Here is a 72089-nt window from a genome sequence, read left to right as displayed (position 1 = left end):
CACCAGATCAGGTTCAACAGGTCAATAGTGAATCCTTGGCGATGCTGCAAGTCGTTTGACTTCAGTGTCTACACAATATGAAATCTTGAAGCGTGCAAGCAAATTCTCTTATGCGGCTCCTTCGATCTATTGAGGCAGGGCTGCCTACCTCGCATGGTGCTCGTCGAACTTAGTTTGATGAGCTTCTTTGGAAGGTATCTCTGATCTCCTCTACCATTTCATCACACGTGCACTTCCAGCCAGAAGCTGTCTGTTTACATAGCCAGTGGCTAGGAACTTGGTCATACCAAGCCTTGGTCATCTTAATGTCCGGCGGCTCCCTTTGAAATTCATGTCGAAAATTTATTTGGAGAGTAAGGGTTGATATAGTTGCAGCATAGCACACCACTCACTACGCTCTACCATCAGGTGTGGTCTGTTGCGATAATTATTTAGCATCTGAAACAAAATAAAAACAACTGTTTGGAAAAACACCTACACATCACTTTTTGAGTTGCTGTACATGACACCGCAAAATGCAAGTATCTGTATTCCTTAGGATTTTTTAATTGTATTTTGATAGCAGGGAGCTTCCCATATGACTCGATGTGAGACAGATTTTAGAAAAATATTATGTAAAAACAGGCAGTTAACCATTCCAGATGATTCGATGGGACAGAATCTAGAAACAAAATTATATAAAAAGTAGATCCCACAGAATTAAAATAGCGAACTGTGGTTCGCTAAGTTACTGTTTATCTGCTTCTTGTTTTTTTTCTTCTTTTTATGCTTACATTTGTGGTTTGTTGGTTGCCCCACCCCACGGCATTCAACGGTTTTGCCTACGGCTTGCCTCCCTCTGGGCACCATCCACTGGGCAATGCAAAAGAGAGGTTTTCCGGCTAGGAATTAACTGCCTTTTTTACATAATATTTTTCTAAAATCTGTCTCCCATCAAGTCATCCTAGCATACCGCATATTACACAAGAATTGGAATTTCCGAAGTTAACAGTGCCTAAATAAAACTGTCTAATTAACAAACGATGAAAGAATTGAAAAAGAACATGGAAGCCATCATTACTTCGCCCTGTAACTGACTGATTTTGTGAAAAAGCAACTAATTCATAATAAAGAATGACGTATACATCTTCGTCGCCGTTATTGTGAAACTACGTCTTAAATGATGCGCTCATTTACTGGGATGGACTTCTTTCCAAACCATGGACCTATATTCTAATTGAAAAGAAAACCTTCCAGAATTGTTCTAATTATCAGCAGAAGACCGTCTGAAACACTTTTGCTGTGCAGATATATGATCAGCCGTAGTAAATTATGTCTGTGCTACCTTCACTAACATTTCCAATAATCCATTGCGGCAAATGTTAACTCGAGAGAACGCAAATTTCGTGATTCCCAGTAATTTCACAGACATGGTTTCTACGCCCTCTGTCATCTCAAACTCTATCAGCAACTGAATATATTTATAGAAAGATGATACATTATATCTGCACAGCTGTCTGACAAGTTATATAAGTTTCATGATGTTGTTTTTGTGGTGTTCAGTCCGAATACTGGTTTGATGCAACTTTCCACGCTAGTCTATCACGTGACACCTTCTTCACCTCTGAGCGACTTTCGGCAAACGACATTCATTTGAATCTGCTTATTTTATTCATTCTCATGCTTTAGTCTCCATACTTCGATTGAGAATCTCCTCTTTAGTTACTCCATCTTCTGTTCCATTCTTGTCTGAACTGCTTAATGTCCACGTTTCACAACACACAAATACCTTTGGAAAAAAACTTTTTAACACTTAAATTTATATTACATATTAAAAAGTCATCTTTTTTCAAAAATGTTTTCCTTGCAGTTGTCACCCTGCGGTTTAGATCCCGTCTATTTCAGACTTCATCAGTTATTTTGCTGCTCAATTACCGGAACTCGCCTACACCTACACCTACATCTACATTGATACTCCGCAGACCACATTTCAGCGCCTGGCAGAGGGTTCATCGAGCCACCTTCACAGTTCTCTATTATTCCAATCTCGTATAGCGCGTGGAAAGAGAGAACACCTATATAATTCCGTACGAGATCTGATTTCCCTTATCGTGGTGATGGTTTCTCCCTGTGTAGGTCGGGGTCAACAAAATATTTTCGCATCGAAAAACGCCTTTCTTTTAATTATGTCCAGCCCAAATCCTGTATTATTTCTGACACTATCTCCAATATTTCGCGATAATGCGAAACGTGCTGCCCTCTTTGAACTTTTTCGGTGTACTCCGTCAGCATTATCTGGTAAGGATTCCACACCGCGTAGCAGTATTCTAAGAGAGGACGGACAAGCGTAGTGTAGGCAGTCTCCTTAATAGATCTGTTACATTTTCCAAGTGTCCTGCCAATAAAACGCAGTCTTCGGTTAGCCTTCCCCACAACATTTTCTGTGTGTTCTTTCTAATTTAAGTTGTTCATAATTGTAATACCTAGGTATTTAGCTGAATTTACGGCTTTTAGATTAAAATGATTTATCGTGTAACCGAAGTTTAACGAATTTGCTTTATCCCTCAAGAGGATGACCTCACACATTTCGTTATTTAGCGTCAATTGCCAATTTTCCCACCATTCAGGTATCTTTTCTAAACCGTTTTGCAATTTGCTTTGATCTTCTGATGACTTTATTAGTCGATTAACGGCAGCGTCGTCTGCAAGCAACCTAAGACGGCTGCTCAGATTGTCTCCCAAATCGTTTATATAGATAAGGAACAGCAAATGGCCTATAACACTACCTTGGGGAACGCCAGGAATCACTTCTGTTTTACTCGATGACTTTCCGTCAGTTACTACGAATTGTGACCTCTCCGACAGGAAATCACAAATCCAGTCACATAACTGAGACGATATTCCATAAGCAAGCAATTTCACTACAAGCCGCTTGGTGGTACAGTGTCAAAAGCCTTCGGAAATCCAGAAATACGGAATTGATCTGAAATCCCTTGTCAATAGCACTCAACAATTCATTTGTGTACAGAGCTATTTGTGTTTCACAGGAAAGATGTTTTGTAAACCCATATTAACTGTGTGTGAATAAAAAGTTTCTTCGAAGTAATTCATAATATTTGAACGCAATATATGTTCCAAAATACCGCTGCATATCGACGTTAACGATATGGGCCTGTAATTTAGTGCAGTAGTCCTACTACCTGTCTTGAATATTTGTGTGACCTGTGCTACTTTCCAGGCTTTGGGTACGGATCTTTCGTAGAGCGAACAATTGTATGTGATTGTTAAGTATGGAGTTAATGCATCAGCGTACTCCGAAAGGAACCTAATTGGTATATAGTCTGGACCAGAAGACTTGCTTTTATTAAGTGATTTAAGTTGCTTCACTACTCCGAGGATATTTACTTCTACGTTACTCATGTTGGCAGCCGTTCTCTATTCGAATTCTGGAATATTTACTTCGTCTTCTTTTGTGAAGGCATTTCGGAAGGCTGTGTTTAGTAACTCTGCCTTGGCAGTACTTTCTTTGATAGCATCTCTATTGCTATCGCGCAGAGAAGGCATTGATTGCTTCTTGCCGCTAAGATACTTCACATATGACGAGAATCTCTTTGGATTTGCTGCCAGGTTTCGAGACAAAGTTTCGTTGTGGAAAACGTTATAGGGATCTCGCACTGAAGTAATCGCTAAATTTCGAGCTTCTGTAAAAGATCGCCAATCTAGGGGATTTTGGGTCTGTTTAAATTTGGCATGTATGTTGCGTTGTTTGTGCAACAGTGTTCTAACCCATTTTGTGTACCAAGGAGGATCAGCTCCGTCGTTTGTTAATTTATTTGGTGTAGATCTCTCAATTGCTGCCGATACTATTTCTTTGAATTCAAGCCACTACTGCTCTCAGTGTCTGTTACTAATCTGAGCCAGTCAGCATCTCCTTATTTAATTCGACCGAGCTGGGTAGCGCAGTGCTCTACATACTGGACTCGTATTCGGTAGGATGACGGTTCGAGTCCTCGTCCAGACTCCCAAAATTAGCTTTTCCGTGATTTTCCTAAATGACACCAGGCAAATGCCGCGATGATTCCCATGAAAAGGGCGCTGCTGATTTCCTTCCCCATCCTTCCGTGATCCGAGCATCAGCTCTGTCTGACTTCACTGTCGCCGGGACGCTAAACATAAATTTCCTTCCTTCTTTTTATTTAATTCGACTATATTCCATCACCTTATATTCGTTCTGTTGATGTCCATTAACCTCTTTTCAAGGCACTATCGGTTCCGTACACCAAGCGTCCAAGACCTTTGCTATACCTGACAGAAGTACCATGTTGTTGTTGTTGTCTTCAGTCCAGAGACTGGTTTGATGCAGCTCTCCATGCTACCCTATCCTGTGCAAGCTTCTTCATCTCCCAGTACCTACTGCAACCTACATCCTTCTGAATCTGCTTAGTGTATTCATCTCTTGGTCTCCCTCTACGATTTTTACCCTCCACGGTGCCCTCCAATACCAAATTTTGATCCCTCGATGCCTCAGAACATGTCCTACTAACCGGTCCCTTCTTCTTGTCAAGTTGTACCACAAACTCCTCTTCTCCCCAATTCTATTCAATATTTCATCATTAGTTATGTGATCTGCCCATCTAATCTTCAGCATTCTTTCTATATCTTCTCCTTGAAGTTTAATTTCGGTTCTCCTACGGTTTTCTCTTAACGTCGGGGATAGGCTGCAAGGCTATCTCAAGCCGTTTGTAGCCACTGCATATTTTATGGATACAATTACAAGTTGCTCCTAGAGTTTGTCTGCCTGACTCAGTGGGATACCATGCGGATGTCCCTAGTCTTGGTGACGTAAGAGCCGCCCTGCCGCACTTCGCACGGTCGTCTCTCTCGAAGAAGGTCGGTAACGAGCGACTCCCCACAAATGGCCGGCGACTTGGCACACCGCGCTCCCCGCTGCGAGGGCTCTCTCGGCTGCTAACTAACTCAGCAGGCGCCGCGTTAATTAAGGGCAAATATGAACAACGCGGAGTGGCGTGCTGTGCGTCGCGGCGCCCGACACCGCAGTCCGACGCTGGTGGGCGCTCCCACTTGTGTTTGCATGTATGTGCACTTGTGTGTGTGTGTGTGTGTGTGTGTGTGTGTGGCGTGCTATTCAAGTGTCTCAAGCACGTTTTAAGAGGGTAAAGCCGACATTAGAATGTGATTAGAAACTCATCTAAGCCGGCCGCTACGGCCGAGCGGTTCTAGACGCTTCAATCCGGAACCGCGCTGCTGCTACGGTCACAGGTTCGAATCCTGCCTCGGGCATGACTGTGTGTGATGTCCTTATGTTAGTTAGTTTTAAGTAGTTCTAAATCCATAGTGCTTAGAAACATTTGAACCATTTGATCTCATCTAAGGACAGAAGAACTGGCCAGTGTTGCTTAGAAAGTCGGTCTCCTATGTAGAAGACATACTGTATACAAATTAGCTCAAGGCACATGTATCATGTGACGACCGCATGCATTGCACCCATACAATAATCTGTGGGGCTGGCACATCACTGTCCCTGGTGTCAGCGGTCCATTGCTTGAGATACCTGTTATGTGTGCATGGTGTTCAACTGCGAACAGTGGATGACGCGTGCTCAAACATGCAATGCCAACGCATTTAAGGGGACGTTTACTATTTTTTGGTTCAAAAAATCCATTTTTTTAAAACTGCACTTTTGGATCCATAAAAGTGTTTAGAATCCACCCCTGAAACGGTTTTTCCGAATACGGAACGGAAATGCTTGTTATTCGCAGCTAAACAAAAAACGCACCTGCCTGAAATCGGCCTTTTTCATGCACCAGTTTGTTTCTTTCTGAGGACGAGTTATTGTGCCGGTGCTTGGGAGGAAACACACAAAATTAAAATGAAAGTTTGAGCTCGTGTGTTTGGAAGTTAGCCCCCAAGCATTAGCATTCTGGTGGGAAGATTGTGGAGATTGCGACTTGCCTGGCAGTGAGCAGCTTCAACGAAGGGTACTCAGTAATTCTCAAGACCATGACAACGATGGACGTCACCCTGGGACTCTATTTGACGCAGTTCGCCAAGCATTAGGCCGACCACCGGATTCAAGCGGCCGAAAACCGCTTGCCACCGGCCGTACGAGCGGCTCTGGAGCAGCGCAGGATGGCCCAGATCGAGCCGAACGTCCTCTATAAGGTCTAGTTTATGGACCCGGAATAACAGATTGAACGTACGTTGCATAATATTGCATTTACATGTAATCAAAACTTCAAACGCGTGCTCTTTTATTCCGATCCATGAACTATAAACATTTTTACTTAGCCGACGAAGTCGAAAAATCGATGAAAAAAATCTTATTTTTTCAAATCGCCGCCATTTTGTTTCCTATGGTGCACATAACTTAAGCGAGGTACAACTCAAAGAATCTTATATACTTCGCTAACGTCAAACCAATTTTTATTTCAGACGAGCCGGCTGACCTGTGACGTACCGCGCGTGGAAGTCTACATCGAAATTTTGTTTCGTTCCGACGGTATTTCCGCCTTTGCTGTTCGACATTTCCGGTCCAAAAATATCCAGTTTGTCGAGGGAATATCAATAAACATTTTGACCAAATTTGACGTTGATATCTTTAACACTTCCCGAGAAAAAAATTCTCAAAGAACATTCTTTTTTCGGGCCATAGATAGTAAACCTCCTCTTAATGTGCGGTGCTGCAGGATGTAGTGACCATAAAGCAGCACGAATGTACAGAGAACGCTTTCCCAACAGGCGTCATCCTAACTGAAAGAAGTTTATCTCCGTTGATACAAACTTACGAGAGACAGGGTCGCTTACACCACAGAGAGCTGGCCAAGTTGCCCACCAAAGACATGTCTCAATACCAGACTTTCAGGAGATGGTGTTGGATCGAGTGGCAGACTACCCAGCAATAAGCACCCGTCAAATTGCCTGTGTAACGCACACACCGAAGGTGGAACAGGTATTAGACTACACCCCTCTCATAAAGAACCAGTGGGACCATTGGGACCAACGGGTTTTTGGTCCTACGTTCACTTCTGTCCATTGCAGTGCTGTAGTGCCGAACTCTGTACAGTTTTTGTTGTTCACAGATGAGACCTCACTCACCCATAACAATGTTTTTTAACAATCGCAACAGTCATGTCTACAGTGAGGACAATCGCTATGCCACCCACCTCGGTGGCCTCAAGCAACGATTCTCTGTCAGTATATGCGCGATCATTGTCCAGTATCACTTACTAAGACCACATCTGCTGCCTACCTGTTTGACTGTACCAAGTTAACTGGTGTGCCTGCGTGGTGTGCTGTCACAGTTCTTGGAGACTGTAACCTTTGTTGTCCACGAAAGGATGTGGTTTCAACACTGCGGTACGCCACCCCACTTTGACGTTAATTTCTGCGGGCACTTGAACATCACTTATCCTCATTGATGGATTGAAAAGGGAGGTCCTCTCCTATGGCTAGTGCGCTCTCCGGATTTCACATTATTGGAAATTTTCCTCTGGGGTTCCGTCAAGACAGTGTACGATACCCCTGTATAATCGGATGAAGACCTTTTTGAAAGGGTCCAAGATGCCTGTCTCCTGGTACAACAGACACCAGGGATCTTTGAGAGGGTGCAGCAGAACTTCAAGCACCGTTGTCACGCATGCATTGAGACTGGCAGATTTCATTTTGAACAATTGCTGTAAGCTACATTGTTGGTACACAGTGTACAGTGAGTAAGAGTACTGTGAGCGTGTCTCCACTTAAACGACCGTCCTATGACATTTTCCTCCTGACGACATATGTGATGAAATGGTATTTTCAGTTCTGTTTCATATGGTACGTCACTTAGTGTCTCTAAGGAAACTATGAATATGTAAGTCAGAAAACATCTAAAATTTTACTGTGAGAGGAAGAATGGGCAGTGTGATGTTTTTATTTTTTCTCCAGTAACACCATTTTAATCGACGTCCCATTCTGTAAAATTTCCTGCATGCTTGGATAGATGAATCAGTCTATTTTGGATGTTCTGTAGTGTAGTGAATCAAGGAGACAACTCCAGCACACATAAGGTATGTCACCCTAACAATATTCCAGCAGTTGTAGGACTAGCAGTATACACAGGGTGTGTAAGTGATGTTCTCACTGTCCAGCAGCTGGCAAAATAGTAACAGTACTAGTTCTGAGTCCACTAAACAAGGTCAAAATAGCTCTGAGCACTATGGGACTTAACATCTGTGGTCATCAGTCCCCTAGAACTTAGAACTACTTAAACCTAACTAACCTAAGGACATCACACACATCCGTGCCCGAGGCAGGATTCGAACCTGCGACCGTAGCAGTCGCGCGGTTCCGGACTGAGCGCCTAGAACCACTAGACCACCGCGGCCGGCTAACAAGGTCAGGACTGTGGAAATCTGTGAACAGTTTGGCACTTTTCTGTTAGCTGGAGACTTTTAAGTATCGTATGGAATCTTCCTTCAGTTTACTGATATAGTTTAAAGCTACGCACTGAACTAATATTTCATCTTGTAGCAGCTTTCAATCAGTTTTCATTTAGAACTACAGTTCAGTACTTATTTTCGCGGTTACATTTTGGAAGAAATCGGAAGGAAAAGCAGCGTTTAGAGGCCTGTAGACATAAAGGTCATTAAGGACATAACTCAAGCTCAGATTTCCTCAAGGATGAGGAAGGAAGGTGGCTGCGCCCTTTCAAAGGAACCAGACCTGTATTATCATGAAGCAATTTTGGAAAATCATGAAATACCTGTATTTGGATGGCTGAATACAAGTTCAGTGTGGTAACCACTGTGTCACCTGGCTCGGTGTCATATTTTCGGTGGTATGTAGTCAATTCTCATTCACAGAATGCATTTTGGTGGGATAGCATACTTAAGACCAACCTTCCTGTAGGTTTAGATCAATGTTTCGTGTATTGGTTTATTCCCAAATTGAATGTGTGTTTGTTCATAGAACTTTTACAGTCTGTTCTTTCATAATGTGTGCGATTTTATCCTTTTCATTCATGCGTTAGTTTTGATCCTTTGTTGATGGTCATACCATGGGGCACCATAGTCACTCGGAACCTACCCAGAGCTGTTTAAATGAATACATATTTCACACTCAGAAATCGCATCTAGATATTCTGCAGCTGCCACTTATGAAATATTTTACGTGAGTTAAGGAATTTTCGTTCAGTGATGAACATAGTACTCATAGACAGAACCTGCGACCCACATGTACTGTATCATGCGACCTGTTAGCAAAAGAGTGCTGCATATTTTAGCACGTAATATTACCGAACAAGCAAGTGTCGACATTTGCAGCTAATGCATCCTCGTTTTGCATTTATAAAATTTTAGATGTTTCTCACCAGTTCAGTACCTGATTGGTAACATGCTTTTACTCATCCTGTTTTCACCTGGTAGGTTTCGTTGTAATACTTGAACACGTATAGATTACCAATAGATCTACCACTGATCATAGGATGAACTATCGCTGTTAACTTTGCTCCACACCACCCTCCCTACCCACCATGTATGCAAAACAACGTACAACCGTAGTAGCATACCCACATCCACAAATATGTAATATCAAGTATGTTAGGGAAGCACACAATTAAATTCATATCATCGTTACTACTATCCGTCTTTCAGCTACTGAAACTGTTCTTGTATGCCCTTTGTAAATGTGAAAAACAAATAAACTGTCATCCTTTGTGATCATTGACCCACAATCTATCATTAATACCTCGCGCATGTCCAGAATTCGTCAGTTCCAGTAACTTAACTTGTTGCATCCTTGTATAGAAGCTTCAGAAAATTAAATGAAATTAACTGTGCGAATGTGTAATTAGATTACTCCATTTGCCTATAGGTTTTTATTGAGCTCGTATGCTAATGAAAGCTATCCGTTGCACGTAAAATCGATTCGAATTTTATTAGCAGGCCGATACAATCGAAACAGTTCAACTGTTTCATACATCCATAGGTCACATGCATGCTCACTAATGCGTAAGTGATGTGCATTCTTTATTATGTCTTAGTTGCTTTTTCACAAAATCAGTCAGTTACAGGGCGAAGTAATGATGGCTTCCGTGTTCGTTTTCAGTTCTTTCATCGTTTGTTAATTAGACACTGTTTTATTTAGGCACTGTTAAAAATTCCAATTCTTGTGTAATATGCGGTATGCTAGGATGACAGCATATTCTGGACCGCCCCCCCTCTTCCGGTCAGTCGTAGCAAAATTCTTTTAAACATCGCCATCGTATATGGTGTCACTGCTCAGGTTATTCTTCCATAGCCAGTAGTAAAGTTAATTTCCTATAAAAACACGACTCTTCCTTTTACGACAGTAATCCCAAAAGTAAGTTCTCCTGTTTTTTTTTAGAAGTACATAGCCACGTTTGTTTCTACAATGGTTTACAACAGTTTACAGCTTGAACATTTAGCTATTTTTCGACGTAATCACCATTTATATCGATGCATTTTTGTAGACGCTGTGGCAGTTTTTGTATGCCCATGCCATACCAGCTCGCCGCCATGCTGTTCAGAAAGTTATGAACCTCTTCTTTCACCTCGTCGTCGGAGATGAATAGCTTTCCGGCCAAATGTTCTTTTAACCTAGGGAACAGGTGATAATCACTGGGCGCCAAGCCAGGACTATAGGGTGGGTGGATGATTATGTTCCACCGAAACTGTTGCAGGAGAGTAACGGTTTGCCGAGCGATCTGTGGCCGAGAGTCGTCATGGGGAATGTGTACGCCCTTGCTCAACATTCCTCTTCTCCGGTTCTGAATTGCCCGTTTGAGTTTTTTCAGAGTCTCACAGTGCCTGTCAGCGTTAATTGTGGTCCCAGTGGGCATAAAGTCGACCAACAATATTCCTTTCCCATCCCAAAAAACGGATATCATGACTTTACCGACAGACTGTGTCTGTTTGAATTTCCGCGGCTTTGGCGAAGAAGAATGCCACCACTGGTGTGATTGTTGCTTGGTCTCAGTTGTAAAGTGGTATGCCTAAGTTTCGTCACCCGTGACAGTTGTCCAGAAAGTTGTCCTGTTCGGCTGCAAGGCGGCGAAGAAATGCGCGGGAAGCATCAAGTCGTTGCCGCATGTGGTTCTCAGTAAGCATGCGCGGCACCCATCTTGCGCACACCTTCCGGTAGTTCAATTTTCCCGTTAAAATTCTGTGAGCGGTGCTTCGGGAAACCTCAGGAACCAACGTGCAGAGATCATCCAGGGTGATCCGCCGATCTTCAGGCATGCTTTGCTCACCCTTCAACACTGTCTCCTCAGAAACTGATGATGTGCCGCTCCTTTGTTCGTCGTGAATTTCGGCCCGACCAGCTACAAACTCTCTACACCACTTACTAACATGTTTGACATCCATGCACGACTCACCATACACTTCTGTCAATTGGCGATGGATTTCAATCGGCGCAGTGCCCTTTGCGTTCAAAAACCGAATACCTGCGCGCAATTCGCACTTGGCGATAACATCTAACGGGAGCTCCATTTTCAACTGCTGCCAAGCCAAGACTGAGCGCCTCAGCGCGGCGTGCGCAAGTTTACACACAGCGCGGGAGACACTCTTCGTAACAGTGTGACCAACTGCCACACAAACAAAGTTCTGTACTTTAAAAAAAAAATAGGAAACCTTACTTTTGTGATTACCCTCGTGTATTAGCAGATCTGCCTCTCAAGACATCTGGTGATCAGTTACGAATTACATACGGGTGTTTGTATAGCGTTAAGCCTCGGTTCCAGGGCAACAGTTCCAAGAGAATCAGCGTGCCGTACTGCGTAATAAGATCCGCAAACATTTCCCGCTTCTTTGGTTTCTTGCAGCACCTGAGACCGATGTGTTAATATTAACCAGGCGTGCCAAGTATATTATATGAATGCGTGCTGTCCTTTCGGAAACGTGCAAAAGAAAAGACACTACACTTTCATACAACTGATCCGTCTAGACAGGCAACGAATCCACCTTCGTCAGTCGGAGGCACGAATACCTCCGACCTCCTGCGGTAATCTCTGCATTGCGAGCATGGCGGACATGGTTAGGGACTCTGGATAGTTTGCAATCAGTGGGAGTGTGCGTCGGCTGAGGGGCGTGCTGAGATAGTCCGTTTAGCTGTGTTAAATACTGCGTCCGGTTGGAGCGGCGCTTAACGCAAGTGGCTGAGTAAGCAGAAGGGGTTCGACTCCCAATCTGGCACACATTTTTCACAGACGCCACTGACTCTGTGTAACGTCCCGATACAGCTGAGTTCGGTAGCCTCTTTCTTTCCTTCCTTTCCAATTCTGTCTTCAAATTACATACCAAGTACATTAGTTTTCTATCAAGCAATACTTTAGATCATGAACTGTAGGTGTCATAGAGTTGGGTGACACCGCACAGCCGCACGTTAGCTTCCTTAGCTATGTTAGTGGTATTGGTAATACATGTGATGGAAGTGTCCAAAACATATACACATCAAAAAAAGTTTTGCATCACTACAGTTTCCTGAAGATAGAAGTTGACTGTCGATGTTGTATCACAGACACCGTCTCTTTGACGGTTCAGATATGTGACTAAATGCGCCCAAAGATGTAAACAACCATGCATGAGCAGCGCCTCTTAGACTGAGGGGATCCGACAGCCGATCAGTTCCAGTCATTCCACCAGAAACGAGGTACACGGCTCGTGTTGTCTACACTTCAACCATGCCCAGACGGCCAATACCGCGGTTTGATTGCGTCCGCGTTGTTACTTTGTGCCAGGAAGGGCTCTCAACAAGGGAAGTATCCAGGCGTCTCGGAGGGAACCAAAGCTATGTTGTTCAGACATGGAGGAGATACAGAGAGACAGGAACTGTCGATGACATGCCTCGCTCAGGCCGCCCAAGGACTGCTACTGCAGTGGATGACTGCTACCTACGGATTATGGCTCGTAGTAACCCTGACAGCAAAGCCACCATGTTGAATAATGCCTTTCGTGCAGCCACAGTATGTCGTGCTACGACCAAACTGTGAGCAATAGGTTGCATGATGCGCAACTTCACTCCAGAAGTCTACATCTACATCTACATTTAAACTCCGCAAGCCACTCAACGGCGTGTGGCGGTGGGCATTTTACTTGCCACTGTTGTTACCTCCCTTTCCTGTTCCAGTCGCGTATGGTTCGCGGGAAGAACGACTGCCGGAAAGCCTCCGTGCGCGCTCGAATCTCTCTAATTTTACATTCGTGATCTCCTCGGGAGGTATGAGTAGAAGGAAGCAATATATTCGATACCTCATCCAGAAACGCACCCTCTGGAAACCTGGACAGCAAGTTACACCGCGATGCAGAGCGCCACTCTTGCAGAGTCTGCCACTTGAGTTTGCTAAACATTTCCGTAACGCTATCACGCTTACCAAGTAACCCTGTGACGAAACGCGCCGCTCTTCTTTGGATCTTCTCTATCAGCCATGTCAGCCCGACCTGGTACGGATCCCACACTGATGAGCAATACTCAAGTATAGGTCGAATGAGTGTTTCGTAAGCCACCTCCTTTGTTGATGAACTACATTTTCTAAGGACTCTCCCAATAAATCTCAACCTGGCACCCGCCTTACCAACAATGAATTTTACATGATTACGTCCATGGCAAGGTCCATGTTTGCAACCACGTCACCAAGCAGCGTGGTACAGATGAGCCCAACAACATGCCGAATGGACCGCTCAGGATTGGCATCACGCATTCTTCACCCATGAGTGTCGCATATGTCTTCAACCAGACAATCGTCGGAGACGTGATTGTAAGCAACTCGGTCAGGCTGAACGCCTTAGACACACGGTCCGGCGAGTGCAGCAAGGTGGAGGTTCAATGCTGTTTTGTGGTGGCATTACGTGGGACCGAAGTACGCCGCTGGTGGTCATGGAAGGCGCCGTAAAGGCTGTTCGGTACGTGAATGCCATCCTCCGACCGATATTGCAACCATATCGGCAGCATATTGGCGAGGTATTCGTCTTGATGGACAACAATTCGCGCCCCCATCGTGCATATTTTGTGAGTGATTTCCTTCAGGATAACGACATCGATCTACTACAGTGGCCAGTATGTTCTCCAGGCATGAACCCTATCGATCATGTCTGGGATAGATAGTGGTACAATAAGTACCCTCCGCCACACACCGTAAGGTGGCTCGCGGAGTATAGATGTAGAAAACGGCTGTTTACGGACTATGTGACCCACCAACCTCTGAGGGATCTACGCCGAATGGCCTTTGAGGAGTGGGACAGTCTGGACCAACAGTGCCTTGATGAAATCGTGGACAGTATGCCACGACGAATACAGGGATGCATCAGTGCAAGAGGACGTGCTACTGGGTATGAGAGGTACCGGTGTGTACAGCAATCTGGACCACCATCTCGGAAGGTCTCACTCTATGGTGGTACAATATGCAAAGTGTGCTTTTTCATGAGCAATAAAAAGGGCGGAAATGATGTTTATCTTGATATCTATTCCAATTCTCTGTACAGGTTCCGGAACTCTCGGAACCGAGGTGACGCAATACTTTTTTTGATGTGTGTGTAATTATATTTGTACTGTTAGGCTATAGCGAAACAGGTCAAAGGATTTCTCTCCAAGAATGGATGCTGCGTCAGTGGAACATTGCTGAATGGGAGAATCTACTTTGTCGTTTTAGTTCTATAGGTGGGAAGGATTTGTCGTTATTATTCTATAGGTGCGAAGGATTAGTAGAGATTTTGGACCGGTACGCAGGAATCTGCTTACGGTGGGAAAGTAAGTGTTTGTAAGGCCATAGAACTTGGGGTTCAGTACTTGACATGGAGTGAAGGCCTTTTTAATGAAGACACAGCGGCCCTGAGTTAATGTTGAGGGATACAGGTGATCAGGCTAGATGTGACACCAGGATTGCCATTAAAGTAATGTCCGGAGAGAATATAGAGAATTACTAGACGTAATGCCACTTGCCTAGGTAGATACAGACTTGCAAGTCTACTAGGATTGCAAAATCACTGGGGAAACAACGAAGCTGTATGCGACGTAGGCGTCGGAGTCAAGAGTATACCTAACGGACGAACAGAAACGCACTGTGTGGAATGCAGTAGTGGAGGCTGAGGCATTAGGAGGTAAGATAGAGGGTTTACAATTGACCAGTAGACTTTACCTGTTTTCCGTATACAAACTGACGATCCTATTTAAAAGTAGCACAGCTTTAGAGGATGCGTTAACAAATCTGGTACGTGTACTCCCAAAATCATACAGAGCGCATCGCCATTATGTACATCTTCAACTCCGATAGTAGCGACGGTCTATTTTCTGCTCTGTTGCCTGATGCCAAGTTCAAAGATGGGCATCCGGTATTCACCTTGTCCGATCAGTGGAGCTGAGTTCCCTCCACATGACTGGTACCTGGTTTTGAGTATCTAGTATTTTCTCCTTAGAGGAAAGCTATATCGACTGACAAATTTTACAGACTTTTATGACTAGTGGCAAACAAACGTACCCGTTTTCCGAGATTCCTGAAATACCCGCGGAAAAATTAAGTAAAATGTTTGGAAAAACATACTTCTCGATGGACTCAGAAATGAGGCCAGAAGCACGTCCTAAGATATCGTGACAAAACGAAAATAATCCTGAGTGTGACAAATGCCACCTGATGGGTTCCATCGCTTATTTCCTATGAATCTGAAAATCCAAAAGTCACAATTGATTAAGTAGTGATAATGGATTTGGAGAACATCACAAGGATTAAGAATGACAGTTGCTCATGGTTATCGGTCATTTTGTACCATATATAATGAAAGCCGTCTGTCACGACTGCCTTCCATGAAAGTACTATTTCTAATGATAAACTTGGCTTCACCTACTCCAGCAGATTGCTTTTCTACTGCGTATTTGCTTATTTGCTTATTTGCTTATCAAGCGACAATGCCTGGGAGAAGGATGGTGTGGAGAACCAACTTTATGGATTTTGTGTATGTGGTGTCTGCACATCAATAATACATAAGTTAAGAATTTGGGTATGACGGGAGGAGTGCTAGACTAGTCCACACGGTTGTCATGACCACTATGTCCTGATGGCGTAGTCGCCAGCGCATCTGCCTAGAAAGCAGGGGCCCCGAGTTCGAATCTTGGTCTGGCACAAATGTTCAACTTGCCCCATTGATATAAATCATTGCTCTCTGGCGTACTCAAGACATTTAGTCAGATTCCGCTGTGCATTTTCAGAATAATCATTAGCTCTGATATCATAATGCATTCTTGCCGACTACAATCGACACTTCAACACGGGAATTTGCTGACAGACGGACAGTGCCTGCTCTTGGTAGGAAGTACAGTAGTTCAACCAAGTCCATTTGATATGAGTAAGGTGTGTTCCACATTTACACACATGAAGGATAAATTAATGAAGACACAGCGGCCCTGAGTTAATGTTGAGGGATACAGGTGATCAGGCTAGATGTGACACCAGGATTGCCATTAAAGTAATGTCTGGAGAGAATATAGAGAATTACTAGATGTGATGCCAGTTGCCTAGGTAGATACAGACTAGATGGCAGAATGTGGTGCCACACAACGCGCCACTACACAAAACTGGCGCTAATAGCATAGGCACATAGGAAACACACACGACACAGATCTGTAAGTCCACGGTATTGGTGATGAGAAAATCGTCCCGAAACACATCTACTACAAAACGCCACTGTTACCTGTGCATGTTCCCAGACATCAATATGGGATATGATCACCATGTACACGTACATAGGCCGCACAACGGGTTGGCATACTGTGAATCAGTTGGTCGAGATGATTCTGGGGTATAGCCTCCCATTCGTGCACCAGTGCATGTCGGATCTCCTGAAGTGTCGTAGGGGTACGTCGTCCGAGAGCATCCCAGACGTGCTGGATGGGGTTTAGGTTTGGAGAACAAGCAGGCCACTCCATTCGCCTGATATCTTCTGTTTCAACGTACTCCTCCACGATCGCAGCTCGGTGGGGCGGTGCGTTACCATCCATCAGGAGAAAGGTTGGGACCCACTGCACCCCTGAAAAAGCGGACATACTGGTGAAAAATGACGTCCCGATACACCTGACCTGTTACAGTTCCTCTGTCAAAGACAGGCAGGGGTGTACGTGCACCGATCATAATCCCACCCCACACCATCAAACCACGACCTCCATACAGGTCCATTTCAAGGACATTAAGGGGTTGGTATCTGGTTCCTGGTTCACGCCAGATGAAAACGCGGTGAGAATCGTTGTACAGACCATACCTGGCCTCGTCCGTGAACATAACATGGGACCACTGTTCCAATGACCATGTACTGTCTTTTTGATACCATGCTTTACGGGCTCTCCTGTGACCAGGGGTCAGTGAAATGCACCTTGCAGGTCTCCGGGCGAATAAACCATGTCTGTTCCGTCGTCTGTAGACTGTGTGTCCGGAGACAACTGTTCCAGTGGCTGCGGTAAGGTCCCGAGCAAGGCTACCTGCGGTACTCCGTGGCCGCCTGTGGGCACTGATGGTGAGATATCGGTCTTCTTGTGATGTTGTACACTGTGGACGTCCCGTACTGTAGCGCCTCACACGTTTCCTGTCTGTTGGAATCGTTGCCATATTCTTGAGATCACACTTTGTGGCACACGGTGGGCCCGTGCTACGACCTGCTGTGTTTGACCAGCCTCCAGTCGCTCTAGTATTCTACCCCTCATAACGTCATCAATATATGTTCTTCGGTCCCGGGTTCGATCCCCGCCACTGCCTAAATGTTGATAATCAGCATTGGCGGCCGAAGACTTCCGGCATAAGAAGTCAGCCTCATTCTGCAAACGGCCTTGTCAAAGAGGGCGGAGAAGCGGATAGAGGTTCAGGGCACTCTCTTGTCCTAAGGGTGGGAAATTGCCCCTAAAGGCGGAAGAATCAGCAATGATCAACGACATGAGGATGCAGAAGGCAATGGAAACCACTGCATTAAAGACACGTAACGTATATCCACAGGACATGTGGCCTGTATTTGAAGAAGTGTCATGATGATCTCTCCATTAGCAAAAGATTTCGGAATAGTCCCCCATTCGGAGCTCCGGGAGGGGACTGCCAAGGAGGAGGTCACCATGAGAAAAAGATTGAATAATCAACGAAAGTATAACGTTCTACGAGTAGGGGAGTGGAATGTCAGAAGCTTGAACGTGGTAGGGAAACTAGAAAATCTGAAGAGGAAATGCAAAGGCTCAATCTAGTTATAGTAGGGGTCAGTGAAGTGAACTGGAAGGAAGACAAGGATTTCTGCTTAGATGAGTATCGGGTAATAACAACAGCAGCAGAAAATGGTATAACAGGTGTAGGATTCGTTATGAATAGGAAGGTAGGGCAGAGGGTGTGTTACTGTGAACAGTTCAGTGACCGGGTTGTTCTAATCAGAATCGACAGCAGACCAACACCGACAACGATAGTTCCGGTATACATGCCGATGTCGCAAGCTGGAGATGAACAGATAGAGAAAGTGTATGAGGATATTCAAAGGGTAATGCAGTATGTAAAGGGGGACGAAAATCAAAGTCATAGGCGACTGGAATGCAGTTGTAGAGGAAGGAGTAGAAGAATAGGTTACAGGAGAATATGGGCTTGGGACAAGGAATGAAAGAGGAGAAAGACAGAGTTCTGTAACAAGTTTCAGCTAGTAAGAGGAGGAGGTATACTTGGAAAAGGCCGCGAGATACGGGAAGATTTCAATTAGATTACATCATGGTCAGACAGAGATTCCGAAATCAGATATTGGATTGTAAGGCGTACCCAGGAGCAGATATAGACTCAGATCACAATATAGTAGTGATGAAGAGTTGGCTGAAGTTCCTGAAATTAGTCAGGAAGAATCAATACGCAAAGAAGTGGGATACGGAAGTACTAAGGAATGACGAGATACGTTTGAAGTTCTCTAGCGCTATAGATACAGCAATAAGGAATAGCGCAGTAGGCAGTACAGTTGAAGAGGAATGGACAACTCTAAAAACGGCCATCACAGAAGTTGGGAAGGAAAACATAGGTACAAAGAAGGTAGCTGCGAAGAAACCATGGGTAACAGAAGAAATACTTCAGTTGATTGATTGAAAGGAGGAAGTACAAACATGTTCCGGGAAAATCAGGAATACAGAAATACAAGTCGCTGAGGAATGAAATAAATAGGAAGTGCAGGGAAGCTAAAACGAAATGGCTGCAGGAAAAATGTGAAGACATCGAAAAAGATATGATTGTCGGAAGGACAACCTCAGCGTACAGGAAAGTCAAAACAACCTTTGGTGACATTAAAAGCAACGGTGGTAACATTAAGAGTGCAACGGGAATTCCGCTGTTAAATGCAGAGGAGAGAGCAGATAGGTGAAAAGAATACATTGAAAGCCTCTATCAGGGTGAAGATTTGTCTGATGTGATAGAAGAAGAAACAGGAGTCGATTTAGAAGAGATAGGGGATCCAGTATTAGAATCGGAATTTAAGAGAGCTTTGGAGGACTTACGGTCAAATAAGGCAGAAGGGATAGATAACATTCCATCAGAATTTCTAAAATTATTGGGGGAAGTGGCAGGAAAACGACTATTCACGTTGGTGTGTAGAATATATGAGTCTGGCGATATACCATCTGACTTTCGGAAAAGCATCATCGACACATTTCCGAAGACGGCAAGAGCTGAAAAGTGCGAGAATTATCGCACAATCAGCTTAGCAGCTAATGCATCGAAGCTGCTTACAAGAATAATATACAGAAGAATGGAAAAGAAAATTGAGAATGCGCTAGGTGACGATCAGTTTGGCTTTAGGAAAAGTAAAGGGACGAGAAAGGCAATTCTGACGTTTTTGTTGTTGTGTTGTTGTGGTCTTCAGTCCTGAGACTGGTTTGATGCAGCTCTCCATGTTACTCTATCCTGTGCAAGCTTCTTCATCTCCCAGTACCTACTGCAACCTACATCCTTCTGAATCTGCTTAGTGTATTGATCTCTTGGTCTCCCTCCACGATTTTTACCCTCCACGCTGCCCTCCAACGCTAAATTTGTGATCCCTTGATGCCTCAAAACATGTCCTACCAACCGATCCCTTCTTCTAGTCAAGTTGTGCCACAAATTTCTCTTGTCCCCAATCCTATTCAATACCTCCTCATTAGTTACGTGATCTACCCACCTTATCTTCAGCATTCTTCTGTAGCACCACATTTCGAAAGCTTCTATTCTCTTCTTGTCCAAACTGGTTATCGTCCATGTTTCACTTCCATACATGGCTACACTCCATACAAATACTTTCAGAAACGACTTCCTGACACTTAAATCTATACTGGATGTTAACAAATTTCTCTTCTTCAGAAACGATTTCCTTGCCATTGCCATTCTGCATTTTATATCCTCTCTACTTCGACCATCATCAGTTATTTTACTCCCTAAATAGCAAAACTCCTTTACTACTTTGTCTCATTTCCTAATCTAATCCCCTCAGCATCACCCGATTTAATTTGACTACATTCCATTATCCTCGTTTTGCTTTTGTTGATGTTCATCTTATATACTCCTTTCAAGACACTGTCCATTCCGATCAACTGGTCTTCCAAGTCCTTTGCTGTCTCTGACAGAATTACAATGTCATCGCCGAACCTCAAGGTTTTTACTTCTTCTCCATGAATTTTAATACCTACTACGAATTTTTCTTTTGTTTCCTTCACTGCTTGCTCAATATACAGATTGAATAACATCGGGGAGAGGCTACAACCCTGTCTCACTCCTTTCCCAACCACTGCTTCCCTTTCATGCCCCTCGCCTCTTATAACTGCCATCTGGTTCCTGTACAAATTGTAAATAGCCTTCCGCTCCCTGTTTTTTACCCCTGCCACCTTCAGAATCTGAAAGAGAGTATTCCAGTCAACGTTGTCAAAAGCTTTCCCTAAGTCTACAAATGCTAGAAACGTGGGTTTGCCTTTTCTTAATCTTTCTTCTAAGATAAGTCGTAAGGTTAGTTTTGCCTCACGTGTTCCAACATTTCAACGAAATCCAAACTGATCTTCCCCGAGGTCCGCTTCTACTAGTTTTTCCATTCTTCTGTAAAGAATTCGCGTTAGTATTTTGCAGCTGTGACTTATTAAACTTATAGTTCGGTAATTTTCACATCTGTCAACACCTGCTTTCTTTGGGATTGGAATTATTATATTCTTCTTGAAGTCTGTGGGTATTTCGCCTGTCTCATACATCTTGCTCACCAGATAGTATAGTTTTGTCATGACTGACTCTCCCAAGGCCATCAGTAGTTCTAATGGAATGTTGTCTACTCCCGGGGCCTTGTTTCGACTCAGGTCTTTCAGTGCTCTGTCAAAATCTTCACGCAGTATCTTATCTCCCATTTCCTCTTCATCTACATCCACTTCCATTTCCATAATATTGTCCTCAAGTACATCGCCCTTGTATAAACCCTTTATATACTCCTTCCACCTTTCTGCCTTCCCTTCTTTGCTTAGAACTGGGTTGCCATCTGAGCTCTTGATATTCATACAAGTGGTTCTCTTCTCTCCAAAGGTCTCTTTAATTTTGCTGTAGGCAGTATCTATCTTACCCCTAGTGAGACAAGCCTCTACATCCTTACATATGTCCTCTAGCCATCCCTGCTTAGCCATTTTGCACTTCCGTCGATCTCGTTTTTGAGACGTTTGTATTCCTTTTTGCCTGCTTCATTTACTGCATTTTTATATTTTCTCCTTTCATCAATTAAATTCAATATCTCTTCTGTTACCCAAGGATTTCTACTAGCCCTCGTCTTTTTACCTACTTGACCCTCTGCTGCCTTCACTACTTCATCCCTCAGAGCTACCCATTCTTCTTCTACTGTATTTCTTTCCCCCATTCCTGTCAATTGTTCCCTTATGCTCTCCCTGAAACTCTCTACAACCTCTGGTTCTTTCAGTTTTTCCAGGTCCCATCTCCTTAAATTCCCACCTTTTTGCAGTTTCTTCAGTTTCAATCTGCAGTTCATAACCAATATATTGTGGTCGGAATCCACATCTGCCCCTGGAAATGTCTTACAATTTAAAACCTCGTTCCTAAATCTCTGTCTTACCATTATATAATCTATCTGATACCTTTTAGTATCTCCAGGATTCTTCCAGGTATACAACCTTCTTTTATGATTCTTGAACCAAGTGTTAGCTATGATTAAGTTATGCTCTGTGCAAAATTCTACAAGGCGACTTCCTCTTTTATTTCTTCCCCCCAATCCATATTCACCTATTATGTTTCCTTCTCTCCCTTTTCCTACTGACGAATTCCAGTCACCCATGACTATTAAATTTTCGTCTCCCTTCACAATCTGAATAATTTCTTTTATCTCGTCATACATTTCGTCAATTTCTTCATCATCTGCAGAGCTAGTTGGCATATAAACTTGTACTACTGTAGTAGGCATGGGCTTTGTGTCTATCTTGGCCACAATAATGCGTTCACTATGCTGTTTGTAGTAGCTAACCCGCACTCCTATTTCTTTATTCATTATTAAACCTACTCCTGCATTACCTCTATTGGATTTTGTATTTATAACCCTGTAATCACCTAACCAAAAGTCTTGTTCCTCCTGCCACCGAACTTCACTAATTCCCACTATATCTAACTTTAATCTATCCATTTCCCTTTTTAAATTTTCTAACCTACCTGCCCGATTAAGGGATCTGACATTCCACGCTCCGATCCGTAGAACGCCAGTTTTCTTTCTCTTGATAACGATGTCCTCTTGAGTAGTCCCCGCCCGGAGATCCGAATGGGGGACTATTTTACCTCCGGAATATTTTACCCAAGAGGACGCCATCATCATTTAATCTTACAGTAAAGCTGCATGTCATCGGGAAAAATTACGGCTGTAGTTTCCCCTTGCTTTCAGCCGTTCGCAGTACCAGCACAGCAAGGCCGTTTTGGTTAATGTTACAAGGCCAGATCAGTCAATCATCCAGACTGTAGCCCCTGCAACTACTGAAAAGGCTGCTGCCCCTCTTCAGGAACCACATGTTTGTCTGGCCTCTCAACAGATACCCCTCCGTTGTGGTTGCACCTACGGTACGGCCATCTGTATCGCTGAGGCACGCAAGCCTCCCCACCAACGGCAAGGTCCATGGTTCATGGGGGGATTCTGACGTTACGGCTAATAATGGAAGCAAGGCTAAAGAAAAATCAAGACACTTTCATAGGATTTGTCGACCTGGAAAAAGGGTTCGACAATATAATATGGTGCAAGCTGTTCGAGATTCTGAAAAAAGTAGGGGTAAGCTATAGGGACAGACAGCTCATATACAATATGTACAACAACCAAGAGGGAATAATAAGAGTGGACGATCAAGAACGAAGTGCTCGTATTAAGAATGGTGTAAGACAAGGCTGTAGCCTTTCGCCCCTACTCTTCAATCTGTACATCAGGAAGCAATGATGGAAATAAAAGAAAGGTTCAGGACTGGAATTAAAATACAAGATGAAAGGATATCAGTGATACGATTCGCTGATGACATTGCTATCCTGAGTGAAAGTGAAGAAGAATTAAATGATCTGCTGAGCGGAATGAACAGTCTACACAGTATGGTTTGAGAGTAAATCGGAGAAAGACGAAGGTAATGAGAAGTAGTAGAAATGAGAACAGCGAGAAACTTAACATCAGGATTGATGGTCACGAAGTCAATGAAGTTACGGAATTCTGATACTTAGGCAGTAAAATAACCAATGACGGACGGAGCAAGGAGGACATCAAAAGCAGACTCGCTATGGCAAAAAAGGCATTTCTGGCCAAGAGAAGTCAACTAATATCAAATACCGGCCTTAATTTGAGTAAGAAATTTCTGAGGATGTACGTCTGGAGTACAGCATTGTATGGTAGTGAAACATGTTCAAAAATTTTCAAATGTGTGTGAAATCTTATGGGACTTAACTGCTAAGGTCATAAGTCCCTAAGCTTACACACTACTTAACCTAAATTATCCTAAGGACAAACACACACACCCATGCCCGAGGGAGGACTCGAACCTCCACCGGGACCAGCTGCACAGTCCATGACTGCAGCGCCCTAGACCGCTCGGCTAATCCCGCGCGGCCATTTGAGATGTGGTGCTATAGACGAATGTTGAAAATTAGGTTGACTGATAAGGTAAGGAATGAGGAGGTTCTACGCAGAATCGGAGAGGAAAGGAATATGTGGAATACACTGATAAGGAGAAGGGGCAGGATGATAGGACATCTGCTAAGACATGGTGGAATGACTTCCATGGTACTAGAGGGAGCTGTAGAGGGCAAAAACTGTAGAGGAAGACAGAGATTGGAACACGTCAAGCAAATAATTGAGGACGTAGGTTGCAAGTGCTACTCTGAGATGAAGAGGTTAGCACAGGAAAGTAATTCGTGGCGGGCCGCATCAAACCAGTCAGTAGACTGATGACCAAAAAAAAAGTCATTTTCAACACACAGTCACCATTAACATGTCTGAAAACGTCTGCACACTTACTCGCTGCACAGTAATCTGACATGCACTACTGCCAGCGCCACCGTGCGACGACCGCAGGTCGTATGCACCGCATGGTCATACCCCGAGGTGATGTAAATCCGCCACCAGAGCGTTGTTTCACCATGTATCATCATTATCCTTAATTTATGAGTATGAGTGTAGTATACTGCATAAGTACACAAATAAGACGAACAACTACCAATAAATCAATAAAAAACACGAGGGAACATCTTTTATTACTCATAACCACAAAAGAAAACAGTATGATACAGGATTTACTTCTATTAAACAACGGCACTGGATCATACAAACACTTCAGCACAAACACACCCCTATGCAAATTACTCACTTCAAACTGAGACGCTAAGCGTAATAAGCGCGAAGGTTAACATAGTCACAGGGAAGGGTTAAGTGGGACATAACAGGAGTGTAAACCGTCAAGAACACTAGGGAACTGTAACACATTAATTAACTGATGACCACTTAAGGGTGCTCAGACGATATACAAGTAGAAACACACACTTAACCCCACATTCCATTTTATTGCTGAAATTACCTGTTGCGAGGGCATTCGACAAATGGGGCGTCAGATCTCCGTACCGATCACAGATACGTAGACACCTGATAGCGTGAGTCAGCGATGTAGCGATATCGAATATCTTGAGATATATGGATTTTTCGTCTGCATAATGTAATTATAATTTGTCTAATAATACGTTTTAATGAAACATTCAAGTATGTGTCGAATGCAATAAACCTGATCATACCTCCAGAAGCATGTTTTAATGTGGAAACTGCGGAATGATATCGAAAGTCAATGGCGAAACGAGCTAGGTCAAGTCTTGGGCAGCTGAAATGTAATCGTCGAGCGAAAACAATAATGCTGTTTTTATATTTAGGTATATAGGGTGAACCAGAATTACACCGACAAACTTTTTTAGATGTGGTCGTACGGTCCAAACAAGAAGGAAATGAGTAGTAAACATGGGTTCTATGTTTCGTATCTTAAACGCTGTGAGCACTTGTTTATCTTTGCTACTGTGAAACATGGGTCTTCTACTGAAGAAGTGCTCATAGCTGTTAAGGTATACAATTTAGAGCTCTGTTTTATCCGACAATTTTTTTCTTATTTTATTACATACTACCTCCTACCAAAATATGGAAAGCAAACAGATTGCAGTATAAGATACGTGTTTCACACTATCGAAGATGAACAAGTGCTCGTAGCTCATAAAGTAAACATTTTAGAACCCATGTCTACCACACTTTGTCTTACTTGTTTTGGTCCGCATGCTCGCCTCTGCATGCTCATTCTGGATACCTAGCAAATATTTTTATGTGTTGTCAAGCCATATTATTTTACAAATCGACCATCAGTTCGTACATTATCTGAAATGTTTTGGATGGATTTGTAACATCATTGCTTAAAATTCGTTTAAAACGGAGCCCATGGCACAGAATGTCGCCCCCATCATTATCTTAACTTGGACAGCTACACGCGCCTCAGTAGGTGTCCGTAATTAAGCAACTCATGAGTGTACATCAGTTCGGCTCATTCTAATCCAGCTCTACTATTTGTGTGAGTGTGAACCATACAAGTTAAACAGCCTTCAGTGAAGATTGTTAGAGGGCACAGAGATATATATTTGTGAACATAAAAGAATATATTTTTCATTAATACATACGGTGAACTAATTGTGAATACAAACAGGCTGAAACAGAACTGCCCCTTCGCTAGAATTTTTCTACAAGGAAATCTCTATGTAGAAACTTATGGATCACAGTGATGTTTATCGTGAGTTTCACGGCTGATTTATTTGGCAATAGTTATCAATTATGTATTTGTCAGCTAGGACCAAAAATCATTTATTATGCTAATATGAGTTTCACAATCATAATAAGTTCATATGGTTCAAATGGCTCTGAGCAGTATGGGAATCAGCATCTGAGGTCATCAGTCTTCTACAACTTAGAACTACTTAAACCTAACTAACCTAAGGACATCACACACACCCATGCCCGAGGCAGGATTTGAACCTGCGACCGTAGCAGTCACGCGGTTCCGGATTAAAGTGTCTAGAATCATTATAAGTGATCTATGTGACATTTATGACTGATGGGTGAATGATTCATAACAACTTAAAATACGTGTTTCTAACGACTGCAGAAGTTACTAACTTGTTAAAATATTCCTATAGTTAACGTTTTGAATTTTCACTTGGTGTCATAATCTAAATTAAGTAAGTATTAAACTTTGCCTCTTAAGTTGACGTGATGGAAATATGTTTGCTGACAATCGTACTGTCGCCATACTTCTGGTTTGATTATGTGAAGTGCTAACTAACATAGTTCCTGGAGAATGAATCCGATAGAATATAAGCAACCGCTGAATTAGATAGGAATTTGTGTAATATTTCTCTATTTGTATTTTCCAAAATTTTGTTCGAAAAATATTTGTTCTGTTTTCTGCGGAGTTAAAGGACAGCTTGAAAGAGCTCCGCTAGAAACTAAGTAAGAAACTGACTTGTTCTAAAAGGCTCTTTATCCACTTCAAAACGTACTTGGAGCATGAATGTAACTGTTTCAGTTGTCGTGTCAACAATAGCCGAAATGAATCTGAACTAAACTTGTCATAATTTCGTAATTCATAGAACGTGTAATGGGTACAAAAGAACCTGAAATACCTAAAGCATTACGTCGACTTTTCCATCATGGAAGTTCGACCTTCATATCTTTTTATCAAATGATGCACGTACAACGAAGCTTTGACGTAGTTACGAATCATGTCACATCATGTACTGGGAAGTATCATAATTTTTAGTGTTGGTTGCTTATGTAAGGTACGGAGGTTTAATAACCTAAACTAGTGTCATTCTAAGTAACTCCCCGAATATCTTACGAAAATGTATTTGTAAGCATGTCGAAGAAGGCTTCGACGATTTCTAATGTTATTTGTTAGATAATTTTAGCTTAGTGAATAATTGTTCAAAATAAAGATTAAAAGTGCCAAGAAATGTGTTGATGCACTTGAGACAGGTTCGTAATTGGCAAGGGAATGATTCAAATCTTGTCGCGTCAATCTGGATTAATTTTTCTAATACTTTCAAGTAAGTGGGAGTGAAAGTCTGGTTGGTTCAGCCGGCTATTCATCGTGGCTTCTTCTTTACAACGTGCTACAATTTTCGAAAAAAGAACATGTAGCTGTAACGGTTTTTGAGCATATAAAATGGAAATGTATCGATTTACAGTGATCAAAGTATTAGAGAAACGCAAAACAAGTAAGTGGTTCTACTAATTATCTGAAAACAACGAACATGTAAACAGGAATGCATGTTCGTCCTTTTTTTTATCGATGTACAGTTGTGTTTCTAAGCTACAATATTCATGTTATTGAGACAGATAAATTGCGAGTTTCCTCTTTTATTATGCACCAGACGTTTTTTCCCCGTGCCTTGCATGCGCGAGAGGTATTTATTTAGATTTAGACATTTGCATACGACAACATCTGTCGGTGGCGCATCGGGTGGCAGTCATTATACAGCTCACGGTTTGTGAACCTGGCATTCACCGGAACATTTAAATGTAAATAATTCCGCAGCGGTGAGGACGGCGGAGTGGGGTATGGAGCTGTGCGGCTGGGACGAATAGGGAGGGGGTGGAGAGGGTGGATAAACGTTACTCGTTTCGCTGGCTCTGCGCAATGCCAACCGAGGCGTGACTGCTACCCTCAAAAGCGGAACAAAGCGAAATTGCTAAATCACGGCCCCGCCCCACATCACACACACGCTACGCGCGTGCTGGCGTTTGGTAGGGTCGCGCTTATGTGATCAGGCGGGAATGCGTCTCTTCAGGACGGCTAGGAAACAACAGAAAATCAGCGAGGACAGTCAAGCGAAAAACAATGTACACAAGAAAGATGTCATGAGCGTAGTGCTACCCACTTACTAATGGTATCGCGTTACTACACGAACAGTAAGTACTACCCTGCAAAGCACATTATCAACAGGTGCAGCATTTACGTATTTTCCCTCTCAATAAATTAATAAATAAATAATAATTCTTAAATTGTTAATCAACTGCTATTTTCGAGTCGGATAGATGTTTCATTAGTATAGTGACCTTTCCTTTCTTCGTTTCACATGCTCTTTATCTCCTAATGCACACAAAAAAATAAGTCACACAACTGTTGGAGGGCGGCAGCGTGTAGTGGAATTTTTGATTCGTGACAGGTCAAAGTACATTCTTGTAGATATATTAATTGAGCAAATTCTCGTAGTTGTTAAGGCACAGTAGGAACGTTGTCATAATGTTCTGTGAGCCGGACAAAAAGTAAAATCACGTGATTAATTCTTTGTTTGCAGGTATACACTGAAATCTCTGCTCTCCCCTACACTTTTGTATTTATGTTTCAAGACACACAGTATCAAAATATCATATAAAATAGGTAAGTACAAGAAAACTTAGCCTGTCTAGCATCCGTTGCCTTCCTCAAAAGATGATGACGGGTTGAATACTACAAAACATTTATCAGCATTCTGCTACTGATAATAATTTTTTAAATCTCCGCTCAAAAATCATGTGTAAGTGAGGGTCATATCTCTATTTAATTATTACGGGTAATCAGTATTAAAGGATAAAAACTGAGGATGGAAAACTCTATTTTTCGTGTTAGGTTGTTCGTTTTCACGGACTTCGAAGAGACAAAGGCATATTATGTAGACACAAGCAGTAGTTCACCTACTTTCCATTTTTTTTTGTTAAATATGAAAGAATTATTACAGTTGTCATAACTTCCTTTATATTTTATTATTTCATAGAAATGACAGATAAATGACAGACAAACAATAAGATTCTGTATAAAATTCTATGACTCATCTCTCTCTAACAATTTCGAACAAAAACACGTTTTTTGGTAAATATGAATCACTTTTAAATGGGATTTTGAATACATTAAATTTCGTACTGATAAAGCCAAAAATACTTTTTCAAAAAATCCAATGAACAATTTGGATAGAAGGCCAAATAAATATTTGCGAGCAACAGTTCCATAAAAATTGTTAAAATTTCAATAATGAATTAATCCACTGGCAAATATTTATTGTCCAATCTCTTCAAAAATGATCGTTCAATAATGCGTTTTTTGTACCCCGTCTGGAAGGCGGCGCGTGGGTCTGCTCCTGAAAACTGAAAGGTTGGCCGAATGAAGGAAGCGAGTAGGAGCAGGTGAGGTAAGACACGTCGGTACTGCGAGTGAGTAAAAGTCGTTTACTGGTGCACGAATATTTACAGAGGCATACATAACTTAGCACGTAGGTGCGAACCTGAAGCGAAGTGTCTCGGCCGTCTGCTCTTGGGCTGAATCTGGAGCGGAGCTCGTAGAGTTCCCCCGCTTCGGCTAGAGTGCGCTGTCGTCGGTGTCTGTCGTGCCAACTTTAGAACTTGTATTTACGCCGTGACATCGTAGCTGTCGATACCACAGCGTTGAAGTTGATGCCTTTCACCAAAAATAGTATCACTCAAAGACGATAGCAGTCTTTTAGAAGCCACAGAACTTCGTACGAAAATTATTTCTGAAAAGAAAGGTACAATTCAAAAACCAACAGTATTACCACCACTACTATGGCAGACTGATATATCGGTTTTATACCTGCTTTATCAGTAAACGGTAAAAATACCTGTAAAAACCGAGACCAAACAAATCCTGAAAACTACTGTTTATTCGGAACTAAAATATCGGTATCGGTTTTAACTGGTCGGCTTCTCCCATCCGCAGACTGGCCCAGTGGCGCAGGCGCGATCTCTCTCATGTTCTCACCGTCTCTGTGCAACATAACTTCTGTCAGAAGTGGGCGGACGGTGGGGGGGGGGGGGGGGTGGATGGTATCCAAGTCCACTTGTGGTAAGCTTTTAAGAAGCGTGTCAAGAAGAGGTCGATTGTCCTACGGAAGATCACGTTTTGACGATCAAAACAGAGGCACATGGGAACCAGAGGAGCTGTCTGAATGGACTGAAGAGTTTCTCACAAAAAGAACACAACACATCGTTCAGAACTGGGGATATCTTTAGGCGTAAAAATAAGTTCCGACCTAACCCAAAGGGGTGTTAGAGCAACATTACTGTTCACATTATATATGATATCACCTAGCGCATAACGTCAGAAATTCCGCGAGGCTTTTGTACGCATATAGAAGAATCGCAATGATAGAACCTGCAAAGGATCAACTCTTGGGACAGGGTTCGGTAGTTAGCTCTCCACTTGAACAAATTCAACGTACACCAGATAAATTGGTGAAAGACCCATTATTGTATCATTATACGAATGCAGAACAATCATTGGAAGTAGTCACGTCCATAAAATAGGAAAGAGAATACGTACGGAGTGATTTAAAATGGAAAGACCATATAAAATTAATGGCAGATAAAACGGGTGTCAGATTCAGTGGAAGAGATAGCTTATAAAACCATTGCTCGACTAATACTTGGGTTGGGTTCCTTACTAGATAGGAGCGGTGGAGGAAGTAGAGAAGGGTAGCGCATTTCGTTACGGGTGCACTTAGTAAGCGCAAAAGCGGCACGGAGGTACTCAGCAGATGCGTCACAGGAAATGTATTAGCAATTCAGAATATGAATCACCATTGGCTGCATATCTGAATGACGACAATGAAAATTTTAGCGGGAGAAGAACTCGAACCCAGATTTCCTGCTATACGAGAGAGGCCTCCTTAAGCTCTTTTTCCTTTCTTTTTTTTTTTTTAGCAATATGACATTTAAAGAAAATATGGAGCGGGGTGGACTCGAACACTCGAATTTATGTTTACAGAGCTCAAAGCTTACCACTTTTGTCTTTCTTATTATCTTTTATTTTTCTTTTACCTTTGCCTTTCTTGGGAAAGTGCTGTACCGACTTTTTTTCTGTCTAAAATAAAATGGAAACCGAAAGTTGATAACAGGAGAAACCGAACCTGATTCCAGAATTGGTACTCCGTCCAGTACATCACTTTTTTATTTTATTTTGTTTTATCTTTCTTTTTGTTATTAATTCAAAAAATAGAGGTTTTTGTCTGTCTTATGACAGAATCGATTGCTGTATTTCTTATTTATACCTCTTGTATACGGAAGCGGAACAATGAATTAAAAACAAATGCATCGCCCGGAAATCTAACCCGGGCTGCCGACCAATGGCAAGGCGGGTAGGAGTCGAATTCCGAGGCCTAGCCACGATGTCTCTTCCCTCCTACCACTTTACTGCACCATCATATTTTTTTTTTTTTTTTTTTGTATAAGTAGCAACAAAAACAAGGGAGCCATACGCCAGAAATTATGCTGATAATTTGAACTAAAAAGGACCTCCTTAACCACTGGGATCGCCTTACCGAAGCGGGTGGCCGGTAAGAGGCGGTCGTCACTGCCGTGGACAGTCATCAACCGTCGGCGCGTACGGGGCCGCCACACACAGTCAGAGACTGCTTTTGTTACCGTAGGGGAATCGTGGAAACATAACGTCTGCAAGTCAGTTTCTTCTCACACCCGGCACACGCCAGCTGGGCTGTGGGTCCATGAATGACGATCCCAAATAGTTAGCAAAAAGGTTCCGGTATTCCGTTCTGTTCGTTAACACCAGGAACTCGTCGATCATGTATTGTCACAAATCGAGGGTTTCCTTTTCGCCGTCGCGGTACATGTAGTGTATCGCCAATCTTTCTACCCAACTGACCGCTTCGTCCGGTGCTCTTCGGCTATCCGTGCACGAATCACGAACCAATCCGAGCATCGATAACTCGCCGTATCTGTGTCAACCTGTACTGGTACGTTACATGTATTCCCGTACAGGAAGTACATATCTATTGAAACTCGAGGTCCTGATATCGGCGAATAAATACGAAATAGCAGTACCTATGTTATCAACGAGTACAACTCAATGTTCCTTGTGACACGCATCGTACTTATTGATAACACAAGCATTACTATTTCGTATTAAACGTTGCAAGAGAATCGCTTTGTATCATTTTGTGACTTACTGTCAAAATTACGAGAGCGTACGTTCCTAGAAGAGACAGCTTCCTCGTACGCATATCTCGAAGAAAAGACTGAAGGTAAAATTAGAGAGATTCGAGTTTACATGGAGGCTTATCAGCAGTCGTTTTTCGCGCAACCCATTAACCACATGTCATATCAACGCACACCCCGCTGCAGAGTGAAAATCTCATTCTGGAAACATCCCCCAGGCTGTGGCTAAGTCATGTCTCCGCAGTATCCTTTCTTTCAGGAGTGCTAGTTCTGCAAGGTTCGCAGAAGAGCTTCTGCAAAATTTGGAAGGTAGGAGACGAGACTGGCAGAAGTAAAGCTGTGAGACCGGGCGTGAGTCGTGCTTCGGTAGCTCAGATGGTAGAGCACTTGCCCGCGAAAGGCGAAGGTCCCGAGTTCGAGTCTCAGTCGGGCACACAGTTTTAATCTGCCAGGAAGTTTCATATCAGCGCACACTCCGCTGCAGAGTGAAATCTCATTCTGGAAACATCCCCCAGGCTGTGGCTAAGCCATGTCTCCGCAGTATCCTTTCTCTCAGGAGTGCTAGTTCTGCAAGGTTCGCAGGAGAGCTTCTGTAAAGTTTGGAAGGTAGGAGACGAGATACTGGCAGAAGTAAAGCTGTGAGGACCGGGCGTGAGTCGTACTTCGGTGGCTCAGATGGTAGAGCACTTGCCCGCGAAAGGCAAAGGTCCCGAGTTCGAGTCTCGGTCGGGCACACAGTTTTAATCTGCCAGGAAGTTTCATTAACTACTAGAATAGGAAAAGAGGAAAGTGGCAGTAGAACACAAAGTTCCCTCCGGTACCCATCCTAATGTAGCTTGCATAATGTAAATGTAGATATTTTAAACATTTAATGGCTGTGCGCTCAGCAACCGTGTATTCAATTATATAAAATGTAATATTCAGGCAACCGGTTGCACACTACTATTACATTTTATATAAAGGTAGATATGTAATATATGGTACAAAAAATATCCTCTCCGACGCCCATCTGAGTTATTTGCAGTGTGTTCCTTTTTTTTAGTCATAAATTTTCTGACGACCATGATGCGTCCCGCCAAGACATTGCTCTCCTGTGCCAACCTCTTCATCTCAGAGTTGCACTTGCAACCGCCGTCCTCCGTTATTTGCTGGATGTATTCCAGTCTCTCTCTTCCCTCCAGTTTTTAGCCTCTTCAGCTTCCTCTAGTATCACAAAAGTTATTCCCTGATGTCTTAACGGGAGTCCTGTCACCCACTCCCCTCTTTTTGTCAGTGTTTTCCACATATTACTTTCTTCTACGATCCTCCAGACAACCTCCTCACAACTTACCTTATCAGTCCGCCTTATTTTCAACATTCTTCTCCAGGACCACATCTCAAATTCTTCTATTCTCTCGTGTTCCTGTTTTCCCACAGTCCATGTCTCACCGCCATACAGTTCTGTGTTCCAAAAGTACATTGTCAGAAATTTCTTCCTCAAATTAGAACCTACATTTTATACTAATAGACTTCTCTTGGCCAGGAATGCCCTTTTTTGACAGTGTAGTCCGCTTTTTATGTTCTCCGTGCTCCTTTCGTCATGGGTTATTTTGCTGCCTAGGTAGCAGAATTCCTTAACTACGTCCACTTTGGGATAATCAATTATGATGTTAAATTTCTCGTTGTTATCATTTATGCTGCTCATTACTTTCATCCATATTCTGTACTCATTACTCTGTTTATTTCATTGAGCAGGTCCTGTAATTCTTCTTCAATATCACTGAGGATAGCAACATCATCAGCGAATCTTAACACTGATATTGTTGTGTCCGCGCCAACGGATGTGACCGAGCTGGCTTACTGAGTGTTTCCGATTAGCACCTCGGGCGGCACTTTGAAGTTCGCCGCCAACCACAAACGCTGCCCAATCAGCAATCTCCGCGCCGCCGCCAATGAGATGGACTTCCGCGTTGTGGTAAGCTGCGGCCGCAGGTAGCAACTGGGGTTGGCGTACGATAGTTCTAGGACAGAGCTAAAGGGTTGCTGTCCGTAGCTACAGTTCGTGGTAGAGACCAGCCTGCAAGACTTGGTCTACAAGTGGAGTCGCCTATAAGCTTCACATAGGGCCAAGTGTTTACTAAAGCGACTGACAGTGTGGGGCCCACGACAGACATGGTCTTGTTGCAATGTATTCAGTAATGCGCACTTAATTCTATCTGACCGCAATCAAATCCAAAGAGTTGCTGTACAACTTTAGTTAAGCACTGCAGTGTAATGAAGTGTATGTTCGTGTGTCACTGATTTGTTTGCGCTTTCATAGTTCCTCCGTCCACGTCAGAGCAACTATATCTAATAGAATAAGTGCAACCGTTCTACCCAGACAACCCATACACTTCAGACCTTTCACTTTGAATTTTAATCACTGTCATGAATCTTTCACTTATTTCCGTCATTGCTTCTTCGACGTATACACTGAACATTAGGGGCGAAAGACTGCATCCCTGGTTTACACTCTCTTTATTCCGTGCACTTTGTTCTTGCTCTTCGACTCTCACTGTACCGTTTTGGTTCTTGAACGTACTAAATGTCACCTGTCTTTCGCTATACCTTACCCCTATTTTACAGGATTTCGAACATGTTGCACCATTTAATATTGACGAATGCTTTCTCCAGATCGACAGTACCTATGAACGCGGCTTGATTTTTTTCAGTCTTGCTTTCATCATCAACCGCAAGGTCACGGTAGCTTCTCTGGTACCATTACCTTTCGTAAAGCCCAACTTGTGGTTATCTAACAGATCCTCAATTTACTATTCCATTCTTCCGTATATTACTCTTGCCAGCAAGCTGGATGCGCGTCCGCCCAATTAGCTGCGTGGTCATCGTGTCTGTCATGCAATGGACCCAGGTTCGATTCCCGATCGGATTTTTTTCTCAGCTCGGGGACTGTGGTTTGTATTGTCGTTGTCACTCATCTCCATCGACAAGCAAGTCGCCCAGTTTATAGTCGTGGCGTCAACAAAATACGGCTTACACCTCGCCGGCCGAGCTTCTTGAATCGGTGACTGCCGGCCATCATTGACATACAATCATTTCGTTTCTCTGTCCGCCCCAACAGCTGAGTGGTCAGCGTGACGGATTGTAGTCCTACGGGCCCGGGTTCGATTCCCGGCTCGGTCGGGGATGTTCCCTGCTGAGGGACTGGGTGTTGCGCTGTCTTCATCATCATTTCATCCCCATCCGGAGCGCAGGTTGCCCAATGTAGCGGAATGTAATAAGACCTGCACCAAGGCGACCGGACCTGCCTCGCAAGAGGCCTTCCGGCCAGTGGCCCCAAACGCTCACTTCCATTTGATTTCACTTGTATGCATGAACTGTTTTGCTGCTCGTGCAATAATTCTCGCACTTGTCAGCTCTTGTTGTCTTCGTACTTGTGTAGATGTTGTTGTTCCGAAAGTCTGATGGTATATCGCTTGTCTCATACGTTTTACACACCGATGTGAAATATCGTGTTATTGCTATTTCCCCCAATTATTTCAGAAATTTCGACGGAATGTTATCCACCCCTTCTGCCTTATTTAATTAAACCTTTCAGAACTCTTCTGCATTGTGATTCTATTAATGAATCCCCTTCCTCTTCCCTATCGACTCCTGGTAAAGATGTAGCTGAACGATTTGCCATATGACGTTCACCTTTAATATGTGGTCTTGCAGAGTCGCTGATAGCAGAGTGAGAGCAGTGACTGGTGGCTCATCACCCGCAGACGGAAACAAGGGCGCGCGCACATCACAGCCGTTGATCACCTTGTGGAGGCCGGGCTGCAAGGGGGGAAGACAAAGCAGAGGTGGCGGGTGACCCGGCCGATACCCGCGCTGCCTGCTAATTAGCCCCCGCCTGGGAGTTGTAATTAACAAGTGCGCCTCCCTCCATACCTCCCCCCACCCCGTTCCTCTCTCGTAGCAACAATACGCGCTTTTTATTCTGCGAGCCGCTCGGGTCGACCTGCCACCATCCGCACCCATTGTGTCGCGCGACATTGCAGCGCGGCTGTTCAAACCCGTACAGCTTCCGCAGCCCGGTCGAGGTATTCCATAATTAATTCCGCAATTATCGATACTTCTCCGAAGCAGCCCGGATATCGGCACAGTGAATATCGGCACAGTGACCGGTGTTCGTCCACAGATACAGCAAGCGTATCACACAGCGAGCACATTATAACCTCTTCTGGTCTGGTGAATAATAATCGTGTCATTGCTTCTCTGCAGTTGACATTATAGTCGTCGGCCATGACCGTCAGCTCAAGAGGTGACGTTTCCGTAATGTGTACTACGAGCTGGGGGTCTCTGACAACCATGACTTTAAACCAAAATTTAATTTAAGGCGCAAACCAGTTGACGTTTTTAATTTAAATTGCACAACAGCTACTATTACAACTACTGATGTGATTTTTAAGTACTAGTTGGTGATTGCACTAAATAAATCCTGAAGTATTTTACATGTCGTCACATAAAATCACATACTCTTGTGCAGTTGTTTGAATAGTACATGTTCAGCAACTGATTGAGAACTGAATTTTAATTTCTGCAAAACAAGTAAATTTTCAGATGAAACGAAATTCCATGATTTCAGATTGCACGTAAAGATTTCCCTCTATTAGTACAAAAGGAAGTCTGAGAAACTGACATTCAGTACAGGAAGCTACATGTGATTTTATCGCCACTCAGAACACATTTGGTTTTAACTAACACTTTAAGCTTTTTGTTCGAGACACAGAAAGGCCGCCCCATCTCAATTGTCCTGATGTTCTTCAGAATTATCCTTCGCTGTCAAAAATGGGATCACTAGCTGCTGGAAAATTGTGTATATGAACTGAGGCGACAAGTGAAAACTGGTGCCAACGCTTGGAATTGAATCAGGGTCTCTTGCTTACTTGGCAGGTTAACTAGCCATTAACCCACTTTGGCACAACGGTTTGTACAATCGTATGGATAACCCTGGCGAGCCTCCCATCTCCGATTCGATTTCTGGTTCAAAATGGTTCAAATGGCTCTGAGCACTATGGGACCTACCATCTGAGGTCATCAGTCTCCTAGAACTTAGAACTACTTAAACCTAACTATCCTAATGCCATCACACACATCAATGCCCGAGGCAGGATCCGAACCTGCGACCGTAGCGGTCACGCGGTTCCAGACTGAAGCGCCTAGAACCGCTCGGACACATCGGCTGGCTCGATTTCTGGCCTTGGTAGAAATTTGCACGTGCCCCTTCAGTCAATGTACATAAAATCATATTTGTTTGAGACCAGTAAAGTCTATGATATTGGGACATTTCATTTGTTTAAGTACCTACACCCACGTTTCAGAATGGATACCCCATTTACATCCGATGCTGATGTGCTATTCCACAACATGGAGAGCCTCAGCAATTCTTTTCGTGTGCAAGGGGGAATTCAAAGTAAACTGGGGCGGCAGTGATCGAGTAGCGAGGCATGCCAGAATAATCCGTGCAGTTGTGTGAACCGCTGTGGCTACGTGGCTTAGTGGCTAATGTACCTGCCTAGAAAGCAGGAGACAGGGGTTTCATTGCCGGCCTTGGTACAAATATTCACCTGCCACTTCAATCTATATACATAAAATCATATCTGTATAAAACCATGTAAGGCACCTAAAATTGTGACAATTCATTTACTGGAAAATTGTCATCCTTTCCGTCTATTTACTGGTGTACGAGGGCTATTCGGAAAGTAAGGAACGATAAGTCGCGAAATGGAAACTGTTTTGGTTGGCAGGAGAGCCAACACCGTGTTGCTAAAGGAGGCCGAAAGGCACGCGTTTTAGTTCACGCAGGCTGGCGTGAGGTCTGGAACAGGACAAGGAAATTAGAATTTAGAAAAACGGACGTAGCTGGTGGAATACTTAACTTTAATCCATTAATGGTGAACGTCGGTCTTGACGGTACATGAATCAATATCAATAGTAACTGATAATGGCGCCTTGCTAGGTCGTAGCAAATGACGTAGCTGAAGGCTGTGCTAAACTATCGCCTCGGCAAATGAGAGCGTATTTTGTTAGTGAACCATCGCTAGCAAAGTCGGTTGTACAACTGGGGCGGGTGCTAGGAAGACTCTCTAGACCTGCCGTGTGGCGGCGCTCGGTCTGCAATCACTGATAGTGGCGACACGCGGGTCCGACGTATACTAACGGACCGCGGCCGATTTAAAGGCTACCGCCTAGCAAGTGTGGTGTGTGGCGGTGACACCACAGAAACCACAGTGAAAATCAAAACTGATTTATTTGCAACAGTTAGATACAACTTCCAGCTACATATCTCCACAGTCGTCGATGCGGCTTACACGTTTGTCGTAGCGTTGTACCAACTTTCCAATACCCTCGTTATAGAAGGCAGCCGCCAGCGCTTTCCGCCAATTCTGTACGCTGGCCTACAGCTCGTTGTCTGTGCCAAAATGTTGTCTACATAGCCAGTGGTTCATGTGAGCAGAGATGAAACTCAGAGGGAGACATTTACGGGATGTATTGTGGGTAATCAAACACTTCCAACTGAAAACGATGCAGGAGCATCTTAATTGCAGCTGCAGAATGCGGCAGAGAATTGTCTTGAGGAAGAAAACGCACGACAGTTGTGTAATGTTGGCTGCATAGCTTCAGGCGAAATTCCTCACGAGGTCCTCGTACTTGGCGGGATACACTATTGTTCTAGGTATCTTTATGTGCGCCCTGTGTACTCAGACTCTAAAAGAACGACGCAACGCGATCGTCTGGCATACTAGAGACACTGCCCAATACACCAGTGCAAAACTTCATCAGTTTTCCACTGTGCTTTCCATTTTGCGACCGATCGTTTCTTACTTTCATAATAACCCTCGTATCTCACTGACATCTTCTTCCATCCACTGAGTAACAACTTTAGCACACCTAGATTCGTTAAAACAGATATGTTCCTGCAAACACATTTAGTATGGTACTGAAGAAGACAGGTAGGTAGTTCACGAAGCACTGTCTATCAGACTGCAACACGTGTCAGTAACACCTCAACAACAAATAAAGAGGGCGATATGCAGCCAACAACCAAACATTCCAGGAGTGGCTATTTAATGAAGGTAGTGGTGGTATAGAAACAATCCACTAGAAATTACCTTGAAGAATGAGTTCGAAAATTTTCGATCAGTCTGAGAGACCACGTCTCGTGAGTTAACGGTTAACACAACCACAGTGAAATGTACCGAAACATTCAGATAAATCCTTGCTTCAACATAAATCCAATTGCTAGACTAGATTGCGCTGTTGTATCCGACGACGAACGGCGCCTGGGCAATGCCCTCAATACGATACAAGCGTCAGTCGTGGTATATACAGTATTCTGTGTAGTTGTGACTGCATTATGTCAGAGCTGAGTGGATTCGAATGCGGGCAAATTGTTGGTAGCCGTATAGCGCGTGCATCCGTAACAAAGGCAACCAAAGGGCTTGGTGCTTCAAAAAGCAGTTGTGTAAACCGCTGTGGCAAGGTGGCTTGGTGGTCAGCTCACCTGGCTATTAAGTAGGAGTCCCAGATTCGTTTCCCAGCCTTGGTACAAATTTTCGCTCACCGTTTCAGTCTGTATACTTAGTTATAGCAGGTGAACAAAAAGTCAGTATAAATTTGAAAATTGAATAAATCACGGAATAATGTAGATAGAGAGGTACAAATTGACACACATGCTTGGAATGACATGGGGCTTTATTAGAAACTAAAAAATACAAAATTTAAAAAAATGTCCAACAAATGGCGCTTCATCTGATCAGAATAGCAATAATTAGCATAACAAAGTATGACAAAGCAAAGATGATGTTCTTTACAGGAAATGCTCAATATGTCCACCATCATTCCTCAACAACAGCTGTAGTCGAGGAATAATGTTGTGAACAGCACTGTAAAGCATGTCCGGAGTTATGGTGAGGCATTGGCGTCGGATGTTGTCTTTCAGCATCCCTAGAGATGTCGGTCGATCACGATACACTTGCGACTTCAGGTAACCCCAAAGCCAATAATCGCACGGACTGTGGTCTGGGGATCTAGGAGGCCAAGCATGACGAAAGTCGCGGCTGAGCACACGATCATCACCAAACGCGCGCAAGAGATCTTTCACGCGTCTAACAATACTTTTTTTTCGTTCTAATAAAACCCCATGTCATTCCAAGCATGTGTGTCAATTTTTACCTCTCTGTCTACATTATCCCGTGGTTTATTAAGTTTTGAAATTTATACTGACGTTTTGATCACCCAGTATCTTACACAGGTAAAGTCTCTGAAATTTATCATTTCATTTATCACTGACTAACAGGTTTATAAAGTTTTACACCGCATTCAGGGATAGCGGGAAAACTTCATTTGCCAAGTCACATCGCGGTCGGGAGTGAGTGTTGAGTGTTTGTAACGTACGGTCATTAAAATGGACTGTGACGAATAATAAAGAGACGATAGTTGCAAAAGTCGCTGTCGAACTGAATACGGCACTCACCAACACTTAAAGCATCAAAACAGCACGAAGGCAGCTCCATAAGCAGGGAATTGCAGGGCGAACTAGAATTCCATTACCACACATCAATTATGCAAATGCCCGTAACAGGAAAACATTCTGCTGAAGCCATAAAACTGACTATGGAGCAGTGGGAAATGTCATTTGGTTGGATGAGTCTTGTTTCACACTGTGTTGCAACTTATGGTCGAATTCACGTCCCAAAAGTGGAAGACGGCTCGGGGATATAAGACAATTTAGACAGCCATTTCGCATTATTCCATGGACCCGATGGTTACTCTGTAGGATCGCATTAATGTAATGGATTATCTGACCATTTTGGCTCATCACGTCTATTGCATGGTACAATGTTTGCTCCCCATTTGTTACGCTGTGTTGCAAGACAAGAACCCTGCTCACACAGCTCGTATCGTCCAGAGCTGATTTAATGAGCACAAGTATGAAGTTACGCATATGCCCTGGCCGCCACAGCCACAAGATCTCGATATTATTGAGTTTCTGTGGTTTACTTTGGAAAGGAGGTTGCGTGAACACTATCTCCACCTCCATTATCGTTACATGAACATACCAATGTTATGCAGGAACAAGGTAACATGCTGTATTTTCGGTGTACTAGCTCGTTATTCAGATTCAGTTATTGCTGTTGAGCGACGGGATACAGGGGAGCGAGGGCGACAGGGTGGAGGGGGGGCGGGGGGGGGGGGGGAGGAAGGAATGCTACGATAGGTCAGTGAGAACCTGGAGAGGTAAGAACGACGAATAGACACCTGCTATTCAACATGCTTTCGATATCAGACAGAAAATTCATTTGTCATTGCGTCAAATATGCAGCCAGAAGACTTCAATTCATGAAAACGATCGTCGCCAGTCCTAACTGTCTAGAGTACGAGTAAGTTGTCGACAGGGGTCGCTATGGGTTTTGAGAAGTTACCACCGTATGTGTGTACTTCTGCTCATAACAAGTCACAGGGAGAAGACCAGTCTGGACACTACAAAGAAGACAGGGCAATTAGAACAGCAGTAAAAATGTGATTGTGTTAACGAAAGACATATTAGGGATTCAAAGGAGAATGAAGTAGCCAGAAAACCACCCTTTTTAGTGCACAAACATACACACAATTTGTGTATAAGATAAAATGTGTCTTGTTACGAGGTAACTGTCTTTCGTGCGTGCGTGCCTGTGGTGCTTGGTTGTTTGCTTGCGATTCACTAGTGTTATTCACTATTATTATTATCTATATACCTCTATACCTCCCCTACTGAACAGTGTGGTTGAGTGTGCGTGAGAATCTCATCATGTGATTACTAGAAACGACCTTGATTTTTGGTTATCGACAAAACACTAGTGCATGCGAAGGACAGCGCGACACACGCACAAAACCAACGCAAAGATGGATGGTGATCGCTAGCATTATTCAGGCCTAAGCTCATATTGCTACTGGACTATCGAGAGGGGCCGGAGGCAGGATTCCAACCTGCAACCGTAGCAGCCTCGTGGTTCCGTACTGAAGCACCTAGAACCGCTCGGCCACCGCGGCCGGCCTGGAAACTTTATTACAAATTAAAGTCGCATAACTGAACATATTGTTGAATGGTTGGTCTACACTATTATTGATACTGATACGTGCTGAAATTTCTAGTTGATCTCGCATCATTAACCTATCAATTATCACATTATAGGAAAAGTGAAGGGAGTTATCACACTCTAGGAAACGACCTTTCCGTGCATCGACACGCTGAACTACTCAGCGAAGCACTGCGCAAAATGCCACTACTATATAAATTAAATCAAAAGCATGATCGCACAGAGGTGGGAAGCTACCGACGGAGATGGCTGAGCAAACAGTATTCAACTGTGCTTGTGAGACAAGCCAAACCGGACGTTGGTTATTTACACAATTTAGACAATATTAAATTTAATTGATCAAATGCGCTCAGGTGAGAACCGTCAAAGCCGTACTCTATCCTTGGAGAATTTCAACAAAATATGTCAAGCAGTTGCACGGGCCGATGGCTGAAGCTCATTATTACACTGAGGTTATTACAAATAATACAGGAACCAACACGAAACATAAAAAATGAACGAACTGTGCATATGATAAGCACGCACGTGTCCATTTCAAACATTATAGGCACTGTGTCTTAACATTCACAAAATCACCTTAGAATTACCTTAACTTTCAATAAATCGCTCTAAGTGAGCTACGAGGCAATTGATAAAAAAACATAATCTATGATGAATGTCATATCTGTGTTAAAATCACGAACTCTCATCACTTCACTGATTAAAGTATGTTCTGTCGGCCATGTCAAGCAACAGACAATGCACCTCATACGAGGGTTTGAACTTTAATAGTGGCAACTATTTATTTACAGCTCGTACAAAATAGATACGTGTTTCAAAGTTTTACTGACCTTCAAAGTAGTCACCAGCATTGTGTATTACCCGTTGCCAGCGAATTGGAAGTCGTAGGATACTCTTAGCAGTGCCAGTTTGTAACAACAACAACGCTGTAATAACATTTTTTTCTGATTTTACGATAAATTAGTGTAATCGATGTTCCGATTTCATTTCTTTTTTTTTTTTTTTTGTTTCATGCCATTATGTTAAAGAAACTGTAAACAATTTTCAATGTGAATATTAATGTTTATGTCAAATTTCAAGCAATATTGTAATAGAATTGAAGTGTAACAAACGTTGAATCTATTGTAACATGTTTAAAATTGTAATTGTGCGTCTGGTCCATACGTAGGCAATGTGTTAGGATATGTAGAATGCAAAACCTCTGGTGAATACCCTGTCTGTAGGGGAGCGGTAAAAGGTGGATGGTAGGTGAGCGCGGGAAAATGCACACGGGCGCTGCACGGCATAACGGGCTCAACAGTGGTAGTCGGAGTTAAGCATTGGTCTGAGCAACACGTTCTGGATCGAGGAGGCTCTCCTGGAAGACGTAGTTTCATTGAGCCTCGGACATGCCGTTTCGACGCCTATACAGCATGGCAAAATTCCATAGGCACTAAATGGAAAAGTATTGCGACGCTATGAAGAAGTAAAGTGCCGATACATCAAGAGCCACTGCTGTGGTTGTAAGTGTGCTCCGTGCCTCGCCATCTCGCCGCCCGCCAACCGCCGCATCGATACGAACAAGTTGAAACTTTTAGTACTGTATTCGTGTGGACCAGTGTTACTTTTGTTCCATACTGTTCAATATCAACTTAAATTTTACCAGAACTGTCCTATATTTAATTATCCTCACAACTAACCTAGCCAGGGTCCTTTCCAAATGTTGTGCAATCCGAGTGTCCCGAAATGAAGAATTAAAGTTTATGTTAATAATAATTACCTGCAGACCTAGCTATGTTAGAATGATGTTTAAAGAACTTTTTTGGTAATGAACTAATAGACGAATAACAAAGGTCTGACAAAGTTGGAAGATAATTTTGATATTGATTTAGTAGTGAAGTTTAATCATTTCGAGACAGATATAATGGTAATTAAATGAGCAGGAAATAAAATGAAAAGATTAGTAACTAATATATTGGAAATCTTGAGCACATAATGATTTCAGTAATCGAATTTTTTAATACAGTGATCATAACAGTTTCAGGGTCCCCCCCTCCCCCCTCTTTTTTATTCATTTGAATTCTGAAGTGTTCTAGACTGATTTGATCAACGAAGTTAAAGTCAATATAAAAAACCAAAATTTATCAGTGTTTTACCTTTATCAAAATTGACATTGTGTGTGTGATTCGAAAGTGCTATTTCTAGAGTAACCTATGCCCGATTTTAATCAGATCAATAGACAGTACGAAGTTATGTAGTAAACATTATAGTGTAGTGTTATGTATTTATGGTTTATCCCTATCAGTACAGAAAGTGAAATTATCAGTTCAATAGATTTTCTGGTTCTAAAATTTACCATATTATGCTGTGTTACTACGTGTTGTTTTGCTTGAACGTACATCAACTTGTACAGGGAAGAAACTCAGTTAATGCCTAATTAGGCTGGCGACCGTATTGTTAACAAATTGGTAGCATCTTCTGTGTTGTTTCTTGTCCGTCCCGACGTGTAGTTGCATTTCGGACTTGCTTGACGTATCATTGTTATTACAGAGTGGGTGTAAGTCTGATTTGCCTCCATTCAGGTACACGCGGTCAATTTCTACACAAAAATCCTTTCTCATAAGGTGAAGCCCGTCAACTTACCATAGTACAGGCTTTAATGAGTATCGTGTGCACTAGCGCAGCGTTACAGGTTGTGTTGACAATACGAGCGGCGTTTTTCGTTGCGACGGGATCTTCTCATGAAATTTCAATCACCAGTTTTCTCCTCCGACTGCGAAAACATTCTGTTGCCATCCATCTACATAGGGAGAAATGATCAACCCGATAAAATAGGATAAATCAGGTCTCGCACAGAAAAATTTAAGTGCTCGTTTTTCCCGCGTGCCGTTCGAGAGTGGAACGGTAGAGAAACAGCTTGAAGGTGATTCGTTGAACCCTCTGCCTGGCACTTTATTGTGAATAGCAGAGTGATCACGTAGATGTAGATGTAAATGTACATTACACCATGGTTCTCCGTGGAGTAAGAAGGAGACCAAATTTTTATTATACTGAGCACTGTCCGTGCTATCCAGTGTGCAGCACACTTCCACAGTTGGAAACAGAATGAGTGGGCATGCCACACGCCACTGAAGGCTTCCACTGAACACAAAGTTTGGAACCAACACCATCTAAAGACAAGGCCGCAAAACGGTATCGTGATGTCACAGCCAAGTGGGATCATAATACAAAGCAGCGAAAACCAAAGAATTGTGTGGCTCGTACATTTAGCAATTTTTCAGTTGATTAGTTGATGCGTTTAGTTAACAGACAAAAAACAAATAGTTGTTTAGATGGAAATGAGGCAAAGACAGTTAAGAACGCTTAAATGGTTCAAATGGCTCTGAGCACTATGGGACTCAACTTCTGAGGTCATTAGTCCCCTAGAACTTAGAACTAGTTAAACCTAACTAACCTAAGGACATCACACACATCCTTGCCCGAGGCAGGATTCGAACCTGCGACCGTACCGGTGTCGCTGGTCCAGACTGCAGCGCCTAGAACCGCACGGCCACTTCGACAGGCTAAGAACACTTAACTGCAATGAATTTAGTGCATAGCATCTACAACACGACTAGCAAATTTGCAAACAAAGCTGTTTACCTCTCTGAAAAAATTTGTTATTTTCGTGCTTAAGAACTGTTTGAAATATGTGGGGCATTGTTAAATGTAGTCTATGGTATTTGTTTAGCAAAACATCACACATTTCCAAATAATATTTTCATATTGTCACTGAGGCATTGGGATCATAGTCGGTCATATTCACACAGTTTTCTCTCATTAGTACAAGATCAAGATCAAATTGTGATTATAATTTTTTTCAACGAAATTACTTTTTAATAGAGGTCCACTTTCAAATGATTATCAGTCACAATATACATTAGTGGGCCGCTGTGACCAAGTGGTTCCAGGCGCTTCAGTCCAGAACCACGCTGCTACTATGGTCGCAGGTTCGAATCCTGCCTCGGGCATGGGTGTGTGTGATGTCCTTAGGTTAGTTAGGTTTAAGTAGTTGTAAGTTCTAGGGGACTGATGACCTCAGATGTTAAGTCTCATAGTGCTTAGAGCCATTTGAACCATTTTTGAACAATATACATTGTGCTGGCGTAAGCTGTCGCCTACACACTGGTCAGCAAAGATGTAACACAAAGATCGATTGTAGGTGCTGGATCAAGCGCGCCTATCACGAGAGAGGCCAGAGACACACCAACAAGCAACACGGTTCCAACGCCCTCTCGACAGCATGTTTTTAGACCGCTGTCGCTGAGCGGAAGGCCTCACTGGCGCTCTAGTTTGGCGTTTGTCAGTATATTCGCAGAGCGGTTCAGTTCGCGTCATAGGCTACAAAAGTACATAGCGACCAGATTAGTGGATAGAGTAGGACTTGTACTTTACCAGCAGTGTGGCTGAAATTTATAATAGCAAGTTTACCGAATTGTCTGTAAGAGCATTGTTAATGATGAACTTGTACCACAATACATGGACCTATTCAAGTGAGGTATCCAGACCCATGTTAATCCACATGTGCATTCGTGTTGTAGAAAGACGATACTGGCCACCCATAACAACATCCTTCCTCTTGCTTCATTGTGGTACAAGACTCTAGATACATCTTGTAACAGGACTGCACAGATAAATCGATACACACAAAAAGTACACTCTTCTTCTAATATTTTCACTCAGTTCCTTTAGAAAGATAATAGTTCACTTTATCTATCAGTTCTTGAATGTGTAAACATTCAAATATGAAATTCTTTTTAAATAGTCATTATAGTTGGTTGCACTAACCTTGATGCTTTCCTGCAGTACTACCGCTTCAATGCATTTTCTTCTGGTCCCTCTCTGGATGGTCCTGCAACTAAAGACAGGGAGGTTGGACAGATCAGAAAACTCCAGAATGAAATTTCCACTCTGCAGCGGAGTGTGAGCTGATATGAACCTTCCTGGCATATTAAAACTGTGTGGCGGACTGAGACTCGAACTCGGGGACCTTTGGCTTCGGCGGGCAAGAGCTCTACCACCTGTCCGCGAAAGGAAAAGGTTCCAAGTTCGAGTTCCGGCCTGGCACACAGTTTTAACGATAAAGGACGACAGCCAAAATAGTTGCAGGATAAAGGTTTATTAAAATTCTTGACCAAGCTTTCGGTATATGTAAATATACCTTCATCAGAAGTAAAAAATCTAAAATTACATCATGAATTGGGGATTAATAAAACAATTGTGCCAAATCATGATGTAATTTTAGATTTTTTACTTCTGATGAAGGTATATTTACATATACCGAAACCTTGGTCAAGAATTTTAATAAATCTTTATCCTGAAACTGTTTTGGCTGTCATCCTTCATCGTGAAGAATTTCAACAGTTGCTGTCTCAACCATGTTTAAAATCTTGACACTGTTTTAATCGGCCAAGTAGTTTCAGATCGGAAAACTGCCTGGCACAGCATCTGAATCAAGCGATGATTCTGAAGGTGGATCAGTTAGGGCTCTTTCATAGCTGGTTCTTTCCAGATAATGAAGCTAGCTTCGAAAAGATGTGACACGCCTGAAAAATGAGCAGTGAAGTACACTAATCGCAATATATTGAAGTCAAGTGATCTGCTAAATAATTGTATACTATAATCTAAAACATACATTACTAAATTATATCCGAAACAAAACTTACCACTGGATAATTAGTAGTTGCGAGTCTTTGCTCTGGGATTGATTGGAGCCATTTCTGTCTCATTACATCGTCTTTTAGGAAACTGGAACAAATGAACTTTCATTCCTTCTGCGTAATTTCTATTAGCTTCTGGCCGCGCAACACTTCATAATCGTACTGAAGACGAAACTACATAAACGTGTATTATGTTGGCCTTAAAGTCACACAGACACAACTTAGTGACACACGCTGTCACTTCTCTGTACTTAAATAACAATCGCGCTACAATTAAATAACACAACGAGATTTTGTGCCAACGCATTGTTGTTAAACAAAAGACATGATTTTTGCTACTTCTCGCTGACGTCACAACTTCGAATTCTCGCAGCTGCTCAGCCTTTCCGTCTAGGTGGCGTTGTTGGAGCCCTTTGTCCCCTCTCCCATTAATTCTCACTACCAAGATAACATTTTTCTCTGTACTGCCCGTACAGACCATCACGAGGACCCAATAAGTGTAGGCAGGTGCTGCACGCTGCCCTGGCCAGAGAAAGTAATCAGAGGCACATCATGGCTGCCGTCGCCTCCTGTGGTCCCCAGTTACAAGGAACGACGCGCCACAATATCACGAGAAGCATGCATCCTGTATCAATACATCATTAATGCGTCGGAAGGCGTCGGTGTGTTTCCTGCTACGAAAAAAATGGATTTACAAAGCTGTTCTACACTGATCAGCCAGAACATTATGACCATCTACCTAATAGCATGTATAGCCACCTTTAGCATGGATAGCAGCAGCGACGGGTCGTCATGGAAGCAATAAAGCCTTGTTAGGTCGCATGCAGCACATCTGCACACACAAGTCACGTGATTCCTTAAAATTCCGGGGAGGGTGGCGATGAGCTCTGACGTCGTATTCAGTCGTACCCCAGATGTAAACAATCGGTTTCAGGTCTGGCGAGTTGGGGCCAACGCATCAAATGAAGCCCGTCATCTACATCTACATCCATACTCCGCAAGCCACCTGACGGTGTGTGGCGGAGGGTATCTTGAGTACCTCTATCGGTTCTCCTTCTATTCCAGTCTCGTATTGTTCGTGGAAAGAAGGATTGTCGGTATTCCTCGGTGTGGGCTCTAATCTCTCTGATTTTATCTCTTCACGAGATATACGTAGGAGGGAGCAATATACTGCTTGACTCTTCGGTGAAGGTATGTTCTCGAAACTTTGACAAAAGTCCGTACCGAGCTAGTGAGCGTCTCTCCTGCAGAGTCTTCCACTGGAGTTTATCTATCATCTCCGTAACGCTTTCGCGATTACTAATACACTCCTGGAAATTGAAATAAGAACACCGTGAATTCATTGTCCCAGGAAGGGGAAACTTTATTGACACATTCCTGGGGTCAGATACATCACATGATCACACTGACAGAACCACAGGCACATAGACACAGGCAACAGAGCATGCACAATGTCGGCACTAGTACAGTGTATATCCACCTTTCGCAGCAATGCAGGCTGCTATTCTCCCATGGAGACGATCGTAGAGATGCTGGATGTAGTCCTGTGGAACGGCTTGCCATGCCATTTCCACCTGGCGCCTCAGTTGGACCAGCGTTCGTGCTGGACGTGCAGACCGCGTGAGACGACGCTTCATCCAGTCCCAAACATGCTCAATGGGGGACAGATCCGGAGATCTTGCTGGCCAGGGTAGTTGACTTACACCTTCTAGAGCACGTTGAGTGGCACGGGATACATGCGGACGTGCATTGTCCTGTTGGAACAGCAAGTTCCCTTGCCGTTCTAAGAATGGTAGAACGATGGGTTCGATGACGGTTTGGATGTACCGTGCACTGTTCAGTGTCCCCTCGACGATCACCAGTGGTGTACGGCCAGTGTAGGAGATCGCTCCCCACACCATGATGCCGGGTGTTGGCCCTGTGTGCCTCGGTCGTATGCAGTCCTGATTGTGGCGCTCACCTGCACAGCGCCAAACACGCATACGACCATCATTGGCACCAAGGCAGAAGCGACTCTCATCGCTGAAGACGACACGTCTCCATTCGTCCCTCCATTCACGCCTGTCGCGACACCACTGGAGGCGGGCTGCACGATGTTGGGGCGTGAGCGGAAGACGGCCTAACGGTGTGCGGGACCGTAGCCCAGCTTCATGGAGACGGTTGCGAATGGTCCTCGACGATACCCCAGGAGCAACAGTGTCCCTAATTTGCTGGGAAGTGGCGGTGCGGTCCCCTACGGCACTCCGTAGGATCCTACGGTCTTGGCGTGCATCCGTGCGTCGCTGCGGTCCGGTCACAGGTCGACGGGCACGTGCACCTTCCGCCGACCACTGGCGACAACATCGATGTACTGTGGAGACCTCACGCCCCACGTGTTGAGCAATTCGGCGGTACGTCCACGCGGCCTCCCGCATGCCCACTATACGCCCTCGCTCAAAGTCCGTCAACTGCACATACGGTTCACGTGCACGCTGTCGCGGCATGCTACCAGTGTTAAAGACTGCGATGGAGCTCCGTATGCCACGGCAAACTGGCTGCCACTGACGGCGTTGGTGCACAAATGCTGCGCAGCTAGCGCCATTCGACGGCCAACACCGCGGTTCCTGGTGTGTCCGCTGTGCCGTGCGTGTGATCATTGCTTGTACAGCCCTCTCGCAGTGTCCGGAGCAAGTATGGTGGGTCTGACACACCGGTGTCAATGTGTTCTTTTTTCCATTTCCAGGAGTGTAGATCCTGTAGCGAAGCGCGCTGCTCTCCGTTGGATCTTCTCTATATCTTCTATCAACCCTATCTGGTACGGATCCCACACTGCTGAGCAGTATTCAAGCAGTGGGCGAACAAGCGTACTGTAACCTACTTCCTTTGTGTTCCTCGAACTACACTACTGGCAATTAAAAATTGCTACACCAAGAAAAAATGCAGATGATAAACGGGTATTCATTGGACAAATATATTATACTAGAACCGACATGTGATTACATTTTCACGCAGTTTGGGTGCATAGATCCTGAGAAATCAGTAACCAGTACAACCACCTCTGGGCGTAATAACGGTCTTGATACGCCTGGGCATTGAGTCAAACAGAGCGATGGCGTGTACAGGTACAGCTTCAACATGATACCACAGTTCATCAAGAGTAGTGACGGGTGTATTGTGACGAACCAGTTGCTTGGCCAACATTGACCAGACGGTTTCAATTGGTGAGAGATCTGGAGAATGTGCTGGCCGGGACAGCAGTCGAACATTTTCTGTATGCAGAAAGGCCCGTACAGGACATGAAACATGCGGTCGAGCATTAACCTGCTGAAATGTAGGGTTTGGTAGGGATAGAATGAAGGGTAGAGCCACGGGTCGTAACACATCTGAAATGTAACGTCCACTGTTCAAAGTGCCGTCAATGCGAACAAGAGGTGACCGAGACGTGTAACCAATGGCATCCCATACCACCACGATGTCGCCAAACACGGATGCGTCCATCATGATGCTCTAAACAAAACCTGGATTCATCCGAAAAAATGACATTTTGCCATTCGTGCACCCAGGTTCGTCGTTGAGAAAACCATCGCAGGCGCTCCTGTCTGTTATGTAGCGACAGGGGTAACCGCAGCCATGGTCTCCGAGCTGATAGTCCATACTGCTGCAAACGTCGTCGAACTGTTCGTGCAGATGGTTGTTATTTGCAAACGTCCCCATCTGTTGACTCAGGGATCGAGACGTGGCTGCACGATCCTTTACAGCCATGCGGATAAGATGCCTGTCATCTCGACTGCTAGTGATACGAGGCCGTTGGGATCCAGCACGGCGTTCCCTATTACCCTCCTGAACCCACTGATTCCATATTCTGCTAACAGTCATTGGATCTCGAGCAACGCGAGCAGCAAGGTAGCGATACGATAAATCGCAATCCTGATAGGCTACAATCCGACCTTTATCAATAGTGGGAAACGTGATGGTACGCATTTCTCCTCCTTACACGAGGCATCACAACAGCGTTGCCCGCATCTCGTGGTCGTGCGGTAGCGTTCTCGCTTCCCACGCCCGGGTTCCCGGGTTCGATTCCCGGCGGGGTCAGGGATTTTCTCTGCCTCGTGATGGCTGGGTGTTGTGTGCTGTCCTTAGGTTAGCTAGGTTTAATTAGTTCTAAGTTCTAGGCGACTGATGACCTCAGCAGTTGAGTCGCATAGTGCTCAGAGCCAGCCACAACAGCGTTTCACCAGGCAACGCCGGTCAACTGCTTCTTGTGTATGAGAAATCGGTTGGAAACTTTCCTCTTGTCAGCACGTTGTGTGAATGCTCTGAAAAGCTAATCGTTTGCATATCACAGCATCTTCTTCCTGTCGGTTATATTTCGCGTCTGTAGCACGTCATCTTCGTGGTGTAGCAATTTTAATGGCCAGTAGTGTATTCTACTGCACTCCTCGGCTTGTGACATTATCTTGCTGAAAAATGCCACCATGATCGTCAAGAAGGGGTGTAAGTGGTCTGCAACCGGTGTACGATACTACTTGGCCGTAATGGTGCCTTGCGCGAGCTCCATTGGACCAACGGATGCCCACGTGAAGGTTCCCTAGGGCATAAAGGAGCTGCCGCCAGCTTGTCTCCGTCCCACAGGTCAGGTGTCAAGAAACCATTCCCCTCCAAGGCGGTGGATTAGCGCCCTGTCATCGGCATGTTGAAGAAGGTATTGGAATTCATTAGACCATGTAACGCTCTGCCTCTGCGCAAATGGTCGATATCAAATGTCTGTGCCCTTTTCAGTGGTAGTTGCAGATAACGTGGTTGCAAATAACAATTGGCATTTGCATGGTCGTCGGCTTCGGGGGCCCATAATTAGGAGTGTTCGTTACAGTGTCTTTTCAGACACGCTTGTACTCTGTCCAGCACCAAAGTCATATGTTAGTTCCGCCGCAGATCGCTGTCTGTCCTGTTTCACCAATCTGCCCAGCATATGACGTCCGACGTCTTTAGTAAGGGGTGGCCGTCCAGCCCCATGACGTCTGGGCGTGGTTTCACTGTGGTTTCGCCACGTGTTGAAGACACTCACTACAGTACATGAACACCCCTCAAGTCGTGCACTTTCCTAAATGCTCGTACCGAGCCTCAGGGCCATCACAATATGCCTAAGATCAAACTCAGAGAGATGGCGCACCTTCCCCATTCTACAAACGGACAGCACCGTACGTTGTCTGACATGCAGACATGTCTGACATGCAATCATTCCTTGATAGGTGACGCTGCTATCGCCTGAACGGAGTTATATGGATTTTTCTTCTTATCATTCTTTTTGTTTGTTTGGAATCTGCTTGTGTCGCCCATAATCCGCAACCAAGTGCCCACGAGAACTGCTTATTAGTTAGTAACGCGGCATCCCCTGTAGAAAGTGTGAGGATAGTTTCTTGTAAGCACTTACGGCAGGAGATGGCTATACCCATGGCTCTAACCTTCATTCGATCCCTGCGAAACCCTACATTTCACGAGGATAATTCACGACCGCATGTTGCAGGTCCTGTACTGGCCTTTCTGGATACAGAAAATGTTCGATTGCTGCCCGAGCCAGCACATTCTCCAGATCTCTCACCAATTGAAAACGTCTTGTCAATGCTGGCCGAGCAACTGATTCGTCACAATAAGCCAGTCACTACTCTTGATGAACTGTGGTATCGTGTTGAAGCTGCATGGGCAGCTGTACTTGTACACGCCATCCAAGCTCTGTGTGACTCAATGCCCAGGCGTATCAAGGCCGTTGTTACGGCCAGAGGTGGTTGTTCTGGGTACTGATTTCTCAGGATCTATGCACCCAAATTGCATGAAAATGGAATCTCATGTCAGTTCTAGTATAATATATTTGTCCAATGAATACATGTTTATCAGCTGCATTTCTTCTTGGTGTAGCAATTTTAATGGTCAGTAGTGTATTCAGTAGGTGTCGAGCCGTGGCCACTACGAAGATCTGTAAATGTTATTCAAGTGGCAAACACACAAGAAAGGGTCTGTCCATCTATGTTCGAACTTAAGGACGCTTGCATCTGAATGACAGCGGCGTAATCGTTCGTAACAGCTCCCTCGTGGCCCAATGGCGGTTGTAGGAAATGCGACGGCATAACTGGCGGCGCACTTATCTGAAAGTGCGAACGACTGGATGCCGGTCGATATATAACTGTTACTCATTGGATGGAAGAAGGTGTCAGAGATACATACCAAGAAACAGACGGAAAACGTGTTTATCTTCCAATAAATAAAACGATAAATTTCAGAGACTTCCATATACCATATTACAATTATTTATAGGTATTCTTAGAAAAAAGCAGTATATGCAGAAAGTAATCAGGAATTGTAACAGGAGGTGGGGCACTCTCATATAAATACTACATATAATAGGGAGATGGTATCACGTATGTGTACCGTAATACGGTATGTGGTCGAATAAACTATGTAGGCATATGCTGTTAAATGAGATAGGAGGGAGATAACATTACATAAATTAGTACAAGCATGAATTAGACAGGGGTATGCATCTCTAAGGAATCGTCAGTGCATTTCACCAGTCAGTAAATGACTCCTGTATTGGATCGCAATAATCGAAACCATTGCATGTAATTAGGGTTTTCGCAGTATGTATCGCTTTACTGGGCAAGGTTATAGATTTTGTGGCTCTCTATAAGAGGAAGATAGAAAGGCCAGAAGGCCGTAACGAATTGCAGAGCAAGAATGGTTGCTGCAAGAAACTGGAAGCCATTTAATGTAACTACTGCACATAGAAAGGCGAAGAGACCCATTACTGCTCTATTACAGTTATGCTCATGAATCACAGGCGGCGACAAAATACCCAGGAGAAACTGTCTGGACCGATATAGAGTGTAATGACCAGATAAAACAAATAGGATAGCATGTGCGCCGTTTCAGCCATTGTCCAATGTATGAAGTTAGAAGATAGTGACTTTCCCAATTGATCTATCTGACCATGTTCGGATTTCTTCCTACCAGTCGATAACCCACAGCTATCTCTTGAATTAAAACCGATAAATTTCAATTTATAATTACTTATAAGACACATTCATTGAGACTAAATTCACAAAGCATTGTTTTCTTTTATCTTTAATTTTGCCGATAATAGTCAAAGATGCTGTTTTTTGCTGCAGCTTGCTTCGAATTTAATTACCTCAGACTCAGATTTCGACCTTCAAAAAACTCACTACTTAAAAATTATTTTCATTCTAGCGTGAAAAATTGATGTAACCCGGCAAGTAAACTACCTTCAGTTACGTTCTCACTCATTATATAACCAATTTATAAATCTTGGTTGAGTAGGCGGCGAAATAAACTCCACTTCTCGACACTTCCATTGGCGGCGTACTGTATTACAAGAGATTGAAAACAGATAATTTGTATTGGAGGAGGTGGGAAAGAAAGATGCACGGGGCACATTCGATACACAAACATATTTATAACCTATGAAACATAATTAATTGGTGGCCACTCTAAAATGTGTCGATGCATTTGCGAACACAACAACTGTGGCGTAGCTGACCTCCAGTTAGCCGATGGCGTTTGACGACAGCGAATGTGTTTGTAGTGCCGCCAGCTAAAAAAATACGTCGCAGTTAAAAGTGCTTCATCTTTTGTCTGTGTCATTAGTAACTATAGATACTAAAGGCAAGTTAAGACGTCGAGCATTAATGATCTCACCCATTATTTAAAATAAGTAAGATCGTTTTACTTGTAACCTTCATTATTAGAAAAACTTTCTATGGGGCACAGTGATACAGTGAAGCACGGAGTACACAGATACGTTTCAATGTACCCCACTTGTGTGTAAAAATGGCCCGCCAGAGTACAGTTTTTTTTTTTTTTGTTTTCACCAGGAAATGGTATGTATGTACAAACTAAAGACGGAGAGAAGCAATGTAGACGAGAAGAGGATAAGCGCTGTCATAACACTGAAAATATTAGCTATACGAAAAGCAGTTCAAAAATACGTTATCAATCATTGCAACAGCGTATTGAAAATCTCACGAAGAAAATCTTCAGTTGTCGTTTTCTACGTCTTATGGGTCAAAATATACGGTTGCACAGGTATTTACAACATAATAAGAGAAGATGTTTGCAGCATATTTATTGATATGCAGCGAAATGCACTACGGATTGTCCATGAAGAGACTCTTGACATTTCCAGAATCATGCGGAAAATACGAAAATGTGCTGTAAAAGATAGGGCAACAGGATTTAGAAAAAGTAACCAGGAACTTAGCCCCAGGAAACCTGAAAACACAAGCGCTGCAAGAAGTATGACATTCAATAAAACAGCAGTTACTGAGTTTTTTGACAATTACTTTGCGTGTTATGTTGCGCTCTAAATTTACGTCCGATTATGAAATAAATCTTGATGAAACAAGAATTAATACCGTCATAAAACGCCTAAAATTTTGGCAGGGAAGGAACAGAGACAAGTAGGACATACTGTATCAGATAAACGATGAGAGCTAGTTACATTTTTCGGCGTCGCATCGTCCTGTTTATGTCGTCTGCATTTCAAATACAGATTTTTAAGTGGTGCTCCAGAACGAAGCCTAGATTTGGCCATCAGGAGCGGTTGGATGACAACAGAATTATTCATCCCTGTTCTGAAACATGTTCAGCGTCACACTTCAAGCGTTCAGCGTCACACTTCAAGCAGCAAGGAAAGTTGGGGCATCGGTCAGGTCGTATGTTGTTGTTGAAGGATGAAACAACAATTGTCTGGGAGGCGACAGAAAACAAAACATAAGAATAGCCATAACAGAATTTCAAAAAACTTCTGTCGAGTGTGAGTAGAGTACGGTGGTAACTTGTCAATATCGGATTTATATACCACCTGAAGTATTTATTCCAACGCATGTATTCGACACCTCAAAAACAAACACCTCCAAATCCTTAAAAAATTATTCTGTAATAATGTTGTTACGATGTATATTCTTTGTACTTTGCGATAATTTTTTCTCTTCTGCTGTATGATCTTTGCACCCAATAGTTTCCAGACGCCATATTTGTTTACATAGTATGACAGTATAGATGTGATGTGTTACGACAGCGAAAGGAACCTGTGACCACTAGAGGTACTCTGTTTTACTTATTTTATGTTTACCGTTAGATATACGTTTAATTTTTTGTCAAAGAAACCCAAAACCATGATCTGAAATACTGTTTTGTTTTCCCCACTAGACAGTGCCATAAATTCCTACGAAAAATCGTAACACAACACACACACAAATGTCATACTAACAAATATAAATCCACCTGATGATGGAGGTTTAAACCTTTGAAACGCGTCGTGGAGATAAATAAACAGTGACTGGTAATTGTAAACTTGTTGTTTCATTTAATGTACTGTAGTATGTTCTGCGCCATCATCTTGCAACCCGCCTCCAACTGGCCGCTAACAACTACTCCTGGCAATAATCTCTATCCAACAATATAGCAGTCTGTTTCTGCATCAATGAAGGAAAAGCTTTTAAGAAAACGTCGCACTTAAATCTGCTAACCGACAAAAGATATTTAATGGGTTTAGTTTACCCTGTCCAAAACTAACTCTCGCTGAATAATCGCTCCAAGATCTGCTCCGAGGTCGCCATTTTTACCAAACACTAACTTGCAACATTCGCAGGGAAAAGAAGGAAAGTGCCTTAGTGTAGTTCCACTCATCCAGGAACACAATTCGGTTTCCCTCAGCCTTCTGTACTGCAGTAAACAACGTGCTTGGTCGCCTAAACCCGACTTCAGTAGTACACAACAGAACAAGACCTCCGTCCAAGAGACCGCATGACTTTTGCGAGGGCTGCCTTGATTTCGCGAGTTCCTGACCACTCCACGAAATTATTTAACGTTCAGACCTTGCATCCAGTCAGTCTGGAGCAGCATTGGTCTTTTCCTGCTCCTACTCAGAGAGCTTCTCGAAAATAATGCTTCCTAGAAGATACTTAAGAAATTTTTATTTGATTGTGAATTCAGTAACGGGTTACAAATGTTTATCAATCAGGGTTATCAATTGTGGTCAACGACGGCCACTTGAGACACGAGTAGACGCAGTACATTACTCTTAAGAGCTTTGTCCGCAACAGGTTATGGAAGACTGGCTTTATGGGAAACCATAAACCTGTATACCACGTATGCTCCTGCCACAACCCATTTAGGAGGATTAGTGAAAGTCTGGCCCATCAACTCCGGGCTGAAGGAAGTTACCTTCCCCCAGAACTTATAGACAATAGCCACACGAAGCTCTAATCCTATTTGTGACAATTATCTTCGTTACTTGAATTCCTAGGCGACAATCTTCAAGTCCTTTCCAGTGTGTGCTTCACGTAACAGTATAACTTCCCCCTTATCTTTCCCATATGCGAATGGTGCGCAGGATTAACTCTTGTCCATTGTCTACAAACAATGTGGAAACTCTCTAATATTACTTTCCATGGTAGTTTCACGTTATATGTGTGGCATGAATGTGCGGCTGGTCCCGGCGGAGGTTCGGGTCGTCCCTCGGGCATGGGTGTGTGTGTGTGTGTGTGTGTGTGTGTGTGTGTGTGTGTGTTTGTCCTTAGGGTAATTTAGGTTAAATAGTGTGTAAGCTTAGGGACTGATGACCTTAGCAGTTAACTCCCATAAGATTTCACACACTTTTTTTTTTTTTTTTTTTTTTTTTTTTTGTGGCATGAAGTAACAACTTATTTGACTCTTCTTCGGAAAGGTTGTTCTCCGAATTTCGGCAGTAAATCATCTCTCTTCCCATGGCAATAAAATTGAATAGTTATCTGTGTGTAGCTTTTGTGCTTTCTAGACAATCCATGTACGATACACATCGCTCTTCTTTCGATCACCTCCATCTCCTTTGCTGATTCTACCGCTTAAGGGACAGGCTGTTGAGTGATGTACAATAATCCGTCGAGCGATGCTTTCTCAGGTTTCTCCGTTTGTGAGTGAATTACATTAACTTTACTTAGTACGGACTGAAAGATGCCTGTTATGTAGTCACATTCAAATTTCACTAAGATTCTGTCCTTTTCTCATAGAGTAGTATTTGTAAACAATCTGCGAAGATGTTTCTTTAACTATCATCGATTACAGACGATCATGAAAGTTGGAATGTCTCTATCTCTGTGCTGCTTGGGGAAGCTTGATCACGCGTTCCAGGATAAATGGCTAGACAGCACTTAGGTGTCTGGAATGCGTGCTGTCGAGTCGCTTTCACATAAATGTTTGTCCTAGGAGCCCTCTAGAGAAAGCTGCATCGTATTAAATACGGTAGCCAAGAACTTACAGTTTTCTAGACATGACTGTTCTACGTCTTACGATGTTCGAAGAGACTGTTAGTATGTAAAAGCATACTACTGAGTCATTCGTGAGATGTTGACACGCTTGTGCCAGATTTTCATTGATTAGTTTTGCCAAACAAGGAACGAATTGTGAAAGCTAATTATATATTCATAAGCATGAATTTGCTAATGTTTCCTGTCATTTTTGGTCAATAGATGCGAATCTGATAGCGTAATCATACTTTTCGCTCAATCCTGAACGTTGTAACACGAGTTTCAATCATTGTAGTTGAAAACTTATTCCATTCTGTTGAGAAATGATGTTACAGCAACCCGTTTCCAATTATTTCAGAATAAAAACAGCTTGGTTGCGAAGTTATTTCATGTCAATGACGCGTTCCACCCTTCTGGTTTGTCATCAGATTCTGTAAAAGAAGTCGGATATGAGATACGTCCGTCACGTAACCATGTAAAATGGAAACCGGGCGCAACAATAACTGGATATGTAACCCATGCGTCAAAAACATTTTATATATTTTTTTTATAAAATGGGAAATGGACGCAACAGTAACTGGGTATGTAATCCATCCGTCATGAAAACATTATCTATCCAATTACTGTTGTGCCCCTTTTTCATTTTATATGGCTACATGACGTAAAGGTCTCATGTACAGCTACTTTTAGACAATCTGGTGATGCCGCAAAAGAGTGAAACGCGTCATTGAGATAAAATAATTTCGCAGCCTTCTGGAGTGCGCTGTGGCTGATTCTACAACAATATCTTTACTTCTCATTGCCTGTTTAAAAATGAGCATTATTAAGAGATGTTTACTATGTGTTGGTAAATGCTGCACTTTCAAGCTTTTCGAACTGTACCATCATTCAGCCGACTTCGCGTCTTACTGCTAGTGGTCATTCTGTGTGTCATGTTTGACGACTGTGACTACCCGCATGAGACTACGGTACCGGGTCGACATTCCATGGCACAGTGAACAACTATGGCTGACTACCGCACTTTAAGTATTATTAGTATCTAGTGACTACTCTTTTGACGTTCATCATTATTCGTCCCCCCCCCCCCCCCCCCATGAACCATGGACCTTGCCGTTGGTGGGGAGGCTTGCGTGCCTCAGCGATACAGATAGCCGTACCGTAGGTGCAACCACAACGGAGGGGTATCTGTTGAGAGGCCAGACAAACGTGTGGTTCCTGAAGAGGGGCAGCAGCCTTTTCAGTAGTTGCAAGGGCAACAGTCTGGATGATTGACTGATCTGGCCTTGTAACAATAACCAAAACGGCCTTGCTGTGCTGGTACTGCGAACGGCTGAAAGCAAGGGGAAACTACAGCCGTAATTTTTCCCGAGGGCATGCAGCTTTACTGTATGATTAAATGATGATGGCGTCCTCCTGGGTAAAATATTCCGGAGGTAAAATAGTCCCCCATTCGGATCTCCGGGCGGGGACTACTCAAGAGGATGTAGTTATCAGGAGAAAGAATACTGGCGTTCTACGGATCGGAGCGTGGAATGTCAGATCCCTTAATCGGGCAGGTAGGTTAGAAAATTTAAAAAGGGAAATGGATAGGTTGAAGTTAGATATAGTGGGAATTAGTGAAGTTCGGTGGCAGGAGGAACAAGACTTCTGGTCAGGTGACTACAGGGTTATAAACACAAAATCAAATAGGGGTAATGCAGGAGTAGGTTTAATAATGAATAGGAAAATAGGAATGCGGGTAAGCTACTACAAACAGCATAGTGAACGCATTATTGTGGCCAAGATAGATACGAAGCCCACACCTACTACAGTAGTACAAGTTTATATGCCAACTAGCTCTGCAGATGACGAAGAAACTGAAGAAATGTATGATGAAATAAAAGAAATTATTCAGATTGTGAAGGGAGACGAAAATTTAATAGTCATGGGTGACTGGAATTCGAGTGTAGGAAAAGGGAGAGAAGGAAACATAGTAGGTGAATATGGATTGGGGCTAAGAAATGAAAGAGGAAGCCGCCTGGTAGAATTTTGCACAGAGCACAACATAATCATAACTAACACTTGGTTTAAGAATCATGAAAGAGGGTTGTATACATGGAAGAACCCTGGAGATACTAAAAGGTATCAGATAGATTATATAATGGTAAGACAGAGATTTAGGAACGAGGTTTTAAATTGTAAGACATTTCCAGGGGCAGATGTGGACTCTAACTACAATCTATTGGTTATGACCTGCAGATTAAAACTGAAGAAACTGCAAAAAGGTGGGAATTTAAGGAGATGGGACCTGGAAAAACTGAAAGAACCAGAGGTTGTAGAGAGTTTAAGGGAGAGCATAAGGGAACAATTGACAGGAATGGGGGAAAGAAATACAGTAGATGAAGAATGGGTAGCTTTGAGGGACGAAGTAGCGAAGGCAGCAGAGGATCAAGTAGATAAAAAGACGAGGGCTAGTAGAAATCCTTGGGTAACAGAAGAAATATTGAATTTAATTGATGAAAGGAGAAAATACAAAAACGCAGTAAATGAAGCAGACAAAAAGGAATACAAACGTCTCAAAAATGAGATCGACAGGAAGTGCAAAATGGCTAAGCAGGGATGGCTAGAGGACAAATGTAAGGATGTAGAGGCCTATTTCACTAGGGGTAAGATAGATACTGCCTACAGGAAAATTAAAGAGACCTTTGGAGATAAGAGAACGACTTGTATGAATATCAAGAGCTCAGATGGAAACCCAGTTCTAAGCAAAGAAGGGAAAGCAGAAAGGTGGAAGGAGGATATAGAGGGTCTATACAAGGGCGATGTACTTGGGGACAATATTATGGAAATGGAAGAGGACGTAGATGAAGATGAAATGGGAGATATGATACTGCGTGAAGAGTTTGACAGAGCACTGAAAGACCTGAGTCGAAACAAGGCCCCTGGAGTAGACAACATTCCATTGGAACTACTGACGGCCTTGGGAGAGCCAGTCCTGACAAAACTCTACCATCTGGTGAGCAAGATGTATGAAACAGGCGAAATACCCTCAGACTTCAAAAAGAATATAATAATTCCAATCCCAAAGAAAGCAGGTGTTGACAGATGTGAAAATTACCGAACTATCAGTGTAATAAGTCACAGCTGCAAAATACTAACACGAATTCTTTACAGACGAATGGAAAAACTAGTAGAAGCCAACCTCGGGGAAGATCAGTTTGGATTCCGTAGAAACACTGGAACACGTGAGGCAATACTGACCTTACGACTTATCTTAGAAGAAAGATTAAGGAAAGGCAAACCTACATTTCTAGCATTTGTAGACTTAGAGAAAGCTTTTGACAATGTTGACTGGAATACTCTCTTTCAAATTCTAAAGGTGGCAGGGGTAAAATACAGGGAGCGAAAGGCTATTTACAATTTGTACAGAAACCAGATGGCAGTTATAAGAGTCGAGGGACATGAAAGGGAAGCAGTGGTTGGGAAGGGAGTGAGACAGGGTTGTAGCCTCTCCCCGATGTTGTTCAATCTGTATATTGAGCAAGCAGTAAAGGAAACAGAAGAAAAATTCGGAGTAGGTATTAAAATTCATGGAGAAGAAATAAAAACTTTGAGGTTCGCCGATGACATTGTAATTCTGTCAGAGACGGCAAAGGACTTGGAAGAGCAGTTGAATGGAATGGACAGTGTATTGAAAGGAGGATATAAGATGAACATCAACAAAAGCAAAACAAGGATAATGGAATGTATTCTAATTAAGTCGGGTGATGCTGAGGGAATTAGATTAGGAAATGAGGCACTCAAAGTAGTAAAGGAGTTTTGCTATTTGGGGAGCAAAATAACTGATGATGGTCGAAGTAGAGAGGATATAAAATGTAGGCTGGCAATGGCAAGGAAAGCGTTTCGAAGAAGAGAAATTTGTTAACATCCAGTATTGATTTAAGTGTCAGGAAGTAATTTCTGAAAGTATTCGTATGGAGTGTAGCCATGTATGGATGTGAAACATGGACGATAAATAGTTTGGACAAGAAGAGAATAGAAGCTTTCGAAATGTGGTGCTTCAGAAGAATGCTGAAGATTAGATGGGGAGATCACATAACTAATGAGGAAGTATTGAATAGGATTGGGGAGAAGAGAAGTTTGTGCCACAACTTGACCAGAAGAAGGGATCGGTTGGTAGAACATGTTCTGAGGCATCAAGGGATCACCAATTTAGTATTGGAGGGCAGCGTGGAGGGTAAAAATAGTGGAGGGAGACCAAGAGATGAATACACTAAGCAGATTCAGAAGGATGTAGGCTGGAGTAGTTACTGGGAGATGAAAAAGCTTGCACAGGATAGAGTAGCATGGAGAGCTGCATCAAACCAGTCTCAGGACTGAAGACCACAACAACAACATTATTCGTATTCTTATACTATGCGTAATATCTTTCCGTTGCGTATTTAATGTAGGTGTGTTGCGCATGCTTCTGTATTTGTGAAGTCAGATTGCGTAAACAGATCTGTTGCTTAGATCTCAACTGAGTTGTCATAAAACTTGGTTTCCTTACACCAGGCCAAGATAGGTTTACTTGGGAGAAGTTAAACAATTTAAGAGAGCTCATCGCTGACAAAATGCTCAGATATTTTTCCAGTGATTGATCAGAACGTACATCTACATACGTTCTCCCCAAGCCACCATATAATCCATTGCGGAATGAACATTGTACACTACTACTCATTCCGTTTCACGTTCCACTCGCAAACATAGAGAGAGAAAAGCGACCGTCCATATGATTCCACACGAGCCTTAATTCCTAGACGTCTTTGGGGCTTTATGGTCGTTATACGTTGGTAACAGAAGAATCACTCCACAGTCGGTTTCAAATTCCGGTTTTCTAAACATTCCAGAAAGTGTTTCGCGGTAAGACTGTCTATTCCTCCAGGAATTCACGTTTAAGTTCATGGAGCATTACCGTAATACTCGCGCGTTGATCAAACCTACCAGTAACAAATATAGCAACACACTTTTGGACTGCTTCGATGCCTGGCTTTAGTCTGACCCGGTGGGAATCCCAAACTCTGATGTAGTACTCAAAAGAGCGTTGCACAAATGCTCTACAAACGGTCAGCAATTAATAATGGGTCCTACACATGTACAATACGCTACAATTTCTTCTGTTACGGAGTACGATAAGCTCCTTTACCAAACGACGATCTTTTGTGGGTCTTAATGTGCTTTTATTGCAGTTCTCTGGCTTGGGGACATCCCTATATACAATACCACTATCTGCGAACAGCTTTATGGAGCTTCAGAAGTTACCCAGCAGGTCAGAAATTTTCGACAGTGAAAGGCAGTGATGTCATTGTGGTCGCTATTATTGTCGCTGTCTGATTCCAATGAAATCGGCATCAAGCTGGGCTCCAGCTTCCCACTGTTTCCTGCTTCTCACGGATGAACAGTACGAGCTCAGTTTAACTGAACTACAGTTGCCCATATTCTTCTCAGTTCCTACAGATGTGACTTCCGGTTACAAAAAAAGTCATCATTCTACAACATACATAATACACATAGGCACATAGTTACGCACTTCTACTCGACGATCTCTCGTCACAACGAGGATATATTGCTCTGCTTTCCAGTCATTTCGGATGTTTAGTTACTGAAACTACCAACGATAAACTTCTTCTAAATTGAATGAACGTGAAAATTATTTCACAAGATCAGTACACATTCATGCAGAATCTCCTGCAGGTCTACCCAACTATCCTTCATTGAGCGATTTTAGTTATCTAGAAATCCGCGATAACTTATTTCAGTATCGTTTGTGCTCGTGAGACTACTAACGGAACCTTTCCTAGATGAAAATAAAGTCGAACCAGAGAGGCACTGGAATCGTTTCTCAGATACTATCTGAGACATTTCCCGTATTTTACTGGAAATAACATCTTCAGGACTCAGTTTTCGTGAGATGATCTGCCACATGTAATCTGACTCGTTGCTTCAACAGCAAGACGCTTAACTCATCAATGGCCGATATGTTGTACAACTGACTGATTCCAAAAATTACAACAAATTTTACAAAAAATTGCAAAATTTGCAAAAAGCTATTCCATTCCATTGTAGCCTGTTATAATTTAAGCACATATGGTTTTGATTGCCGGCCGCCGTTTCGCGCGGTTCTAGGCGCTTCAGTCCGGAACCGCACTGCTACTGCGGTCGCAGGTTCGAAACCTGCATCGCGCATGGATGTGTGTGATGTCCTTAGGTTAGTTAGGTTTAAGTAGTTCTAAGTTCTAGGAGACTGCTGACCTTGGATGTTAAGTTCCATAGTGCTTAGTGCCACTTGAAGTATTTGTTTTGATTCTTACACAAATTATGCAATATAGATTAAAACTGAATTACATTCTACACTATATTGGCATCCATTACCATAACTATTTCATCTGTTAATAATAATAATAATAATAATAACAGTAATAATATTAAACTGTCTCTACTATGAATAACAATTTCACCTACTTCACGCATTACAACAAGGTCCCATCCAGTTTGAGAGTTTAAATAGTGACGAATGCTGTTAATTACTATATTCGCCATATGACCTTTCCGAAGGCTAACTTGGAAGCCTGCCACCGTTCTTTACTATAACCTGTGAATTCATAAAAGACTCTTGTTTTTACCCTCTCATATAGAACCACATTAGGCCGGCCGGGGTGGCCGAGCAGTTCTATGCGCTACAGTCTGGAACCACGCGACCTCTACGGTCGCAGGTTCGAATCCTGCCTCGGGCATGGATGTGTGTGATGACCTTAGGTCAGTTAGGTTTAAGTAATTCTAAGTTCCAGGGGACTGATGGCCTCAGAAGTTAAGTCCCATAGTGCTCAGAGCCATTTGAACCATTTGAAGAACCACATTACATACATAAACAAACATAAACTGACTACCTAAGACTCATGGTGAGAAGAAGTTTTGCAAAATGCAGAGGAATAAATTAAACTGAGTTTAACGAGAGTTAGCCAACACAAAACAAACTATAGTTCAAAATGGTTCAAATGGCTCTGAGCACTATGGGACTTAACATCTCAGGTCATCAGTCCCCTAGAACGTAGAACTACTTAAACCTAACTAACCCAAGGACATCACACACATCCATGTCCAAGGCACGATTCGAACCTGAGACCGTAGCGATCGCGCGGTTCCAGACTGAAGCGCCTAGAACCGCTCGGCCACAACGGCAGGCTAAGCTATAGTTCTTAGCACCTACAAATTACGCAGATGAAGGAAATGCATCTTGCACTTGCTGTTTGTGCGATGCGATTTTTTTCTATCTTCTGTTCTACAACAGCCCAATAATCTGAAAAACTCTGAACTAGTGTGGCAGCAGACATCATCTCCATGTATCTGACTTTGCTGGGTCCTGTCTTTGAACTGAACAGCGCTATAAACTTAGCAGTATACGTGAAATCGTTATTGAATAAAAATGTAATCCCAGCTTAACGCAGGTTATTCCCTCGCGACATTAATTGCAATTAAAATAAATACAGTAGGTTTCGAGAACGTAGTCGTTTAGTGAACGCATTCGGAGGCGTGAAACACGTGGAAGGTGCAAATTGTGTTCTTGCGTAATAGATTGAGGTGACAAAAGTCGTGTGATGCCTCCTAATAACGTGTCGGATCTCATTTTGCCCGGCATAGTATAGCAACTCCACGTGGCATGGACTTTCACCATTCCTTAGCGACAATAATAGCGACCACAATGACGTCACTGCCTTTCACTGTCGAAAATTTCTGTTTTAGAAACTTTAACCTACAGAGAAGGATTCCAGTTGGGCGAACGAGACAACACTTTGCCGTTCGCACGTATCGTACAAATATATTCTCTTGGCGCCGGCAGCGCTAATTCGGATTATTTGGCTTGTCGCCGGCCACTTGTCACCTTTCCTTTGATCACAGGCTTCAGACAAATTGACTTTTGTGCGCTTTAATTTTTCCGGAAATCCTCTATTTTGTAGTATCGTTTCACAAACTCCACTTTTCTTTTCAAGTAACTTCCCTGCAAGTTCTGCACTATTGTAATAATTACCCACATTCCATAAGAAGGTGTCAATAGTTCCATCATTGTTTTTGCTAAAGGTTTCCCAGCGCTGGAATATATCTTGAATGAGGAAATGTATCCCGTACTCGAATCACACAGCATCCGAATGAGTATTCCATATTTCGTGATTTTCGAAGGATTGTAAACTTCAAAATTTAACTGTCCACGCCACGGTATCATTCCTTCATCAGTTGAGATGTTTTGACGTAGACTAATCATTTCTTTAAAATTTTTGGAAAAATAATCACTAACGAATTGCAGTTTGAAAAGACGGTCGGCATTATCCGGTTTATTGTTGATGTTGGAAAAAATGTAAAAGTGATAATATTTGTCTGAACCGGTTGCGGGACATCGTTTTGGGAAATATCGGTGTGTCTATCAACGATCATCGATCCTTTCTTTTTTACAATTCCCATAAGGGTATCAAGCCCAAACCATTTTCTAAGTTCGGGTCCCGTAACGTCGACAAATGTGGCTTTTTTTATCCAGTTTCCTTCTATTGTAATTTTGACTGTAATACTTGTTGGTTTCATTGCTAATATATTCAAATAGATCGTTCCCAATATATAATTCTACGATATCCACGACGCTCTGTGTATCTTTGCGAAATATGTGAGAAGCCGCAGATCCTTCAAATTTATTTTTGGTCCTCAGTAAATCGTTGTCTGTCTTGTTCGTCTGACTGATCCGAATCAGATTTCTACCGCAGCGTTCGCCGAATTCTTCTTGGACGAATTTCACTATCTTCTGCTTCACTTTCATTTGTTTGATATCCAATGTCTTCTTCCCAATCGGCCAAGTCGTCCGAAACGTCAGACAAGACGTACGCGCGTTCATCATAATAATCATATCATCTCTTTCGTGTGCCATGATGAAAGTGCACAAGTACTTACAAAAACGAAAAACTTGTTGACGTGTGTAACTTATTGTTACCAAACAAAACACCAGCAGAATGAAAAAGATGCTAATAAGCTGCCACCGGCCACTGCGCGATACTATGCTCACGACACCACCGTGGTGTCGCCGGCCACTTAGCGATACTATGCACACGAGACCACTGTGGAGTCGCCAGCCGTTGACCGCTATTTCGCGCACGACACCACTATGATGACGCCGGTCAGCAAAGTGTTAAGAAGACAGTGGGGTAAGCAGATCTCTCCTTAAACAATCGGTGAAGCACCGAGTGCTCACAGTTAGGATTTACTCTAGCAATTTATCCAACATATCTCTCCATCCGCAACCTCATGTAAGGGACAACTTCGGTGTTAGCGTATTTAGATACATTTATGTTTCATGGCACGAAGATTTCATATTTCTCTTGCCCTAGAACACCCATGGCATCGCTACAGTAGCTACGCTATATCTCAAAAAATTATCAGAGGATCGTGCTAAATTTGTGCGTCTGAAGTGTGGTGTACGCCAATACCACAGTTGTATTTTTCTGCCAGACCGTGTGGAGTGAGCGAGGTTCAGCAATTCCTTCACAGGTATTATACAGGAGCCCCGACCACAGGTTCACTTTTAGTTATATTATTCAGATAAGGGCGCAACGGGAATTCCACTGTTAAATACAGAGAAGAGAGCGGACAGGTCGAAAGAGTACATTGAAGGCCTTTATTAGGACGTCATACAAGAAGAAACGGGAGGCGATATAAAGGAAATAGGGGATACAGTATTAGAATCAGAATTTAAAAGCTCTTTGGAAGACTTAAGATTAGAGGAACTGGCAACAAAACAACTATTCTCTTTAGTGTGTAGAATGTATGAGTCTGGCGATATAACAATTGATTTTCGGAAAAACATCAACCACACAATTCCGATGAGTGCTAAGAGCCAAAAAGTGCGAAAATTATCGCACAATCCGTTTAACAGCTCATGGATCCAGGTTGCTAACAAGAATGATATACAGAAGAATGGAAAAGAAAATTGAGAGTCTGTGAAATGACGATCAGTTTGGTTTTACGAAAATTCTGGGCACCAGAAAATGAAATGATCGTATGGCATTGTTGGCCGGGAGGCCCCATGCGGGGGAGTTCGGCCGCCGTATTGCAAGTCCTTTTTAGTTGACGCCACTTCGGCAACTTGCGAGTCAATGATGATGAAGAACACACAACACCCAATCATCACGAGGCAGAGAAAAATCCCTGACCCCGCCGGGAATCGAACCCGGCACCCAGCGCGCAGCAAGCGAGAACGCTACCGCAAGACCACGAGCTGCGGACTAGGCACCGGAGATGCTATCCCGACGGCGCAGTTGATGATGAAAGCAAACAAAAAAAATTCTAATGAAGAAACGTCTCCACTCTCTTATAGTTAAGGATTCAGCTGTTGGTACGAATCTGTAGCACCCAACTGTTTCACATACTTATTAGTTATTTCTTGTGGTCAGTTGAAGCTGAAGGGCAGAAGACGTAGAAAACAATGTCGAGACTTGACAAGCCTTAAATGCCTAACAGCACTTCTATCTCCTTTTAAAGAGCTGATTTCTGTGGATGGTAGGTAGTTTGCAGTAGAACTTGGGGATACAGTGGTGATATACTGGACGAATGGTTAAGCCCTAGAGAGGACGTAGGAATATTTAGCATACTTCCTTCGAAACTCTTCCGTGTCCATCAAATAACACAACAATTAAATTTATCACAACTCCACAAGTTCCTTATTGTAGTCTGAAATGCAGCTACGTGAATTATTTAAAAGAATGCTCACTTTATTTCCACGAGTGTGTGTGTGTGTGTGTGTGTGTGTGTGTGTGTGTGTGTGTGTTGTAACCAAACAGAAATCTCCCTAATATTACTTTGACCAGAAGTGACGGTATGGAAATTATCAATAAAGTATTTGGTTTTCCAAACTGAAGCACAATTTGATCTAGAAAATACAGTATATTAATAGTGTAAGGAACGAAATATATTCGTATTTCAGATGAAATTAGCATCTGTAAGCATGGAATGAATAAAACCATAAATGTTTGTATGTCCCCAAAAATGTCCTGAATATTTCACTCACTTGAACTGAAACAGTTACCAATAATCACGAAAACAGATAAGCAAGATCCTAGAAGGGCTCTAATGTACTACAGTATTAGGAGTTCTGAGAGTAAAAACTACATTCAAGACGTATCTCTCAGACAAAAAGGTTTCACACGATCTAAATGGTTCACAAATGAAAACCTACCGACTCTACCCTGATTCGTCGTACCCAGTTGGCTTAATGACGAACACTGAACGATGAGCGTATTTTACTAGCACAGAGTATTAAACAGGACGTAATTCTAGATGCAATATGGACAAACATGTAAAAGAAAGAAGTAACACTCACAAACACTTCAAATACCCTTTCACATGTAGTAAAATATGGCGGAAACATAGAGCAAAAAATTTTTTATCGTTTTATGTGAATGTGTAGCATACGTATGTGCTTCGAGAATGAAAGCAATGTCTAAAGAATATGTACTCTCAAAAATATAATATTTTGTTACTAAAACATTTAATATAATAAATTAATTTCAGATCAACCTTTTTAAATTACTGAAAAGTCTGATGTGAAGTGCCTTGTATTTGAAGTAACTGAAATAGTTAACAGTAATGAGAAGTGGTGAAAGTACCGTAAGTAAAAAAATAGCATATTTATTGCAGTAAGTCTTTTGACACACATCAAGGAGAGGAGCTTCCTGCGCCGGCCGCGGTGGCCGTGCGGATCTAGGCACTTCAGTCCGGAACCGCGTGACTGCTACGGTCGCAGGTTCGAATCCTGCCTCGGGCATGGATGTTTGTGATGTCCTTAGGTTAGTTAGGCTTAAGTAGTTCTAAGTTCTAGGGGACTGATGACCTCAGATGTTGAGTCCCATAGTGCTCAGAGCCATTGAGCTTCCTGACCAGTCATAATATGCTACGAAGAAACACTTAGCTGTGGGAAATGGCGTTTCTCATCCCAGTTTGGAGAATTGCCGCGTTCACGGTCCTCTTGAAAATGGCCAGATGTAAGTAGATGCAGTAGAAAGTATGATATTTTGTCTTTTTCTTTACTGAAGTATCTGTTGTTGGCGACGCAGATCACACGAGCTTCACCCAGAGAAAAACGACATGTTCACGGACGTCACTGCGCGTATTAACGATTTCTCGCCCATGTTCGAACGTTTATTTCCTATATCGCTTGCTTGGATTTTATAGCGAGAAGTATTTCTGTACAATATTTCACAGTCTGCGGTATGCAACGAAAGTGGAATACATGCTAAACGCCTTATGCCGTTGTGTTCAAACATCATAGCAAATTATTATTTAGCCAAATATTACTCCATAACACGACTTAAGAATACGCGCCGTGACTTGAAAGCAGTTTGGTAAACTAGCCTAGTCTGATTGTGTAGCTTTCACAGTATTATATTCTGATATAATACTGTGATCAATAATCAAAACGCGCAAGCAACCTACAGGTGTGTGGCGGAGCGTACTTCTGGTAGCACTAACTGGTCCCCCCTTCCCTGTTCCACTCGCGAAGGATTGATTGTC

This window comes from Schistocerca serialis, chromosome 1, assembly GCF_023864345.2.
Source record: "Schistocerca serialis cubense isolate TAMUIC-IGC-003099 chromosome 1, iqSchSeri2.2, whole genome shotgun sequence".
NCBI classification, from domain to species: domain Eukaryota; kingdom Metazoa; phylum Arthropoda; class Insecta; order Orthoptera; family Acrididae; genus Schistocerca; species Schistocerca serialis.
The sequence above is the reverse complement of the archived record's forward strand: the minus strand, read 5'-3'. Positions refer to the sequence as shown.